This window comes from Crinia signifera, chromosome 6 (assembly GCF_055691185.1).
Source record: "Crinia signifera chromosome 6, ASM5569118v1, whole genome shotgun sequence".
Taxonomy (NCBI): domain Eukaryota; kingdom Metazoa; phylum Chordata; class Amphibia; order Anura; family Myobatrachidae; genus Crinia; species Crinia signifera.
Genome location: NC_139222.1, coordinates 52,192,301 through 52,264,389, shown reverse-complemented (window position 1 = coordinate 52,264,389; position 72,089 = coordinate 52,192,301). Strand labels below are relative to the sequence as shown.

Genomic DNA, 72,089 nt, shown 5'->3' with positions numbered 1-72,089 from the left:
CTCAGAACTATCTGTGCATGTCTAATGGCTGGCTTTCAGTTGGGCGGGTGGGTGGCAGAGGGAGGGGATGTCTGTCTCGTTTCTCCTGAAAATTGCGGTTTTTCTGCGTTTACGGGAAAAGTTGAGGTCCGACGCGCAAAAGTGGGGTATCGTAGAAATCACCTTTTAAAGACGCACATTTCTGGCTCCCCAAAATTGGGCATTTCAAATGAGAAATGAGTCCAATGAACAAAATAGGGTGAATAAGTTTGTATTTCAGGTGTGAGTTAGCAGGTTATTGGGGAAGTAAGTCCTGATATTTTTGGAGGTTGCAGGGGCCACTACACCATTCAAAATAGGCAGGCTTTAGAATATGCAGTTAGGCCCTGTAGGATGATTTTAGCTAAAAAGTGCCCCAAACACTCAAACGGGCTTGTATCTGGGAAGGGAAAATATGGGAAACATGACTTAGACACCAAATGATACACTGTATGCCATGTTTCCAAATTTTTATGCACAGTGGTTACAGCATGAAGCGAATGCATGTGAATATACAAAGGTGCATTGCATTAAACAAGTCCACTGAGCGTCCCAAAATGGCTGGCCTGCCTGCTTTCATCCATCAATTGTTCTAAATTTTTCATTACCCAATGAGCTGAGGTGGAGTCTTAGCCAGTGGTACCATCAGGGAGATGTGTAAAGCACGTTAGGCTAGGCAGCCAATCAGCTGCCAGCTTCCATCTGTCAATCAAATACAGCAGCAAATCAGAAAGCTGCCCATTGATCAGCAGGCCCTTTATGACATCACAGACAGACGCTCAGAACTATCTGTGCATGTCTAATGGCTGGCTATCAGTTGGGCGGGTGGGTGGCAGAGGGAGGGGATGTCTGTCTCGTTTCTCCTGAAAATTGCGGTTTTTCTGCGTTTACGGGAAAAGTTGAGGTCCGACGCGCAAAAGTGGGGTATCGTAGAAATCACCTTTTAAAGACACACATTACTCGCCCCCCAAAAATGGGCATTTCAAATGAGAAATGAGTCCAATTAACAAATGAGGGTGAATAAGTATGTATTTCAGGGGTGAGATAGCAGGTTATTGGGGAAGTAAGTCCTGATATTTTTGGAGGTTGCAGGGGCCACTACACCATTCAAAATAGGCAGGCTTTAGCATATGCAGTTAGGCCCTGTAGGATGATTTTAGCTAAAAAGTGCCCCAAACACTCAAACGGGCTAGTATCTGGGAAGGAATAACATTGGAAACATGACTTAAACACCAAATGATACACTGTATGCCATGTTTTCAATTTTTTATGCACAGTGGTTACAGCATGAAGCGAATGCATGTGAATATACAAAGGTGCATTGCATTAAACAAGTCCACTGAGCGTCCCAAAATGGCCGGCCTGCCTGCTTTCATCCATCAATTGTTCTAAATTTTTCATTACCCAAATGAGCTGAGGTGGAGTCTTAGCCAGTGGTACCATCAGGGAGGTGTGTAAAGCACTTTAGGCTAGACAGCCAATCAGCTGCCAGCTTTAATCTGTCAATCAAATACAGCAGCCAATCAGAAAGCTGCCCATTGATCAGCAGGCCCTTTATGACATCACAGACAGACCCTCAGAACTATCTGTGCATGTCTAATGGCTGGCTTTCAGTTGGGCGGGTGGGTGGCAGAGGGAGGGGATGTCTGTCTCGTTTCTCCTGAAAATTGCGGTTTTTCTGCGTTTACGGGAAAAGTTGAGGTCCGACGCGCAAAAGTGGGGTATCGTAGAAATCACCTTTTAAAGACGCACATTTCTGGCTCCCCAAAAATGGGCATTTCAAATGAGAAATGAGTCCAATGAACAAAATAGAGTGAATAAGTATGTATTTCAGGGGTGAGTTAGCAGGTTATTGGGGAAGTAAGTCCTGATATTTTTGGAGGTTGCAGGGGCCACTACACCATTCAAAATAGGCAGGCTTTAGCATATGCAGTTAGGCCCTGTAGGATGATTTTAGCTAAAAAGTGCCCCAAACACTCAAACGGGCTTGTATCTGGGAAGGGAAAATATGGGAAACATGACTTAGACACCAAATGATACACTGTATGCCATGTTTCCAAATTTTTATGCACAGTGGTTACAGCATGAAGCGAATGCATGTAAATATACAAAGGTGCATTGCATTAAACAAGTCCAATGAGCGTCCCAAAATGGCCGGCCTGCCTGCTTTCATCCATCAATTGTTCTAAATTTTTCATTACCCAATGAGCTGAGGTGGAGTCTTAGCCAGTGGTACCATCAGGGAGGTGTGTAAAGCACTTTAGGCTAGACAGCCAATCAGCTGCCAGCTTCTATTTGTCAATCAAATACAGCAGCCAATCAGAAAGCTCCCCATTGATCAGCAGGCCCTTTATGACATCACAGACAGACCCTCAGAACTATCTGTGCATGTCTAATGGCTGGCTTTCAGTTGGGCGGGTGGGTGGCAGAGGGAGGGGATGTCTGTCTCGTTTCTCCTGAAAATTGCAGTTTTTCTGCGTTTACGGGAAAAGTTGAGGTCCGACGCGCAAAAGTGGGGTATCGTAGAAATCACCTTTTAAAGACGCACATTTCTGGCTCCCCAAAAATGGGCATTTCAAATGAGAAATGAGTCCAATGAACAAAATAGGGTGAATAAGTATGTATTTCAGGGGTGAGTTAGCAGGTTATTGGGGAAGTAAGTCCTGATATTTTTGGAGGTTGCAGGGGCCACTACACCATTCAAAATAGGCAGGCTTTAGCATATGCAGTTAGGCCCTGTAGGATGATTTTAGCTAAAAAGTGCCCCAAACACTCAAACGGGCTTGTATTTGGGAAGGGAAAATATGGGAAACATGACTTAGACACCAAATGATACACTGTATGCCATGTTTCCAAATTTTTATGCACAGTGGTTACAGCATGAAGCGAATGCATGTGAATATACAAAGGTGCATTGCATTAAACAAGTCCACTGAGCGTCCCAAAATGGCTGGCCTGCCTGCTTTCATCCATCAATTGTTCTAAATTTTTCATTACCCAATGAGCTGAGGTGGAGTCTTAGCCAGTGGTACCATCAGGGAGATGTGTAAATCACGTTAGGCTAGGCAGCCAATCAGCTGCCAACTTCCATCTGTCAATCAAATACAGCAGCAAATCAGAAAGCTGCCCATTGATCAGCAGGCCCTTTATGACATCACAGACAGACGCTCAGAACTATCTGTGCATGTCTAATGGCTGGCTATCAGTTGGGCGGGTGGGTGGCAGAGGGAGGGGATGTCTGTCTCGTTTCTCCTGAAAATTGCGGTTTTTCTGCGTTTGCGGGAAAAGTTGAGGTCCGACGCGCAAAAGTGGGGTATCGTAGAAATCACCTTTTAAAGACACACATTACTCGCCCCCCAAAAATGGGCATTTCAAATGAGAAATGAGTCCAATTAACAAAAGAGGGTGAATAAGTATGTATTTCAGGGGTAAGTTAGCAGGTTATTGGGGAAGGAAGTCCTGATATTTTTGGAGGTTGCAGGGGCCACTACACCATTCAAAATAGGCAGGCTTTAGCATATGCAGTTAGGCCCTGTAGGATGATTTTAGCTAAAAAGTGCCCCAAACACTCAAACGGGCTAGTACAGTATCTGGGAAGGAAAAACATGGGAAACATGACTTAGACACCAAATGATACACTGTATGCCATGTTTTCAATGTTTTATGCACAGTGGTTACAGCATGAAGCGAATGCATGTGAATATACAAAGGTGCATTACATTAAACACGTCCAATGAGCGTCCCAAAATGGCCGGCCTGGCTGCTTTCATCCATCAATTGTCCTAAATTTTTCATTACCCAATGAGCTGAGGTGGAGTCTTAGCCAGTGGTACCATCAGGGAGGTGTGTAAAGCACTTTAGGCTAGACAGCCAATCAGCTGCCAGCTTTCATCTGTCAATCAAATACAGCAGCCAATCAGAAAGCTGCCCATTGATCAGCAGGCCCTTTATGACATCACAGACAGACCCTCAGAACTATCTGTGCATGTCTAATGGCTGGCTTTCAGTTGGGCGGGTGGGTGGCAGAGGGAGGGGATGTCTGTCTCGTTTCTCCTGAAAATTGCGGTTTTTCTGCGTTTACGGGAAAAGTTGAGGTCCGACGCGCAAAAGTGGGGTATCGTAGAAATCACCTTTTAAAGACGCACATTTCTGGCTCCCCAAAAATGGGCATTTCAAATGAGAAATTAGTCCAATGAACAAAATAGGGTGAATAAGTATGTATTTCAGGGGTGAGTTAGCAGGTTATTGGGGAAGTAAGTCCTGATATTTTTGGAGGTTGCAGGGGCCACTACACCATTCAAAATAGGCAGGCTTTAGCATATGCAGTTAGGCCCTGTAGGATGATTTTAGCTAAAAAGTGCCCCAAACACTCAAACGGGCTTGTATCTGGGAAGGGAAAATATGGGAAACATGACATAGACACCAAATGATACACTGTATGCCATGTTTCCAAATTTTTATGCACAGTGGTTACAGCATGAAGCGAATGCATGTAAATATACAAAGGTGCATTGCATTAAACAAGTCCAATGAGCATCCCAAAATGGCCGGCCTGCCTGCTTTCATCCATCAATTGTTCTAAATTTTTCATTACCCAATGAGCTGAGGTGGAGTCTTAGCCAGTGGTACCATCAGGGAGGTGTGTAAAGCACTTTAGGCTAGACAGCCAATCAGCTGCCAGCTTCCATCTGTCAATCAAATACAGCAGCCAATCAGAAAGCTGCCCATTGATCAGCAAGCCCTTTATGACATCACAGACAGACCCTCAGAACTATCTGTGCATGTCTAATGGCTGGCTGTCAGTTGGGCGGGTGGGTGGCAGAGGGAGGGGATGTCTGTCTCGTTTCTCCTGAAAATTGCGGTTTTTCTGCGTTTACGGGAAAAGTTGAGGTCCGACGCGCAAAAGTGGGGTATCGTAGAAATCACCTTTTAAAGACGCACATTTCTGGCTCCCCAAAAATGGGCATTTCAAATGAGAAATGAGTCCAATGAACAAAATAGTGTGAATAAGTATGTATTTCAGGGGTGAGTTAGCAGCTTATTGGGGAAGTAAGTCCTGATATTTTTGGAGGTTGCAGGGGCCACTACACCATTCAAAATAGGCAGGCTTTAGCATATGCAGTTAGGCCCTGTAGGGTGATTTTAGCTAAAAAGTGCCCCAAACACTCAAACGGGCTTGTATCTGGGAAGGGAAAATATGGGAAACATGACTTAGACACCAAATGATACACTGTATGCCATGTTTCCAAATTTTTATGCACAGTGGTTACAGCATAAAGCGAATGCATGTGAATATACAAAGGTGCATTGCATTAAACAAGTCCACTGAGCGTCCCAAAATGGCTGGCCTGCCTGCTTTCATCCATCAATTGTTCTAAATTTTTCATTAACCAAAGAGCTGAGGTGGAGTCTTAGCCAGTGGTACCATCAGGGAGATGTGTAAAGCACGTTAGACTAGGCAGCCAATCAGCTGCCAGCTTCCATCTGTCAATCAAATACAGCAGCAAATCAGAAAGCTGCCCATTGATCAGCAAGCCCTTTATGACATCACACACAGACCCTCAGAACTATCTGTGCATGTCTAATGGCTGGCTATCAGTTGGGCGGGTGGGTGGCAGAGGGAGGGGATGTCTGTCTCGTTTCTCCTGAAAATTGCGGTTTTTCTGCGTTTACGGGAAAAGTTAAGGTCCGACGCGCAAAAGTGGGGTATCGTAGAAATCACCTTTTAAAGACACACATTACTCGCCCCACAAAAATGGGCATTTCAAATGAGAAATGAGTCCAATGAACAAAATAGGGTGAATAAGTATGTATTTCAGGGGTGAGTTAGCAGGTTATTGGGGAAGTAAGTCCTGATATTTTTGGAGGTTGCAGGGGCCACTACACCATTCAAAATAGGCAGGCTTTAGCATATGCAGTTAGGCCCTGTAGGATGATTTTAGCTAAAAAGTGCCCCAAACACTCAAACGGGCTTGTATCTGGGAAGGGAAAATATGGGAAACATGACTAAGACACCAAATGATACACTGTATGCCATGTTTCCAAATTTTTATGCACAGTGGTTACAGCATGAAGCGAATGCATGTGAATATACAAAGGTGCATTGCATTAAACAAGTCCACTGAGCGTCCCAAAATGGCCGGCCTGCCTGCTTTCATCCATCAATTGTTCTAATTTTTTCATTACCCAATGAGCTGAGGTGGAGTCTTAGCCAGTGGTACCATCAGGGAGGTGTGTAAAGCACTTTAGGCTAGACAGCCAATCAGCTGCCAGCTTCCATCTGTCAATCAAATACAGCAGCCAATTTGAAAGCTGCCCATTGATCAGCAGCCCTTTATGACATCACAGACAGACCCTCAGAACTATCTGTGCATGTCTAATGGCTGGCTGTCAGTTGGGCGGGTGGGTGGCAGAGGGAGGGGATGTCTGTCTAATTTCTCCTGAAAATTGCGGTTTTTCTGCGTTTACGGGAAAAGTTGAGGTCCGACGCGCAAAAGTGGGGTATCGTAGAAATCACCTTTTAAAGACGCACATTTCTGCCCCCCCAAAAATGGGCATTTCAAATGAGAAATGAGTCCAATTAACAAAATAGGGTGAATAAGTATGTATTTCAGGGGTGCGTTAGCAGGTTATTGGGGAAGTAAGTCCTGATATTTTTGGAGGTTGCAGGGACCACTAGACCATTCAAAATAGGCAGGCTTTAGCATATGCAGTTAGGCCCAGTAGGATGATTTTAGCTAAAAAGTGCCACAAACACTCAAACGGGCTTGTATCTGGGAAGGAAAAACATGGGAAACATGACTTCGCACCAAATGATACACTGTATGCCATGTTTCCAAATTTTTATGCACAGTGGTTACAGCATGAAGCGAATGCATGTGAAAATACAAAGGTGCATTGCATTAAACAAGTCCAATGAGCGTCCCAAAATGGCCGGCCTGCCTGCTTTCATCCATCAATTGTTCTAAATTTTTCATTACCCAATGAGCTGAGGTGGAGTCTTAGCCAGTGGTACCATCAGGCCCTGATGGTACCACTGGCTAAGACTCCAGGTTATTGGGGAAGTAAGTCCTGATATTTTTGGAGGTTGCAGGGGCCACTACACCATTCAAAATAGGCAGGCTTTAGCATATGCAGTTAGGCCCTGTAGGATGATTTTAGCTAAAAAGTGCCCCAAACACTCAAACGGGCTTGTATCTGGGAAGGGAATATATGGGAAACATGACTTAGACACCAAATGATACACTGTATGCCATGTTTCCAATTTTTTATGCACAGTGGTTACAGCATGAAGCGAATGCATGTGAATATACAAAGGTGCATTGCATTAAACAAGTCCACTGAGCGTCCCAAAATGGCTGGCCTGCCTGCTTTCATCCATCAATTGTTCTAAATTTTTCATTACCCAATGAGCTGAGGTGGAGTCTTAGCCAGTGGTACCATCAGGGAGATGTGTAAAGCACTTTAGGCTAGATAGCCAATCAGCTGCCAGCTTCCATCTGTCAATCAAATACAACAGCCAATCAGAAAGATGCCCATTGATCAGCAGGCCCTTTATGACATCACAGATAGACCCTCAGAACTATCTGTGCATGTCTAATGGCTGGCTTTCAGTTGGGCGGGTGGGTGGCAGAGGGAGGGGATGTCTGTCTCGTTTCTCCTGAAAATTGCAGTTTTTCTGCGTTTACGGGAAAAGTTGAGGTCCGACGCGCAAAAGTGGGGTATCGTAGAAATCACCTTTTAAAGACGCACATTTATGGCTCCCCAAAAATGGGCATTTCAAAAGAGAAATGAGTCCAATGAACAAAATAGGGTGAATAAGTATGTATTTCAGGGGTGAGTTAGCAGGTTATTGGGGAAGTAAGTCCTGATATTTTTGGAGGTTGCAGGGGCCACTACACCATTCAATATATGCAGGCTTTAGCATATGCAGTTAGGCCCTGTAGGATGATTTTAGCTAAAAAGTGCCCCAAACACTCAAACGGGCTTGTATCTGGGAAGGGAAAATATGGGAAACATGACTTAGACACCAAATGATACACTGTATGCCATGTTTCCAAATTTTTATGCACAGTGGTTACAGCATGAAGCGAATGCATGTGAATATACAAAGGTGCATTGCATTAAACAAGTCCAATGAGCGTTCCAAAATGGCCGGCCTGCCTGCTTTCATCCATCAATTGTTCTAAATTTTTCATTACCCAATGAGCTGAGGTGGAGTCTTAGCCAGTGGTACCATCAGGGAGGTGTGTAAAGCACTTTAGGCTAGACAGCCAATCAGCTGCCAGCTTCCATCTGTCAATCAAATACAGCAGCCAATCAGAAAGCTGCCCATTGATCAGCAGGCCCTTTATGACATCACAGACAGACCCTCAGAACTATCTGTGCATGTCTAATGGCTGGCTTTCAGTTGGGCGGGTGGGTGGCAGAGGGAGGGGATGTCTGTCTCGTTTCTCCTGAAAATTGCGTTTTTTCTGCGTTTACGGGAAAAGTTGAGGTCCGACGCGCAAAAGTGGGGTATCGTAGAAATCACCTTTTTTTTTTTATAACACGTTTTATTGTAAAGGTCACAAATATGCATGGTTATGTCAAGGCAATAATACATTCCTTGTTTGACATCAAAGCACCTCGCAGGGTGACCAATTTTTCAATTTTTCCAGAAACACAATATTTGTAAACATACATGTATATAAAGAAACAGACAATACAAGGGAAAGATATGGGGAAGGGTAGGTAATGGGACAGCTATGTCTAACTTTCATGAGAGGCACAGGGGTGGCCATGGCGTGTGACTTTATATAGTTAGGATTGCTTTAGGCTAGAATCTCTTCCAATGAATCAAGCGTTGTTCAGTTGGCGGACCAAGAACCATGAGGTATTTTCGTATAAGCGTAATATTTGTGATTGGGTGTCACTAGGTAATGTTTCTATGTATGGCCCCCATTTTTTATAGAATCTCATCACCCCGGATTCAATGTCTGGTATTGTGGCTTGTCTCTCCATATAGAGAGTGTTTAAGAGTGTGCTCTTCGTTTCCAATATGGATGGGGCCGATTTTTTTATCCAGTGTTTCATCACTAACTTCTTTGCTATGCCTAGTATCGTTGTTATCACTGGTAGCAGTGTTTTCTTTTTCCCTCCCTAATCCCATTCGCCCATTTCCAACAATAAACAGGCCGTGGGGTTTTTTGTTAATGACAGGTGGAAAGTGCAGTTTATAAATGCGAACAGTTTGTTCCAGTATGTCGCAACCTTGCTGCACTGCCAAAGGTTGTGGAACAGAGTGGCCCTTCCCTGTCTACACTTAACACAGGAGTCAGGTTCTCCAGGTCGCATGTGTGCTCTTTGTATCAGGGCCACATATGCTCTTTTCAGCACCTTCCAGTGTACCTCCTGGAGGGCCGCTGAGCCAAGGTATTTCATAGTTTGTTGGCAGTGCTTCAAGACCGTCCCACAATTCGGGATCGTAGGTATATCTGATTTCCAAGCTGTCATGGTTCTGAGCCATTTCCTCTCCCCCTCCGAGACCCTCGCCTCTGCGTAATAGTACCTTAGCCTATACGTCCCAGTGTGGGCCATTACCATGATGTTGTGTATCGGATCCTTGTCCCCTCCCCCCGGGCCAGCCGGAGGCAGGGACTGGATCATATGTCTTACTTGCAAGTACATGAAGAAGTGGTTCTGTGTTAACCCAAACCTATCTTTCAGATCTGCAAAGGACCTGAGGGAGCCCCCCGGATCATACACATCCCTGATCGCCGCCAGACCTGCCTTTTTCCAGACCAAATATTGGGGGTTGTCCAATCCCGGGGTGAACCCCGGGTTGCCCCAGAGTGTAATATGCCTTGAAACCCGGGGGGATCCCCCCAATGCCTTATTCGTGTAGTGCCAAGCTTTATATGTGTCCTTGAATAAAATATTGTCCAATATGTCGCCTCTGATCATGTTTTTAGGGGAGTGAATTAGTGCTGCCGGGGAGTACGGGGTAAACAAAGCCTCTTCGAGAGCTTGGTTAGTGAACGTGGACTGTTGCCAGAACCAGTCTGTTATGTATCTAAAGCAGACTGCTCTGCTAAACATTGCAGGATCGGGTATATTAAGACCTCCTTCGGATCTCGGAAGTTGTAATTTGGCGTATGCCACTTTAGGCTTTTTATCTGCCCACAGGAATCTGGAGAAGACCTTTTGTACTATAGAGCAATCATGTCTGGTGAGGGATAAGGGTATCATTTGAAGCAGGTATGACAGCTTAGGAAATACCATACTCTTAATAACCGCTGCCCTGCCCAGCGTAGAGATAGGGAGGGAGGACCACCTCTGTAGGAGCGCTGATATTTCCGCTATCACTGGACGAAAGTTCACGGACCGAGGGATGCGGACGCCTAGGTATTTCATAGTGTGGCCTGCTGCTGCAAATTGGGTTAGGGGGGATCCTGGAACAGATAGTTGTTTAGGTCCCGTGAGGACCATTAACTCGGATTTGTCATAATTGACCTTGAATCCAGAGAAGGAGCCGAATCTCTCAATGATAGATATTATTTCTGGTATGGCCTCCTCTGGATTTGACACAAACATCAGCATGTCATCAGCGAAGAGTGCCAACTTGGCCTCTTCCCCTCCAACTTTGATTCCTTTGTAGGTGGCAGATGATCTTAGGGCTATGGCCAAGGGCTCTAGGGCCAGTGCGAATAGTAATGGGGACAAAGGGCATCCCTGTCGGGTGCCTCTTTGCGTGTGAAATGGTTGGGAAAGAAATCCATTGTTAAGTATTTGAGTGGCGGGTTCTGTATAAAGGGTTTTGAGTAAGGTGGTGAATTGTGCAGGGGCCCCAAATCTGTGCAGTGTTTCCAGGACGTGGTCCCATGTGATCAGATCAAATGCTTTTTCCGCATCCAGGGAGAGAACTATGTTCTGATCCCTGGATGGGTGTGTCCTGAGCCACTCCATAACTGCTAATAATTTACGTATGTTCACAACAGACTGGCGCCCCCACACAAATCCAGATTGATCTGGGTGGATCAAGTGCGGGAGTGACATTTTGAGCCTGTCAGACATCACCTTCGTAAGTAGCTTATAATCTGTGTTTAACAGAGAAATTGGTCTATACGAACTAGGGTCCTCGACGTCTCTCCCTGATTTGGGAAGAAGTCGAATAATCGCTGAGTTGAAATACTTAGGGATGACCTCACCAGACATGACTGCATTAAACATTGCCGCCAAAGGGGACGTTAATTTAGGTGCTAGAATCTTATAATATTCGTTGGCGAACCCATCTGGGCCTGGGGATTTCCCATTTTTAAGCCCTGCTATTGTGGCCTGAATCTCTTCCGGGGTAATAGGTGAAATCAGAGATTCCTTCTGGGCATCGGTGAAGCTGGGTAAATTGAGGTTGGTCCAAAAGTCTTTTTTAACTGTGCTGTCTATTACGGGAGAGGAGTAAAGGGTAGAGTAGAATTGGTGGAACACCTCCGCTATGTCAGCATTATTTTTTTTCAGAGTACCCCGTGGGTCCCTGACCGCTCTTATAATATTAGGAGGGCGCCTACCAGCTAGCAAGTGTGTTAGTAGTTTTCCGGCTTTATTGCCAAACCTATGGAATTTGCTATTTTTAAGGAAGCTAAGCTTCTTCTCTAGGCCCATTAATATATTGTCAAAGTTCGTCTTGTCCCTATAATAGTTAGCTTTGTTAAGCGCTGTAGGGTTGTTTTTAAAAGTAATATAAGAAGCAGTTAGGTGAGCCTGAGCTTCTAAGTAATTTTTATTTAAGTCTTTGTCCCTTTTGCCGCAATAAGACATGATGTTCCCTCTCAGCACAGCCTTAGAGGCCTGCCAGAACAACAGAGGATTGGTTGTTTCAAGGTCTGCATGTGCGTGTTTAAAATCCATCCAGGCCGCCTCCAGCATGGATCTGAACTGGATGGAGTTCGCCAGGTATGCCGGGAAGCGCCATTGGCGTATCGGACCCCTGTCAACCTGAGCAGCCAGTTGAACCCAACACAATGCATGGTCTGAGAGGCTAATTGTTTCTATCTTGGTCTCCGTCACTCTAGGGAACATGTGCCTGGGAATTAGGATGTAATCAATCCTGGAAAGAGTACCGTGTGCAGCGGAGAGGCACGTGTAGTCCCTCTCCACTGGGTAGCATGTCCTCCAAGCATCTACCAGTTGGTAACGGTCGCACAAAGAAGCAATGGTGTTGTCAGCTTGGCGTTTGCGATTAGGCAGGATGGTATTCCTATCTAGTGTGTGGGATGCTACAACATTGAAATCTCCCCCCAGGATCAAGGAATGGGCCTGTAATGTGTCTAATTTGGCGACCAGGGATGTATAGAACACACGTGGGTTTGCATTGGGAGCATATATATTACAAATTGAATATGGAATGTCATCTATGGAGACATTTACTATCACAAATCTTCCCTCCTCATCAACTTCAGTAGACATTACCTTGTAGTCGATAGCGCTTCCTATGAGGACCGCCACCCCCCGCGATTTAGAGTTGAAAGAAGTTAATGCCATCACCGACCATTTCAACATGTTGAGCTTCACAGTTTCACGGGGGACGAGGTGAGTCTCCTGAAGGAGCGCTATGTCCAGAGACATCCTATTCAAGTATGTAAGTACCTTCCTGCGTTTAGCAGGGGTGTTAAATCCACCAACATTCAGCGAGCCTATCCTGAGCCTCATCACTCAACCTGTTGTTATATGTTCCGAAGTACGTCCCATACCTGGGTGTGGACACAAGGGGGAAAGGTGAACATACAGGGGAAAATCAACATAAAAACAAAAACATACACATAGAACAAAAATCAGTGCTACCTCCTGCTGTGCCGTAGCAGGCAGGAAGAATAGAACTAGTCCTACTTCTATCAGAACTTCCACAAACACCATCCTCCTATCTAGTGGATTCCCCTAATTAAACCCCCCCCTCCCCCCCCTCTCCCCATCCTTCAGAACGTAACAAGCAAAAAGAACATAGAGTCCCGCAAAGTCCATGGGTTTAGAGGTCATATGAAAAAGTCAGTCCCCCCTCCAAAAGGTCTACCTGTCCCTATGGCTCTAAACTAGGGGACCCAAAAAACAAAGCTATAATCTTATATACTAGGCTGTGGCCCTATATTCGGTATTTTACCCATTTTTATTCTAATTTAGATAATTAACTCTTCCAACCCTAGCAGTAAAAAACTCTCCTAACTAACAATTATAATTAGGCATAGACTAACTACACATTTGGTACTTTAGTCGCTGCGATATGACAACTTTACACCTCGAAAGCCTCCCTGGGATGCGATCATTACCCATACAGTTCATTTAGCATGATCAGCGGTATCCTGGTGATCTGGATCGTTGTCCGCTGCCTGTGCCTGGTCGGCCAAATAGCCCTCCGCATCAGCCGCTGTTGAGAAGTCTCTTGACTTGTCTCCTTCAAATACCCTCAGATGGGCCGGGTAGAGCAGGGCAAATTTCTTCTTAGCATTGAACAGCTTCGTGCATATTGGTGCGAATTCCTTTCTAGCCCTCGTCACTTCCGCGGAGTAGTCTTGGAATATAAAGATCTTGGCGTCATTCCACTTTAGGTCACCATGTCTTCTGGATGCTGACCAAATTGCCTCTTTATGTAAGTAGTTCAGGCATCGGAAGATTACTACTCTGGGCCTATTTCCTTTAGTGGTACGGGTGGGGCCTAGTCGGTGGGCTCTCTCAATCACTATGTCCTTGCATTGCTCCGTGATCTGAAGCATTTCGGGCAGAGAGACTTGGAGAAATCTGTATAGGTCAGTGCCCCTAATGTCCTCGTCCAGGCCCACAATCCTCAAGTTGTTTCTCATGGATCTGTTTTCCAAATCATCTATCTTATTTTGCAGGTCATAGCATGTCTGTTGAAGACTAGAAGAGGAGTTCTTAAGAGTGACCACATCATGGAAGAGTTCTCCTACTCTGCTGTCAGTGGCATGTTGCATAGTGGCCACCTGTTTTAACTGGGCTGTTACATCTTTTATAGCCGTATTAAATTTAGCTGCTTGTGCTTCCATAAGGGGCCCCATGGTCTCCTGTATGGCTTTCACTACTTCAGAGTATGTGACCGGAGGTCCTTCGGGGACATCAGTAGGCTGGGAAAACAATATCTGGGACACTGTGTCACTCTGCTTGGTATGTGAAGCAGCCATTTTGGATTTGGATTGTGACTGTGATCTAGTGGTAGATTTTGATCTCTGTTCCCCTTGGCTGTGTTTCTGTGATCCCCTCGGCATCTGTGGAATGGGGAGCCTGTCCCTCCACTGCCCAGGGCTCTGCCAGGGTCTACTGTGCCCAATATTAGCTGAACACTGTGGGGTGGAGAAGTGACCAATGTAGCTTACAGGTATGGGATTGCAGGATTTCTGAGGTGCCCCGCTATGTCCTCTCCGCCAGCCCTTTTTAAGGTCTGCTTCAGCTGAGTCAGCGCCGGTGTATTTCCCCCTTAGCTGTCCGGGGGGGCCGATTTTTTTTTAATTTTTTTAATTTTTCCTCTCCTCCTCACCTGTGTCCCTGGCTGTAGCAGTACCCCCTAACAGGAGAGGGGGGGGCAGAAAAGCTCCGATATATTAAAGTGGGGTGCCTTGACACAGGGAGAGCGGTGAGCGTCTGGTTCTGGCAGCGCTAGTGTGCCTGCTCTAAGATGGCCGCCGCCTCTGTGGGAGCGTGAGCTCAGCTGGTGGTGTGCGGTGATATATGTCCCAACTCACCAGTTCCGTGGGTATGGGAGTGGGGGAGGCCGCCGGCGGGTGAGCGGTGTAGTCTCCACTCGGCTGTCTCTCCTTCCAGGCGCCGACGCAGCAGCGCGTCCGTCAGGCGCAGCTCGTGGTAGCGGGCAGGTCTCTCTCCCTCGTGGCGCGGCGATGGAGTCCGGCTGCGGGAGCGCTTGTTCGTGTGCCGTCAGATCTGGGCACAGCGGGGCATGGCGTCAGTGGCAGTGCATCATCCCATGGCTTCCAGGACTGTTTAGGGGAGCTGGGGGGGCAGCAAACGCCGGGGGTGCAGCGGAGATCTCGCTAGCTGCGGCCGCTCACATCGGGACCGGAAGCGGAAGTCAGAAATCACCTTTTAAAGACGCACATTTCTGGCTCCCCAAAAATGGGCATTTCAAATGAGAAATGAGTCCAATGAACAAAATAGGGTGAATAAGTATGTATTTCAGGGGTGAGTTAGCAGGCTATTGGGGAAGTAAGTCCTGATATTTTTGGAGGTTGCAGGGGCCACTACACCATTCAAAATAGGCAGTCTTTAGCATATGCAGTTAGGCCCTGTAGGATGATTTTAGCTAAAAAGTGCCCCAAACACTCAAACGGGCTTGTATCTGGGAAGGGAAAATATGGGAAACATGACTTAGACACCAAATGATACACTGTATGCCATGTTTCCAAATTTTTATGCACAGTGGTTACAGCATGAAGCGAATGCATGTGAATATACAAAGGTGCATTGCATTAAACAAGTCCACTGAGCGTCCCAAAATGGCTGGCCTGCCTGCTTTCATCCATTAATTGTTCTAAAATTTTCATTACCCAATGAGCTGCGGTGGAGTCTTAGCCAGTGGTACCATCAGGGAGATGTGTAAAGCACTTTAGGCTAGACAGCCAATCAGCTGCCTGCTTCCATCTGTCAATCAAATACAGCAGCCAATCAAAAAGCTGCCCATTGATCAGCAGGCCCTTTATGACATCACAGACAGACCCTCAGAACTATCTGTGCATGTCTAATGGCTGGCTTTCAGTTGGGCGGGTGGGTGGCAGAGGGAGGGGATGTCTGTCTCGTTTCTCCTGAAACTTGCGGTTTTTCTGCGTTTACGGGAAAAGTTGAGGTCCGACGCGCAAAAGTGGGGTATCGTAGAAATCACCTTTTAAAGACGCACATTTCTGGCCACCCAAAAATGGGCATTTCAAATGAGAAATGAGTCCAATTAACAAAATAGAGTGAATAAGTATGTATTTCAGGGGTGAGTTAGCAGGTTATTGGGGAAGTAAGTCCTGATATTTTTGGAGGTTGCAGGGGCCACTAGACCATTCAAAATAGGCAGGCTTAAGCATATGCAGTTAGGCCCCGTAGGATGATTTTAGCTAAAAAGTGCCCCAAACACTCAAACGGGCTAGTATCTGGGAAGGAAAAACATGGGAAACATGACTTAGACACCAAATGATACACTGTATGCCATGTTTCCAAATTTTTATGCACAGTGGTTACAGCATGAAGCGAATGCATGTGAAAATACAAAGGTGCATTGCATTAAACAAGTCCAATGAGCGTCCCAAAATGGCCAGCCTGCCTGCTTTCATCCATCAATTGTTCTAAATTTTTCATTACCCAATGAGCTGAGGTGGAGTCTTAGCCAGTGGTACCATCAGGGAGGTGTGTAAAGCACTTTAGGCTAGACAGCCAATCAGCTGCCAGCTTCCATCTGTCAATCAAATACAGCAGCCAATCAGAAAGCTGCCCATTAATCAGCAGGCCCTTTATGACATCACAGACAGACCCTCAGAACTATCTGTGCATGTCTAATGGCTGGCTTTCAGTTGGGCGGGTGGGTGGCAGAGGGAGGGGATGTCTGTCTCGTTTGTCCTGAAAATTGCGGTTTTTCTGCGTTTACGGGAAAAGTTGAGGTCCGACGCGCAAAAGTGGGGTCTCGTAGAAATCACCTTTTAAAGACGCACATTTCTGGCCCCCAAAAAATGGGCATTTCAAATGAGAAATGAGTCCAATTAACAAAATTGGGTGAATAAGTATGTATTTCAGGGGTGAGTTTGCAGGCTATTGGGGAAGTAAATCCTGATATTTTTGGAGGTTGCAGGGGCCACTAGACCATTCAAAATAGGCAGGCTTTAGCATATGCAGTTAGGCCCTGTAGGATGATTTTAGCTAAAAAGTGCCCCAAACACTCAAACGGGCTTGTATCTGGGAAGGGAAAATATGGGAAACATGACTTAGACACCAAATGATACACTGTATGCCATGTTTCCAAATTAATATGCACAGTGGTTACAGCATGAAGCGAATGCATGTGAAAATACAAAGGTGCATTGCATTAAACAAGTCCAATGAGCGTCCCAAAATGGCCGGCCTGCCTGCTTTCATCCATCAATTGTTCTAAATTTTTCATTACCCAATGAGCTGAGGTGGAGTCTTAGCCAGTGGTACCATCAGGGAGGTGTGTAAAGCACTTTAGGCTAGACAGCCAATCAGCTGCCAGCTTCCATCTGTCAATCAAATACAGCAGCCAATCAGAAAGCTGCCCATTGATCAGCAGGCCCTTTATGACATCACAGACAGACCCTCAGAACTATCTGTGCATGTCTAATGGCTGGCTTTCAGTTGGGCGGGTGGGTGGCAGAGGGAGGGGATGTCTGTCTCGTTTCTCCTGAAAATTGTGGTTTTTCTGCGTTTACGGGAAAAGTTGAGGTCCGACGCGCAAAAGTGGGGTATCGTAGAAATCACCTTTTAAAGACGCACATTTCTGGCCCCCCAAAAATGGGCATTTCAAATGAGAAATGAGTCCAATGAACAAAATAGGGTGAATAAGTATGTATTTCAGGGGTGAGTTAGCAGGTTATTGGGGAAGTAAGTCCTGATATTTTTGGAGGTTGCAGGGGCCACTACACCATTCAAAATAGGCAGGCTTTAGCATATGCAGTTAGGCCCTGTAGGATGATTTTAGCTAAAAAGTGCCCCAAACACTCAAAAGTGCTTGTATCTGGGAAGGGAAATTATGGGAAACATGACTTAGACACCAAATGATACACTGTATGCCATGTTTCCAAATTTTTATGCACAGTGGTTACAGCATGAAGCGAATGCATGTGAATATACAAAGGTGCATTGCATTGAACAAGTCCACTGAGCGTCCCAAAATGGCCGGCCTGCCTGCTTTCATTTATCAATTGTTCTAAATTTTTCATTACCCAATGAGCTGAGGTGGAGTCTTAGCCAGTGGTACCATCAGGGAGGTGTGTAAAGCACTTTAGGCTAGACAGCCAATCAGCTGCCAGCTTCCATCTGTCAATCAAATACAGCAGCCAATCAGAAAGCTGCCCATTGATCAGCAGGCCCTTTATGACATCACAGACAGACCCTCAGAACTATCTGTGCATGTCTAATGGCTGGCTTTCAGTTGGGCGGGTGGGTGGCAGAGGGAGGGGATGTCTGTCTCGTTTCTCCTGAAAATTGCGGTTTTTCTGCGTTTACGGGAAAAGTTGAGGTCTGACGCGCAAAAGTGGGTATCGTAGAAATCACCTTTTAAAGACGCACATTTCTGGCTCCCCAAAAATGGGCATTTCAAATGAGAAATGAGTCCAATGAACAAAATAGGGTGAATAAGTATGTATTTCAGGGGTGAGTTAGCAGGTTATTGGGGAAGTAAGTCCTGATATTTTTGGAGGTTGCAGGGGCCACTAGACCATTCAAAATAGGCAGGCTTAAGCATATGCAGTTAGGCCCCGTAGGATGATTTTAGCTAAAAAGTGCCCCAAACACTCAAACGGGCTAGTATCTGGGAAGGAAAAACATGGGAAACATGACTTAGACACCAAATGATACACTGTATGCCATGTTTCCAAATTTTTATGCACAGTGGTTACAGCATGAAGCGAATGCATGTGAATATACAAAGGTGCATTGCATTGAACAAGTCCACTGAGCGTCCCAAAATGGCCGGCCTGCCTGCTTTCATTTATCAATTGTTCTAAATTTTTCATTACCCAATGAGCTGAGGTGGATTCTTAGCCAGTGGTACCATCAGGGAGGTGTGTAAAGCACTTTAGGCTAGACAGCCAATCAGCTGCCAGCTTCCATCTGTCAATCAAATACAGCAGCCAATCAGAAAGCTGCCCATTGATCAGCAGGCCCTTTATGACATCACAGACAGACCCTCAGAACTATCTGTGCATGTCTAATGGCTGGCTTTCAGTTGGGCGGGTGGGTGGCAGAGGGAGGGGATGTCTGTCTCGTTTCTCCTGAAAATTGCGGTTTTTCTGCGTTTACGGGAAAAGTTGAGGTCTGACGCGCAAAAGTGGGTATCGTAGAAATCACCTTTTAAAGACGCACATTTCTGGCTCCCCAAAAATGGGCATTTCAAATGAGAAATGAGTCCAATTAACAAAATTGGGTGAATAAGTATGTATTTCAGGGGTGAGTTTGCAGGCTATTGGGGAAGTAAATCCTGATATTTTTGGAGGTTGCAGGGGCCACTAGACCATTCAAAATAGGCAGGCTTTAGCATATGCAGTTAGGCCCTGTAGGATGATTTTAGCTAAAAAGTGCCCCAAACACTCAAACGGGCTTGTATCTGGGAAGGGAAAATATGGGAAACATGACTTAGACACCAAATGATACACTGTATGCCATGTTTCCAAATTAATATGCACAGTGGTTACAGCATGAAGCGAATGCATGTGAAAATACAAAGGTGCATTGCATTAAACAAGTCCAATGAGCGTCCCAAAATGGCCGGCCTGCCTGCTTTCATCCATCAATTGTTCTAAATTTTTCATTACCCAATGAGCTGAGGTGGAGTCTTAGCCAGTGGTACCATCAGGGAGGTGTGTAAAGCACTTTAGGCTAGACAGCCAATCAGCTGCCAGCTTCCATCTGTCAATCAAATACAGCAGCCAATCAGAAAGCTGCCCATTGATCAGCAGGCCCTTTATGACATCACAGACAGACCCTCAGAACTATCTGTGCATGTCTAATGGCTGGCTTTCAGTTGGGCGGGTGGGTGGCAGAGGGAGGGGATGTCTGTCTCGTTTCTCCTGAAAATTGTGGTTTTTCTGCGTTTACGGGAAAAGTTGAGGTCCGACGCGCAAAAGTGGGGTATCGTAGAAATCACCTTTTAAAGACGCACATTTCTGGCCCCCCAAAAATGGGCATTTCAAATGAGAAATGAGTCCAATGAACAAAATAGGGTGAATAAGTATGTATTTCAGGGGTGAGTTAGCAGGTTATTGGGGAAGTAAGTCCTGATATTTTTGGAGGTTGCAGGGGCCACTACACCATTCAAAATAGGCAGGCTTTAGCATATGCAGTTAGGCCCTGTAGGATGATTTTAGCTAAAAAGTGCCCCAAACACTCAAAAGTGCTTGTATCTGGGAAGGGAAATTATGGGAAACATGACTTAGACACCAAATGATACACTGTATGCCATGTTTCCAAATTTTTATGCACAGTGGTTACAGCATGAAGCGAATGCATGTGAATATACAAAGGTGCATTGCATTGAACAAGTCCACTGAGCGTCCCAAAATGGCCGGCCTGCCTGCTTTCATTTATCAATTGTTCTAAATTTTTCATTACCCAATGAGCTGAGGTGGAGTCTTAGCCAGTGGTACCATCAGGGAGGTGTGTAAAGCACTTTAGGCTAGACAGCCAATCAGCTGCCAGCTTCCATCTGTCAATCAAATACAGCAGCCAATCAGAAAGCTGCCCATTGATCAGCAGGCCCTTTATGACATCACAGACAGACCCTCAGAACTATCTGTGCATGTCTAATGGCTGGCTTTCAGTTGGGCGGGTGGGTGGCAGAGGGAGGGGATGTCTGTCTCGTTTCTCCTGAAAATTGCGGTTTTTCTGCGTTTACGGGAAAAGTTGAGGTCTGACGCGCAAAAGTGGGTATCGTAGAAATCACCTTTTAAAGACGCACATTTCTGGCTCCCCAAAAATGGGCATTTCAAATGAGAAATGAGTCCAATGAACAAAATAGGGTGAATAAGTATGTATTTCAGGGGTGAGTTAGCAGGTTATTGGGGAAGTAAGTCCTGATATTTTTGGAGGTTGCAGGGGCCACTAGACCATTCAAAATAGGCAGGCTTTAGCATATGCAGTTAGGCCCTGTAGGATGATTTTAGCTAAAAAGTGCCCCAAACACTCAAACGGGCTTGTATCTGGGAAGGGAAAATATGGGAAACATGACTTAGACACCAAATGATACACTGTATGCCATGTTTCCAAATTTTTATGCACAGTGGTTACAGCATGAAGCGAATGCATGTGAAAATACAAAGGTGCATTGCATTAAACAAGTCCAATGAGCGTCCCAAAATGGCCGGCCCTTCCTGCTTTCATCCATCAATTGTTCTAAATTTTTCATTACCCAATGAGCTGAGGTGGAGTCTTAGCCAGTGGTACCATCAGGGAGGTGTGTAAAGCACTTTAGGCTAGACAGCCAATCAGCTGCCAGCTTCCATCTGTCAATCAAATACAGCAGCCAATCAGAAAGCTGCCCATTGATCAGCAGGCCCTTTATGACATCACAGACAGACCCTCAGAACTATCTGTGCATGTCTAATGGCTGGCTTTCAGTTGGGCGGGTGGGTGGCAGAGGGAGGGGATGTCTGTCTCGTTTCTCCTGAAACTTGCGGTTTTTCTGCGTTTACGGGAAAAGTTGAGGTCCGACGCGCAAAAGTGGGGTATCGTAGAAATCACCTTTTAAAGACGCACATTTCTGGCCGCCCAAAAATGGGCATTTCAAATGAGAAATGAGTCCAATTAACAAAATAGAGTGAATAAGTATGTATTTCAGGGGTGAGTTAGCAGGTTATTGGGGAAGTAAGTCCTGATATTTTTGGAGGTTGCAGGGGCCACTAGACCATTCAAAATAGGCAGGCTTAAGCATATGCAGTTAGGCCCCGTAGGATGATTTTAGCTAAAAAGTGCCCCAAACACTCAAACGGGCTAGTATCTGGGAAGGAAAAACATGGGAAACATGACTTAGACACCAAATGATACACTGTATGCCATGTTTCCAAATTTTTATGCACAGTGGTTACAGCATGAAGCGAATGCATGTGAAAATACAAAGGTGCATTGCATTAAACAAGTCCAATGAGCGTCCCAAAATGGCCGGCCTGCCTGCTTTCATCCATCAATTGTTCTAAATTTTTCATTACCCAATGAGCTGAGGTGGAGTCTTAGCCAGTGGTACCATCATTGAGGTGTGTAAAGCACTTTAGGCTATACAGCCAATCAGCTGCCAGCTTCCATCTGTCAATCAAATACAGCAGCCAATCAGAAAGCTGCCCATTGATCAGCAGGCCCTTTATGACATCACAGACAGACCCTCAGAACTATCTGTGCATGTCTAATGGCTGGCTTTCAGTTGGGCGGGTGGGTGGCAGAGGGAGGGGATGTCTGTCTCGTTTCTCCTGAAAATTGCGGTTTTTCTGCGTTTACGGGAAAAGTTGAGGTCTGACGCGCAAAAGTGGGTATCGTAGAAATCACCTTTTAAAGACGCACATTTCTGGCTCCCCAAAAATGGGCATTTCAAATGAGAAATGAGTCCAATGAACAAAATAGGGTGAATAAGTATGTATTTCAGGGGTGAGTTAGCAGGTTATTGGGGAAGTAAGTCCTGATATTTTTGGAGGTTGCAGGGGCCACTAGACCATTCAAAATAGGCAGGCTTTAGCATATGCAGTTAGGCACTGTAGGATGATTTTAGCTAAAAAGTGCCCCAAACACTCAAACGGGCTTGTATCTGGGAAGGGAAAATATGGGAAACATGACTTAGACACCAAATGATACACTGTATGCCATGTTTCCAAATTTTTATGCACAGTGGTTACAGCATGAAGCGAATGCATGTGAAAATACAAAGGTGCATTGCATTAAACAAGTCCAATGAGCGTCCCAAAATGGCCGGCCCTTCCTGCTTTCATCCATCAATTGTTCTAAATTTTTCATTACCCAATGAGCTGAGGTGGAGTCTTAGCCAGTGGTACCATCAGGGAGGTGTGTAAAGCACTTTAGGCTAGACAGCCAATCAGCTGCCAGCTTCCATCTGTCAATCAAATACAGCAGCCAATCAGAAAGCTGCCCATTGATCAGCAGGCCCTTTATGACATCACAGACAGACCCTCAGAACTATCTGTGCATGTCTAATGGCTGGCTGTCAGTTGGGCGGGTGGGTGGCAGAGGGAGGGGATGTCTGTCTCGTTTCTCCTGAAAATTGCGGTTTTTCTGCGTTTACGGGAAAAGTTGAGGTCCAACGCGCAAAAGTGGGGTCTCGTAGAAATCACCTTTTAAAGACGCACATTTCTGGCCCCCAAAAAATGGGCATTTCAAATGAGAAATGAGTCCAATTAACAAAATAGGGTGAATAAGTATGTATTTCAGGGGTGAGTTAGCAGGTTATTGGGGAAGTAAATCCTGATATTTTTGGAGGTTGCAGGGGCCACTAGACCATTCAAAATAGGCAGGCTTTAGCATATGCAGTTAGGCCCTGTAGGATGATTTTAGCTAAAAAGTGCCCCAAACACTCAAACGGGCTTGTATCTGGGAAGGGAAAATATGGGAAACATGACTTAGACACCAAATGATACACTGTATGCCATGTTTCCAAATTTTTATGCACAGTGGTTACAGCATGAAGCGAATGCATGTGAAAATACAAAGGTGCATTGCATTAAACAAGTCCAATGAGCGTCCCAAAATGGCCGGCCTGCCTGCTTTCATCCATCAATTGTTCTAAATTTTTCATTACCCAATGAGCTGAGGTGGAGTCTTAGCCAGTGGTACCATCAGGGAGGTGTGTAAAGCACTTTAGGCTAGACAGCCAATCAGCTGCCAGCTTCCATCTGTCAATCAAATACAGCAGCCAATCAGAAAGCTGCCCATTAATCAGCAGGCCCTTTATGACATCACAGACAGACCCTCAGAACTATCTGTGCATGTCTAATGGCTGGCTTTCAGTTGGGCGGGTGGGTGGCAGAGGGAGGGGATGTCTGTCTCGTTTCTCCTGAAAATTGCGGTTTTTCTGCGTTTACGGGAAAAGTTGAGGTCCGACGCGCAAAAGTGGGGTCTCGTAGAAATCACCTTTTAAAGACGCACATTTCTGGCCCCCAAAAATGGGCATTTCAAATGAGATGAGAAATGAGTCCAATTAACAAAATAGGGTGAATAAGTATGTATTTCAGGGGTGAGTTAGCAGGTTATTGGGGAAGTAAATCCTGATATTTTTGGAGGTTGCAGGGGCCACTAGACCATTCAAAATAGGCAGGCTTTAGCATATGCAGTTAGGCCCTGTAGGATGATTTTAGCTAAAAAGTGCCCCAAACACTCAAACGGGCTTGTATCTGGGAAGGGAAAATATGGGAAACATGACTTAGACACCAAATGATACACTGTATGCCATGTTTCCAAATTTTTATGCACAGTGGTTACAGCATGAAGCGAATGCATGTGAAAATACAAAGGTGCATTGCATTAAACAAGTCCAATGAGCGTCCCAAAATGGCCGGCCTGCCTGCTTTCATCCATCAATTGTTCTAAATTTTTCATTACCCAATGAGCTGAGGTGGAGTCTTAGCCAGTGGTACCATCATTGAGGTGTGTAAAGCACTTTAGGCTATACAGCCAATCAGCTGCCAGCTTCCATCTGTCAATCAAATACAGCAGCCAATCAGAAAGCTGCCCATTGATCAGCAGGCCCTTTATGACATCACAGACAGACCCTCAGAACTATCTGTGCATGTCTAATGGCTGGCTTTCAGTTGGGCGGGTGGGTGGCAGAGGGAGGGGATGTCTGTCTCGTTTCTCCAGAAAATTGTGGTTTTTCTGCGTTTACGGGAAAAGTTGAGGTCCGACACGCAAAAGTGGGGTATCGTAGAAATCACCTTTTAAAGACGCACATTTCTGTCCCCCCAAAAATGGGCATTTCAAATGAGAAATGAGTCCAATGAACAAAATAGGGTGAATAAGTATGTATTTCAGGGGTGAGTTAGCAGGTTATTGGGGAAGTAAGTCCTGATATTTTTGGAGGTTGCAGGGGCCACTACACCATTCAAAATAGGCAGGCTTTAGCATATGCAGTTAGGCCCTCTAGGATGATTTTAGCTAAAAAGTGCCCCAAACACTCAAAAGTGCTTGTATCTGGGAAGGGAAATTATGGGAAACATGACTTAGACACCAAATGATACACTGTATGCCATGTTTCCAAATTTTTATGCACAGTGGTTACAGCATGAAGCGAATGCATGTGAATATACAAAGGTGCATTGCATTGAACAAGTCCACTGAGCGTCCCAAAATGGCCGGCCTGCCTGCTTTCATTCATCAATTGTTCTAAATGTTTCATTACCCAATGAGCTGAGGTGGAGTCTTAGCCAGTGGTACCATCAGGGAGGTGTGTAAAGCACTTTAGGCTAGACAGCCAATCAGCTGCCAGCTTCCATCTGTCAATCAAATACAGCAGCCAATCAGAAAGCTGCCCATTGATCAGCAGGCCCTTTATGACATCACAGACAGACCCTCAGAACTATCTGTGCATGTCTAATGGCTGGCTTTCAGTTGGGCGGGTGGGTGGCAGAGGGAGGGGATGTCTGTCTCGTTTCTCCTGAAAATTGCGGTTTTTCTGCGTTTACGGGAAAAGTTGAGGTCTGACGCGCAAAAGTGGGTATCGTAGAAATCACCTTTTAAAGACGCACATTTCTGGCTCCCTAAAAATGGGCATTTCAAATGAGAAATGAGTCCAATGAACAAAGTAGGGTGAATAAGTATGTATTTCAGGGGTGAGTTAGCAGGTTATTGGGGAAGTAAGTCCTGATATTTTTGGAGGTTGCAGGGGCCACTAGACCATTCAAAATAGGCAGGCTTTAGCATATGCAGTTAGGCCCTGTAGGATGATTTTAGCTAAAAAGTGCCCCAAACACTCAAACGGGCTTGTATCTGGGAAGGGAAAATATGGGAAACATGACTTAGACACCAAATGATACACTGTATGCCATGTTTCCAAATTTTTATGCACAGTGGTTACAGCATGAAGCGAATGCATGTGAAAATACAAAGGTGCATTGCATTAAACAAGTCCAATGAGCGTCCCAAAATGGCCGGCCTGCCTGCTTTCATCCATCAATTGTTCTAAATTTTTCATTACCCAATGAGCTGAGGTGGAGTCTTAGCCAGTGGTACCATCAGGGAGGTGTGTAAAGCACTTTAGGCTATACAGCCAATCAGCTGCCAGCTTCCATCTGTCAATCAAATACAGCAGCCAATCAGAAAGCTGCCCATTGATTAGCAGGCCCTTTATGACATCACAGACAGACCCTCAGAACTATCTGTGCATGTCTAATGGCTGGCTGTCAGTTGGGCGGGTGGGTGGCAGAGGGAGGGGATGTCTGTCTCGTTTCTCCTGAAAATTGCGGTTTTTCTGCGTTTACGGGAAAAGTTGAGGTCCGACGCGCAAAAGTGGGATCTCGTAGAAATCACCTTTTAAAGACGCACATTTCTGGCCCCCCAAAAATGGGCATTTCAAATGAGAAATGAGTCCAATTAACAAAATAGGGTGAATAAGTATGTATTTCAGGGGTGAGTTAGCAGGCTATTGGGGAAGTAAATCCTGATATTTTTGGAGGTTGCAGGGGCCACTAGACCATTCAAAATAGGCAGGCTTTAGCATATGCAGTTAGGCCCTGTAGGATGATTTTAGCTAAAAAGTGCCCCAAACACTCAAACGGGCTTGTATCTGGGAAGGGAAAATATGGGAAACATGACTTAGACACCAAATGATACACTGTATGCCATGTTTCCAAATTTTTATGCACAGTGGTTACAGCATGAAGCGAATGCATGTGAATATACAAAGGTGCATTGCATTGAACAAGTCCACTGAGCGTCCCAAAATGGCCGGCCTGCCTGCTTTCATCCATCAATTGTTCTAAATTTTTCATTACCCAATGAGCTGAGGTGGAGTCTTAGCCAGTGGTACCATCAGGGAGGTGTGTAAAGCACTTTAGGCTAGACAGCCAATCAGCTGCCAGCTTCCATCTGTCAATCAAATACAGCAGCCAATCAGAAAGTTGCCCATTGATCAGCAGGCCCTTTATGACATCACAGACAGACCCTCAGAACTATCTGAGCATGTCTAATGGCTGGCTGTCAGTTGGGCGGGTGGGTGGCAGAGGGAGGGGATGTCTGTCTCGTTTCTCCTGAAAATTGCGGTTTTTCTGCGTTTACGGGAAAAGTTGAGGTCCGACGCGCAAAAGTGGGGTCTCGTAGAAATCACCTTTTAAAGACGCACATTTCTGGCCCCCAAAAAATGGGCATTTCAAATGAGAAATGAGTCCAATTAACAAAATAGGGTGAATTAGTATGTATTTCAGGGGTGAGTTAGCAGGTTATTGGGGAAGTAAATCCTGATATTTTTGGAGGTTGCAGGGGCCACTAGACCATTCAAAATAGGCAGGCTTTAGCATATGCAGTTAGGCCCTGTAGGATGATTTTAGCTAAAAAGTGCCCCAAACACTCAAACGGGCTTGTATCTGGGAAGGGAAAATATGGGAAACATGACTTAGACACCAAATGATACACTGTATGCCATGTTTCCAAATTTTTATGCACAGTGGTTACAGCATGAAGCGAATGCATGTGAAAATACAAAGGTGCATTGCATTAAACAAGTCCAATGAGCGTCCCAAAATGGCCGGCCCTTCCTGCTTTCATCCATCAATTGTTCTAAATTTTTCATTACCTAATGAGCTGAGGTGGAGTCTTAGCCAGTGGTACCATCAGGGAGGTGTGTAAAGCACTTTAGGCTAGACAGCCAATCAGCTGCCAGCTTCCATCTGTCAATCAAACACAGCAGCCAATCAGAAAGCTGCCCATTGATCAGCAGGCCCTTTATGACATCACAGACAGACCCTCAGAACTATCTGTGCATGTCTAATGGCTGGCTTTCAGTTGGGCGGGTGGGTGGCAGAGGGAGGGGATGTCTGTCTCGTTTCTCCTGAAAATTGTGTTTTTTCTGCGTTTACGGGAAAAGTTGAGGTCCGACGCGCAAAAGTGGGGTATCGTAGAAATCACCTTTTAAAGACGCACATTTCTGGCCCCCCAAAAATGGGCATTTCAAATGAGAAATGAGTCCAATGAACAAAATAGGGTGAATAAGTATGTATTTCAGGGGTGAGTTAGCAGGTTATTGGGGAAGTAAATCCTGATATTTTTGGAGGTTGCAGGGGCCACTAGACCATTCAAAATAGGCAGGCTTTAGCATATGCAGTTAGGCCCTGTAGGATGATTTTAGCTAAAAAGTGCCCCAAACACTCAAACGGGCTTGTATCTGGGAAGGGAAAATATGGGAAACATGACTTAGACACCATATGATACACTGTATGCCATGTTTCCAAATTTTTATGCACAGTGGTTACAGCATGAAGCGAATGCATGTGAAAATACAAAGGTGCATTGCATTAAACAAGTCCAATGAGCGTCCCAAAATGGCCGGCCCTTCCTGCTTTCATCCATCAATTGTTCTAAATTTTTCATTACCCAATGAGCTGAGGTGGAGTCTTAGCCAGTGGTACCATCAGGGAGGTGTGTAAAGCACTTTAGGCTAGACAGCCAATCAGCTGCCAGCTTCCATCTGTCAATCAAATACAGCAGCCAATCAGAAAGCTGCCCATTGCATAGCAGGTTATTGGGGAAGTAAGTCCTGATATTTTTGGAGGTTGCAGGGGCCACCACACCATTCAAAATAGGCAGGCTTTAGCATATGCAGTTAGGCCCTGTAGGATGATTTTAGCTAAAAAGTGCCCCAAACACTCAAAAGTGCTTGTATCTGGGAAGGGAAATTATGGGAAACATGACTTATGTAGGGTACACACCAGGACGACCACCATCGTATACGACCGATAGACGACCATGGAACGATTTCCCTTGGACTTCCCGGGAGCTCCCAGGCAGTCCCCAGCAAACGATTAGCAAAAATTGTGGTTTTTTGGCGGAACGATCCAGATCCGATCCCGATGCGCCCGCGATGGTCGTTAAGACGGTCGGATCGCTGGTTTTTGTTTTTTTGCAAGAACACATGCGACCGTCGTCAGATTGGCCTTTGAAATTTTAATGAAGGGGCTGGACTAGCAGAGGCGGATAGGAATAGCAGCAGCCATTTTAAACCAGTGTATTTCTGCTTTGTTACTAGTGAGGCTTGGTTTATACCTGCTGAACGCTGGACATAGCTATTTACACATTACTTTGTTTTGCCTGCCATTACAAAGTGTCTTTTAACCCTGCACTATGGAGAATGCAGTGATGGGTAGTCACCAGCAACAGTACCTGCTCTATTATGCAGTGTTGAAGCTCAGACGTCAGAGAGCCCAGCGCAGGAGAGAAAGATCATGCTGGACAAAGCAGTGGCTACTTCAGCGTCAGACTCGTTCGCACATGCCACTGCTCAGGGACATCAGGGAAAATAACCCAGATTATTTTCGTAACTTCTTGAGGATGGATGATGCCACATTCCAGGAATTGCTGCGTCTGGTGACTCCCCACATGGAGAAGCAGGATACCAAGTATCGCATGGCTATCCCTGCTGAGGAACGGCTGGTGGTGACCCTGAGGTTTCTGGCGACAGGACGGTCTCTTGCTGACCTAAAGTTTGGATCCCTCATCTCCCCCCAAGCTTTGGGCCTCATCATCCCGGAGACCTGCAAAGCCATTGTGAAGGTGCTGCAGTACCAGTATTGCAAGGTAAGGATGAAATATACACCGTACACTTTATTGTGCAAACAAAATATTTTTATTTATAATTTAGGCCTAGGACAGAAACAGGTTTTTTTTCCTTTCATATGTAAAACATGTGTAAATAGTAAAATAGTAAATAGATTTATTGTGTCAACACAAATATATTATAATACCATATAAAAGCTATTGTACAAAAAAACACACTATATATAAAGATTTAAGTATGTATGACCCAGTTTAAACTTTCCCAATAAGTACGGGCTACTGTGTGGCAGAGGATGTCTGCTGCAGATATGTCAAGGCTGCGGCCCACATGGCGCATGGCGCAGATGCAATGGCCCCCGCCCCATTGATGTGCGCCATACACCATGTGAGCAGTGGCCATCACATACCTGCAGCTGAGACCATGTCTGCCGCACAGTACCCCATACTATTGGCAAAGACAAAAGGGCAATAAATGGAGTTTGCTATCCAGATTGAGGAGAATCCTGTTCTCCCTCTGGTAATGCAGGTACAGGTAGCAGCATATAAAAAAACAAAAAACACACTCTGGTAACTTCTGGAACAGGCACTTACAACAGTAGGGATAAGGTACTGTGTGGCAGAGGATGTCTGCTGCAGATATGTCAAGGCTGCGGCCCACATGGCGCATGGCGCAGATGCAATGGCCCCCGCCCCATTGATGTGCGCCATACGCCATGTGAGCAGTGGCCATCACATACCTGCAGCTGAGACCATGTCTGCCGCACAGTACCCCATACTATTGGCAAAGACAAAAGGGCAATAAATGGAGTTTGCTATCCAGATTGAGGAGAATCCTGTTCTCCCTCTGGTAATGCAGGTATAGGTAGCAGCATATAAAAAAACAAAAAAACACACTGTGGCCCTTGTGTGGCAGAGGATGTCTGCTGCAGATATGTAAAGGCTGCGGCCCACATGGCGCATGGCGCAGATGCAATGGTCCCGGCACCATTGATGTGCGCCATACGCCATGTGAGCAGTGGCCATCACATATTGTGGCCCTTGTGTGGCAGAGGATGTCTGCCGCAGATATGTCAAGGCTGCGGCCCACATGGCGCATGGCGCAGATGCAATGGTCCCGGCACCATTGATGTGCGCCATACGCCATGTGAGCAGTGGCCATCACATACTGTGGCCCTTGTGTGGCAGAGGATGTCTGCTGCAGATATGTAAAGGCTGCGGCCCACATGGCGCAGATGCAATGGTCCCGGCACCATTGATGTGCGCCATACGCCATGTGAGCAGTGGCCATCACATACCTGCAGCTGAGACCATGTCGATGGTAAATGATAAAATAGCCTATTTTTTAAGACAGATCCTCAAAAACATCAGACTCTGGATCTTCTATCAGTAAAGAACTGTAGAATTGACGGTACTGGGGGGGTTGAGAAGGCTGTGTAGGTGTTGACTGGGTATGTGTTGGAATTGTGCTCGACTGGCCTGCTACGGTGGCAGGCGGAGTAGGCACTGGTGATTCTAATGACAGTGGTGTGTCTGGTGCACTACCCATGCCAACTATTTTAGTGCAACTCTTCTTTTGGAAGGGACCAGAAGAAGAACTCGATGCTTTCTGCAACTACCTGAACACTAATTCATTGAACATCCATTTCTCCTTCATGAGGAGCCAACAAGAAATTCACTTTTTGGACTTGACTATATATATCAAAAACAATGCAATACAGACTAAAACTTTCAAAAAGCCGACGGATACGAATTCCTATATTCATATAGCAAGTCAAGCAAGTCAACACCTCCCGAGGTGGCTTAATAGTGTTCCAAAAAGCCAATTTCTACGTGTGAAGAGGAATTGCACGGAAGAGGAGATATGCAAAGAACAACTAACAGAAATGGCCACGAATTTCAGAGCCCGTGGCTATGAGTTCAATCAAATTAAGAGGGCCAAAGAAGAGGTTGCCACCATAGATAGACAGTCCCTGTTTGAAGAAAAACCTGAAAAAGAGGAGAAAAATGGGAGAACTGACCTTGCCTTCATCACCCAATTTGGTCCTCATCAACAAAAAATCGAAGCTATCTTCAAAAAACATTGGTCCCTCCTGAGAAAGGATCCTATCCTGGTGAATATCCTTCCAACTCAGCCCAAATTTATTTATAGAAGATCAGACAATTTAAAGAAGAAGTTGGTGAAAAGTGCCCTTCCATGCACGGAAACATCACGCATACGAACACAAGGTTTCCACAGATGCGGTGCTTGCGGGATGTGCAAAGCGGTCAAATCCAAAACATCCAAAAGGACATCATTCGAAGTGAACAACAAGAAATACAAGATTGCACAGTTCATCACTTGCCACACACCAAATGTCATCTACCTTATCGAATGTATGTGTGGCATGTTTTACACTGGACGTACAAGTAGAGCCTTAAAAACAAGGATGATGGAACACCTGCGTAATATAAGAAATGGTGCACAAACCCACTCCTTATCTGAGCACTTTAGTACCACACATAACTGTTCCAGTAACTTCATTCGAGATTTCATGGCAATAGAAAGTGTGAAAACCACCTGGAAACACAGAGATGTTGAGACCATGCTGGCAAAGAAGGAAATGGAATGGATCTTTAAACTTAAGACATTAACACCCCATGGTCTCAACAAAGACTTTGAACTTAAATGGTTTCTGTGATGATCCTTTTATGAAATGTTTTTTACCAATGTTTTTTCATTAATTTTATATCATTATTGCCTTTTTCGCTTTTTATCTGCCCTTTTTTTCTAATAGTCTTTTTATCCGCATTTTAATAGATGTATTTATCCCTATGATGTCCATTCTTGTGTCTATATTGTGTCTGGAATTCTCAATGGCTCTAATTCCTCTATTTTTCTTTATCTGAGGCACAAACCAAAGGGAATGGAAAAAGATGCCCGGATACCACACTAAAGATGGCCGCTCAGGCTTCCGTTTAGAAACGAGCTCTAAGTGCCGCGATTTGCGGCAATTTCCTCCTGCAATATGGCGGAAGATGACAGACGCCACCTCCCAACAACCTACAAAGGATGTGACGATCGTTCCACAGTCTAAAAAGACGATTTTAACACAGACGCCGCCGATGACGTCTACTTCCGGTTTCGCTCACTTGCGGTATCGGAAGTAAACAATAGACTGATCAGGGAGAAACAAGAGTGCCGGACCACTACTTCCGGGGCGGGAGGAGGAGACACGCTCCCCGCCCCTCCATCTTTCCCGCACTTTTTCAACTATAAATAAAGGAAGCAGACAGCAGTCCAGTAGCCTTGATAAAGAGTCTCCAGGACTCGAAACGCGTTGGCCCAGGATTGCTACTACTAATCTAGGAGGACTTACTCCCACCCAGAAGCCTGTGGAGCCTACAGGGTGATTCTTCTATTCACGAGAAAGCACCCTGTTATACCATCCCCTTGGCTCCACCCCGTCATCTGGGTAAGGAGGATCATACCATTTATTTTCTTTTATCAGGAAATTTTATTCATGATTTTTTTGCTTGTGGATTTTAAGAAAATATTTCTGATGTTTTTTATGATGAAATAAAGATCTTTTTAAGGAACACCAGGTGCGCTAAAAGGTTTCTTCTCCTACTACCCACTTCCTGTATTTTAGTGCCACTGTTGAGATACCCTATACTGCCATTATACACCAACTCCATGCATAACTTTTCAAAAGTAAGTTGCTGATCCGGAGCCATGTTGCGAACACACTCTGCCACATAAGTGAAGTAGTTGTCATGTTTGTCCGGGTTTCTTTGCAGGACTTGATGTGCCCGCATCATAAATTCTTCATGTGCTGATGCTTCTCCTTTTTTTCCTTTGCCACGCATTTTTTTGGCACGGGGGAGTGGTGGAGTGGGTTCCAGGGTGGGTGGCGGAGTGCGTGCCGGAGTAGGAACTTCGCTTGATGTGCATGCATTATCGGATAGTACAGATAGGTCTGGGGTTGCAGGTGGGTAGTCACCAAGCTGTAAAGAAATTGAACATGTTTACTAATCAATTCTATTTACTTCTAATTTCAGTTCCCTACCAGCGTGAATGAATGGAAAGTCATCGCAGAGGAGTTTGAACAGCGATGGAACTTTCCAAATTGCGGTGGAGCCATTGATGGCAAACATGTCCGCATAGCCCAGCCTATCAATAGTGGGTCCTACTATTTTAATTACAAGGGCTATTTTAGCATTGTACTAATGGATATTGTTAATGCCAACTATGAGTTTATCTTCCTGGATGTAGTACAGGTTCAAGAAGAAAAAGAATTGCACTGTGGATGCACACCTGAAGAAAAGAATATTTCAAAAAGAGTAGAGATATTCTATTTTGGTTTTTAAAATTTTTTTAACTTTATTGGTTTAATTCAAGGTAAAAAAGGGGAGATAGACCTGTCGGGATTTTTTAACATATAGAATCCGTGTGGTGATCTTCCCTTGGTACTTGTGATATTTTCAAAAAGAGATTAAAATACACATACAAACATACAACACATAGTGTACTGTGCTAATGCACAAAAAAGATAGAAATGGTGAATAAAGGGATTAAAAGAGTTCCCCTTTTGCTGGCTTACAGAAAGATGTTGTGTCTGAGTTAGGTTCTTTTCCTGAGGTACTTAGGTATTTTATATATCACCCTTTTTCGGGGTTTTGTACCTCCTAGGTTTACTAGCCCCCTCTCACAGGGTTTTGTAAATCCTTTTCATAGAATTATGGCCTCCTAGATTCACTAACCCCCTCTCACCGGGTTTTGTGAATACTAGGAGTGATTTTTAAGGTTTTTATGTCACCTTAGTCGGAGTGTTATTTCCCAGGCAGTTTTATTACTGTATTCCTGGTCTCCTTTTAAGGTGATTGACTACCATCTGATTATATATTATTTAGTATACTGTTTGTTTCCAGAGAGATTTATCTCTGATTTCAAAATGATGCAGATTTTATATCCAATAGTTGCATAGGTCACACAAAGATTCTGTTATTATACGGTAATTTTGTATGCAGGTTTATGTACAGTGCAGCTCTCTCTCACTGAGCTGTATACTGTTTATGTTTTTCTATCTGCGCTATAATGCCCTTAGGAGAGTAATTCTATGTGGATTATGGTGACTCCAATATTTAGCTGTTGTGATGCCTCTCACTCACACTGAGTAGCATTCACTAGTATTTGCAATACCGGGGTTGAATTCCCTTAGTTGGAGTTGATGTGGTGGTTATATCTCAAAGGTGCTGCTCACTCTCACTGAGTTGCACCTCCCACTGTTCTGATATTGGGGTTAATTCCCTTTTTCTCAGTAGGTCACCACTATGGTGTACTTCTATCGATTTGGTCATATAGTGGTCCAATCTGCAATACCGGGGTTGAATTCCCTTAATTGGAGCTGGTGTGGTGGTTCTATCTCAAAGGTGCTGCTCACTCTCACTGAGTTGCACCTCCTATTGTTCTGATATTGGGGTTAATTCCCTTTTTCCCTCAGTAGGTTACCACTATAGTGTAATTTTATCCACTTGGTCATATAGTGGTCCAATCTGAACCAAGTATTGGGGTTAAAATTCCCTTGATTGTTTTTATCTGGTCACACAAATATCCACTTTTTTTATATAGAAATAGCACTTTTCTTTGTGCAGGTTTTTGAGTGCAATATAGCTCTCTCTCACTGAGCTTATTTGCTACTCAAATAACTGCACCCTCTGGGCTGATATGCTCTTATAGCTTATACCTGCTACCGTTTATAATATTGAGGTTTTAATTCCTCCAATTTGGAATATTTTTACAGTATGACCCTCTCTCACAGAGCCATTACTGTAATATATATGAGATATCAATATTGATCATATGATATTATTTTGAGTGTAAATACAAGTGCAGGATAGCTCCCTCTCACTGAGCTATTTGCTATTTATATTTAACATATAATCTGGGCTATTGCACCTTTTGATATTCACTTTGTGTGTAGGTGATGGTAGATGAAGTATTGGCAATATGACTCTCTCTTACTGAGTCAAAAAGTTGCCAAGATTATATTTTATTGGTAATGTAGTATAACTCTCTCTCACTGAGTCATAGCCACCAATAATGTGATTCAGTAGTTGGAATTTTATATTTCTGAGTACTCCCAGTTGATAATGGCTTATATTTGCCCTGGGTTCAGGATATACAGTTATACTGTTTCACATTAGTTTATACCAATCTATTGTAAATGGTTATTTGTTGCCATCTAGTGGTGATTCTCTGCATTCATTATGCTCTCAGTATACTATAAACTGAATCTCTAACATCAGACACATTTAAATCATAAATACATTATTGATACATTTAATATGTCATTGTAGCTAATATGTAGCCAGCAAATAGGCTAACACGCGTTTCACAAGTCTGCTTCCTCAGAGCCTCAAGCCGAGTGTCTTCTGCTAATCATACTTATTAGGATTGGTCAGCCAATTGCTTCCCTGCTTTGTGTCACATGTTATCGCCTATCCAATAGGCATACATGATTGTTTGGCGCTGTTTCCGCCCTTACTGCAGTCCCCCGTCCATGTGACCGGCGCGTGACGTCATCACGCCGGTCACATGGGGTTTTTCAGCCAATCGCGGCTTTTCTCTGCCGCAACCCGGAAGTTCGGGCTTTACTGTGTCCGCCCCGGACTCTGTATACTCAATACGCGTTAGTTTGTTTTTATATTTTGTTAGTGTACGTCTTAATTTCTCAACATCCTTATTTACAGTACTGGGTAATCGTTCCCTGTACTCTCAATGGGTGTCTTCCTGGGGCGCTGTGTTTGGGGGAAATCTTTTGGCTGATATGGGGGTTATTGTTTTATTCCTATTTGCTATGTCCGCCCCGGACTCTGTATATTTGATACACGCTAGTTCATTTTTATATTTTATTCATGAATGTCTTTATTTGTTTGCATCCTTATTCGTAGTCTTGGTAATCGTTCCCTGTACTTTCATTAGGTGTCTTCCTGGGGCGCTGTGTTTGGGGGAAATATTGGCAGTTATAAGGGTTATTGTTTTATTCCTATTAGTGGGATTAAGGTTCCCCGGAATCTGGATGGGTAATAGTATTCTCTCTTTAGGGGTTTATACTTTATTGTAGTGACCCCGGACTCTGTATTTGGAATACATTTGATTTATTTTCAATTTTTGGCCAGTCTTCTGCTATATATTAAAGATCATTTATAGAGAACTGGATTGTGGTCATATAAGATGTTAAGAGGATAATTACTCAAAAGATGGATATATAGAATATATACTAATGGAGGAATTTGCGAGTAAGATGAAATAATATAATATAATGTGGGGTATTTTCCCATCCTAGATTAAAGTGTAATAATCTTAGTGCTTCCATGATTCTTGTGTGTATTACACAGTGAGAAAGGTAATAAATAATTTTTAGTGGTTTCATTTGATTTCTACTACTATATGCCTTAATAGTTTCCGGTAGTAGATTTTAATTTGAGTGATATCTATCCAGTAATGAGGCAAATCAGGATTAAATAAAATAAGAAGGTGAGAAAAATATGTGAGAAAAGTATGTGCACAAAAAATAAACAAATACTATATATGGGGAGAGGGGGTGTGGTGTTTTCATATGTATGTATCATTATACATACTGTGCTAATGTTTGGTGGTCAGCCTATTGAGTGCTTTTTTTAAGATGGAGATTATGTCCCCAATGTTCCATAGGTGATTAAGACTTATTCTATTTGGGTGGTGGTTATTTGATGAACTCGTTCTTAATTGAGTTTACATGTTGTTTCCTCATCCTTTTTTCTGAGGAATTTTATAAATTTAAGATTAGTCATATTTGTTATCTCCATTATATTCATGAGTGTTTTATTCTCTTTTATTTCCAGGGTGTTCCTAGATGTCACAGTCCGGAGTCAGAGAGTTCCAGCACTTCATGTGGTAAGTCTTTTTTTCTCTTTCCATTTCTCTCTCTTTCTTCCTCTCTTCTCTTTTTTCCTTTTTTCTCCTCTTTTTGTGTTAAATTTTGTATATTTTTTTCTCAGAGTCGTTTATTAGTGCATATACTGAAGTAAATTCTTATAGGTTCGGTATGAGAGTCTCCAATTCATATGGGGGTCTTGTTCCTACCACTATATTTGGGAGAGGGTGTAGCCCAATCCTTGCATTATTGGGGTCAATTCTATTGTCAAGAAGGCTTTTGGTATGTATCAAAGTTGTGCTATATATTTTGGTCATTTAAAGGTCTTTTGTTGTTCCCATAGGTGTAGTGGGGAAGGATGCTATTCGAATCCGTGGGATATCTTTGATTCTCACAGGTATGGCAGGTAGCTGTTGTTCTCATTTAATCCCTTTGGGGTTAGGCAGTCCATCAGGTAAATCATTTTGGTTTCTGTTACTGAAGAAAAATTGGGAAACTATACTACTACAATGCTCAAGAGAACTTATAAAAGTACTGATAAAGCATGATGAGATCGTTCTAACAGGACTAAACCAAGAAATCTCCAAACTAGGAGATAAATTAAAAAATTTTGAGGGTCTGGAGCAGTTCCAACAAAGATACGATAAATACAAAAAAGAAATCGAAGATTATGAAAAAGAAATAATAGAAAGAAAAAGGCGTAAATTCCAACGAGATCGAACTGATTTTGCGAACAATACGATCTTCAGATGGAATATACGACCCCAGAAACAAACATACACCAATAGCAATGTATCTAACTATTCGACATCAGAAGCTGAATCATCAGAAGGGGATTCAAGAAACAATCAATACCACAGGAGGCATTTTTTAGGGCAAGGCCGCAAAGAACACAAAGAATATGGAGAAAGATCAGGAGGGGCAAGGGGAGGCAGGAGAAAAAGAGAGTCCTTGGATTGGAGAGAAGAGCCGAGGGAGAGGAGACGATTCAGAGAATAATGATACCCAATGTAACATCTGGAGAGGAGACGACTCAGAGAACAAGGATATCGAACATAACATCTGACTCCCTCAAAATTGTGAATCTCACTGATAAAATTCTGACAGAAGAACAACAATCCATCCTGAAAAGAGGATTATCATTCTCCCCTACATCCAATATGCAAAGATTTGAAATGGAGAAAGATCTTAATCTTTTCACGAGAAAATTACTCCTGAAAAAATTCTTTGCAAACCATGCACGTCAAAAGAATGAGGAGAGAGCACTACTGACAGCAGCGGGCATTAGCCCAGAAACTAACAATAGTAATACACCTATACCTTCAGTATCTCAAGGCTCAGAAGAGATGGAACAAGAAGATAGGATAGCACTCCAAATCCTAGAAGAACTAGCTATGGAAAATTCAGATGGTCTAGCTCCCCCCCTAGAACCACACGACAGAACAAAGATCAAAAAGAAATCCGTGTTCTTACCAGACCCCAACATATGCCCTCAGGTACAAATATTTCAAAGTCTAGTATCTAAAGATCTAGACAATCTCCTGAAGGAAACAAATATCAAAGGAGACAATATAACCAAAGGAGAAAGGGATGCACTCAGAGAAATGGAAAAATGGGAAGATACAATCATTAAGCCTTCAGACAAAGGCGGAAATGTGGTGCTGTGGCCTCGTGAACAATACATACAGGAACTGAAACGCCAACTTACAGATACCAGCTGTTATAAAAGGCTAACATTTAATCCTAGTGGCAAATTCACCACAGAATACAACAACATGATTGATCAGGCATTCAAAAACCAAATAATCAGTAAAAACGATTATCAATATCTGAAAATGGAGAAACCCAAAACTCCGACGCTATACTTGTTACCCAAGATTCATAAGAATGAGAAATCCCCCCCAGGAAGACCAATCCTATCTGGAATTGGCAGTCTCACAGAAAGACTTAGTATCTACGTGGACCAGTTCCTGCGTCAACATGTGACAGCACTGCCCTCACATCTAAGAGACACTATGGATGTACTCCAAAAATTAGAAAATCTCTCTGTCTCAGAGGGCACGTGGCTGGTCACATGTGACGTAGAAAGTCTCTATACCAGCATAAGTCATGAGAATGGGATAGCAGCCATCAAATATTTCCTTAAAATGAACCAAAACCACGATTTTAATAATTTCTTGACGGAATCTCTGAACTTCATCCTAACCAAAAACTACTTCACTTGTGATGGCGCCCACTACCTCCAGGTAAGAGGGACGGCGATGGGGACGGCATGTGCCCCCACATACGCCAACCTCTACCTGGGGTGGTGGGAAAGGGAAGTAGTTTTTCAAGAAAAATATGAACAGTATACCTCCAATATACTCATATTTTTACGATATATCGATGATATACTCATACTGTGGGAAGGAGAAAAACAAGATCTGAATGAGTTCATTCTTAAATTAAATCAAAATAACCTCAATCTGAAACTGACAATGGAAGCAAGTCAGAGAAAAATCAACTTTCTGGATCTCACCATCACAATTGACGAAGAAGGGAGGATACAAACTGACGTGTATAGAAAGGAAACATCCACCAACTCCATCTTACATGCAACAAGTGCCCACCTGCCAAGCACGATCAGAGCGATACCTAAGGGCGAACTGATACGCATTAAACGCAATTGTTCAGACCCAGAAACCTTCCATGACAGGCAAAAAGAATTGAGTAACCGATTCACAGAAAGAGGATACAGTAAAAGATTAATTAAGAAATCTATAAAATCGGTAGAGGAAATCCCAAGGGAATCATTACTTGCCCCTAAAAAACGGGAAATAAAAGAAGATCCGGTCAGGTTCATTGGAACTTTTAATAACAACTGGAAGCAAGTAAAAGCCATTCTCCAAAAACACTGGCCAATCCTAGAAACTGACCAAGACCTTAAAGAAAACCTACCAAGAGAAGTCCAAATGAGCTGGCGAAAATCAAGAAGCATTAAAAATTCTTTAGTGCATAGCCACCTATCAGAACCTAAAACATCGGTAACCAGAAAAGGCTTCAGCTGCTGTGGGAAATGCAAGGCCTGCCAATATATGGAAACAACGAAAGACTACACCGATAAATTCGGGAAGAAGTGGATCATCACAGACCACATAACATGCACCAGCATAGGGGTAATTTACCACCTGAAATGCCCATGCGGAAAGTCTTACATTGGTAAAACCAGCAGAGCATTGAAAGTGCGGATACTAGAGCACATCAGTAGCATCCGAAATGCCAGCAAGGATCAGAGTAGATTCAAGACACTAACTCCGGTGGCCAAACACTTTCTCAAGTCCCACAACAGCGATCCAAAAAATCTGAAAGCTTTTGGTATGGTCCACGTCAAACTAGGAATAAGAGGTGGAGACTTAGACAAGGAACTCCTAAAAACAGAAACCAAAATGATTTACCTGATGGACTGCCTAACCCCAAAGGGATTAAATGAGAACAACAGCTACCTGCCATACCTGTGAGAATCAAAGATATCCCACGGATTCGAATAGCATCCTTCCCCACTACACCTATGGGAACAACAAAAGACCTTTAAATGACCAAAATATATAGCACAACTTTGATACATACCAAAAGCCTTCTTGACAATAGAATTGACCCCAATAATGCAAGGATTGGGCTACACCCTCTCCCAAATATAGTGGTAGGAACAAGACCCCCATATGAATTGGAGACTCTCATACCGAACCTATAAGAATTTACTTCAGTATATGCACTAATAAACGACTCTGAGAAAAAAATATACAAAATTTAACACAAAAAGAGGAGAAAAAAGGAAAAAAGAGAAGAGAGGAAGAAAGAGAGAGAAATGGAAAGAGAAAAAAAGACTTACCACATGAAGTGCTGGAACTCTCTGACTCCGGACTGTGACATCTAGGAACACCCTGGAAATAAAAGAGAATAAAACACTCATGAATATAATGGAGATAACAAATATGACTAATCTTAAATTTATAAAATTCCTCAGAAAAAAGGATGAGGAAACAACATGTAAACTCAATTAAGAACGAGTTCATCAAATAACCACCACCCAAATAGAATAAGTCTTAATCACCTATGGAACATTGGGGACATAATCTCCATCTTAAAAAAAGCACTCAATAGGCTGACCACCAAACATTAGCACAGTATGTATAATGATACATACATATGAAAACACCACACCCCCTCTCCCCATATATAGTATTTGTTTATTTTTTGTGCACATACTTTTCTCACATATTTTTCTCACCTTCTTATTTTATTTAATCCTGATTTGCCTCATTACTGGATAGATATCACTCAAATTAAAATCTACTACCGGAAACTATTAAGGCATATAGTAGTAGAAATCAAATGAAACCACTAAAAATTATTTATTACCTTTCTCACTGTGTAATACACACAAGAATCATGGAAGCACTAAGATTATTACACTTTAATCTAGGATGGGAAAATACCCCACATTATATTATATTATTTCATCTTACTCGCAAATTCCTCCATTAGTATATATTCTATATATCCATCTTTTGAGTAATTATCCTCTTAACATCTTATATGACCACAATCCAGTTCTCTATAAATGATCTTTAATATATAGCAGAAGACTGGCCAAAAATTGAAAATAAATCAAATGTATTCCAAATACAGAGTCCGGGGTCACTACAATAAAGTATAAACCCCTAAAGAGAGAATACTATTACCCATCCAGATTCCGGGGAACCTTAATCCCACTAATAGGAATAAAACAATAACCCTTATAACTGCCAATATTTCCCCCAAACACAGCGCCCCAGGAAGACACCTAATGAAAGTACAGGGAACGATTACCAAGACTACGAATAAGGATGCAAACAAATAAAGACATTCATGAATAAAATATAAAAATGAACTAGCGTGTATCAAATATACAGAGTCCGGGGCGGACATAGCAAATAGGAATAAAACAATAACCCCCATATCAGCCAAAAGATTTCCCCCAAACACAGCGCCCCAGGAAGACACCCATTGAGAGTACAGGGAACGATTACCCAGTACTGTAAATAAGGATGTTGAGAAATTAAGACGTACACTAACAAAATATAAAAACAAACTAACGCGTATTGAGTATACAGAGTCCGGGGCGGACACAGTAAAGCCCGAACTTCCGGGTTGCGGCAGAGAAAAGCCGCGATTGGCTGAAAAACCCCATGTGACCGGCGTGATGACGTCACGCGCCGGTCACATGGACGGGGGACTGCAGTAAGGGCGGAAACAGCGCCAAACAATCATGTATGCCTATTGGATAGGCGATAACATGTGACACAAAGCAGGGAAGCAATTGGCTGACCAATCCTAATAAGTATGATTAGCAGAAGACACTCGGCTTGAGGCTCTGAGGAAGCAGACTTGTGAAACGCGTGTTAGCCTATTTGCTGGCTACATATTAGCTACAATGACATATTAAATGTATCAATAATGTATTTATGATTTAAATGTGTCTGATGTTAGAGATTCAGTTTATAGTATACTGAGAGCATAATGAATGCAGAGAATCACCACTAGATGGCAACAAATAACCATTTACAATAGATTGGTATAAACTAATGTGAAACAGTATAACTGTATATCCTGAACCCAGGGCAAATATAAGCCATTATCAACTGGGAGTACTCAGAAATATAAAATTCCAACTACTGAATCACATTATTGGTGGCTATGACTCAGTGAGAGAGAGTTATACTACATTACCAATAAAATATAATCTTGGCAACTTTTTGACTCAGTAAGAGAGAGTCATATTGCCAATACTTCATCTACCATCACCTACACACAAAGTGAATATCAAAAGGTGCAATAGCCCAGATTATATGTTAAATATAAATAGCAAATAGCTCAGTGAGAGGGAGCTATCCTGCACTTGTATTTACACTCAAAATAATATCATATGATCAATATTGATATCTCATATATATTACAGTAATGGCTCTGTGAGAGAGGGTCATACTGTAAAAATATTCCAAATTGGAGGAATTAAAACCTCAATATTATAAACGGTAGCAGGTATAAGCTATAAGAGCATATCAGCCCAGAGGGTGCAGTTATTTGAGTAGCAAATAAGCTCAGTGAGAGAGAGCTATATTGCACTCAAAAACCTGCACAAAGAAAAGTGCTATTTCTATATAAAAAAAGTGGATATTTGTGTGACCAGATAAAAACAATCAAGGGAATTTTAACCCCAATACTTGGTTCAGATTGGACCACTATATGACCAAGTGGATAAAATTACACTATAGTGGTAACCTACTGAGGGAAAAAGGGAATTAACCCCAATATCAGAACAATAGGAGGTGCAACTCAGTGAGAGTGAGCAGCACCTTTGAGATAGAACCACCACACCAGCTCCAATTAAGGGAATTCAACCCCGGTATTGCAGATTGGACCACTATATGACCAAATCGATAGAAGTACACCATAGTGGTGACCTACTGAGAAAAAGGGAATTAACCCCAATATCAGAACAGTGGGAGGTGCAACTCAGTGAGAGTGAGCAGCACCTTTGAGATATAACCACCACATCAACTCCAACTAAGGGAATTCAACCCCGGTATTGCAAATACTAGTGAATGCTACTCAGTGTGAGTGAGAGGCATCACAACAGCTAAATATTGGAGTCACCATAATCCACATAGAATTACCCTCCTAAGGGCATTATAGCGCAGATAGAAAAACATAAACAGTATACAGCTCAGTGAGAGAGAGCTGCACTGTACATAAACCTGCATACAAAATTACCGTATAATAACAGAATCTTTGTGTGACCTATGCAACTATTGGATATAAAATCTGCATCATTTTGAAATCAGAGATAAATCTCTCTGGAAACAAACAGTATACTAAATAATATATAATCAGATGGTAGTCAATCACCTTAAAAGGAGACCAGGAATACAGTAATAAAACTGCCTGGGAAATAACACTCCGACTAAGGTGACATAAAAACCTTAAAAATCACTCCTAGTATTCACAAAACCCGGTGAGAGGGGGTTAGTGAATCTAGGAGGCCATAATTCTATGAAAAGGATTTACAAAACCCTGTGAGAGGGGGCTAGTAAACCTAGGAGGTACAAAACCCCGAAAAAGGGTGATATATAAAATACCTAAGTACCTCAGGAAAAGAACCTAACTCAGACACAACATCTTTCTGTAAGCCAGCAAAAGGGGAACTCTTTTAATCCCTTTATTCACCATTTCTATCTTTTTTGTGCATTAGCACAGTACACTATGTGTTGTATGTTTGTATGTGTATTTTAATCTCTTTTTGAAAATATCACAAGTACCAAGGGAAGATCACCACACGGATTCTATATGTTAAAAAATCCCGACAGGTCTATCTCCCCTTTTTTACCTTGAATTAAACCAATAAAGTTAAAAAAATTTTAAAAACCAAAATAGAATATCTCTACTCTTTTTGAAATATTCTTTTCTTCAGGTGTGCATCCACAGTGCAATTCTTTTTCTTCTTGAACCTGTACTCCAATCCTATTGCCCGGATAGCACCCGCTGCCTAATAAACAGCATTTAAAGGCCAATCCCCAAATAAAATACAGGGGACATTTCAAATAAAAAGTGTGTGCGGATTCCTAATTTCCCCTTCCCCCACCCCCCCTATTGCATATCTTCCTGGATGTAGGAAGGAATGGCCGTGCATCGGATGGTGGCACTTTCAAGGACACAAAGTTCTACGAAAGGCTCATAGCGAACACCCTTCACTTGCCGTCTGTCCAGGAAACTAAACAGGGGCTTAACTTTGTTTTTGTGGCTGACGAGGCTTTTGGCCTGCACAAACATGTCATGAAGCCATATGCGCAAAGGGGCCTGAACCATGACAAAATGATCTTTAACTACAGGCTATCCAGGGCACGGCGTGTTGTGGAAAATGCTTTTGGCATCCTGGCTAACCGGTTTCGCATTTTCCACACTGCCATTAACCTGAGGGTGGACAAAATTGACTGGGTTGTCACGGCGTGCTGTGTCCTGCACAATTTGCTCCGCAGAAAAGCCACACAGCAAAGGGCTACAGGCACAGCACTCCAAGAAGACCAAGAACTGCCGGAGGAGGTAGTGCAGATATCCTCCTTGCAAACCCCAACACAACACTACACAGGGAGTGCACGAGCCAAACATGTGAGGGAAGAGTACATGGCCTACTTTAATGGGGAGGGCGCTGTGGATTGGCAGGAGGAATCAATTAGATAGCCAAAAAAATAGACTCACCGATGCAGACTGCGAATTCTCCTCCTCCTCCTGCGCCGTGACTTCTTGGTTTTCATGTTCTACCATAAGGACTACTCCTGTCCTCATCGACTCCTGGCTGAGGGTGAATGTCAACCGGTCATAGTACCAGAGCGATGTTTGGTACATCTCGTCGACTCCAGCACCAGACTTCTTTGCAGCCTCCACCTTCTTGTGTTCCTTTAAGAACACCGTGCGCAGATTCTGGATGCGTTTCCTCACCCATTCAACATTGGCCTCTGGGTGAAATGGAAGACTGTAGCGTGCCAACTCCTCCAAGGCTTGGTTTCTTTTCATTTTGTTCGAATACTCTTTGGATTTTGTTCTCCACAGGCATTCGTGCGAACGATATTTTTCAATAAACCCTTCAAGAAACTCTTGTTCCTTTGCGTTGGACATTGGGACTGTAAAAAGATAAAACCATTTTAGTTGTTATAGTTATACCCATGTTTTGTTTCATATTTAAATTTTTATAGTTATAGTTATACCCATGTTTTGTTTCATATTTAAATTTTTATAGTTATAGTTATATCCATGTTTTGTTTCATATTTAAATTTTTATAGTTATAGTTATATCCATGTTTTGTTTCATATTTCAATTTTTATAGTTATAGTTACCAGTTTACCTAGTTCTTATGTTTTAAGTATTTAAAATGTTAATAAACTTTTATGAAAACCACTATACATTTTATTGTGCATATTGCTATTCACACACACACACACACACACACACACACACACACACACACACACACACACACACACACACACACACACACACACACACACACACACACACACAGGTGAATGGGGCCTAGCAGAGAGGAGTGCATGGAATACTGCAATGGTGGACAATGGTTTATGTATATATCTATATATACACAAACACACACACACACAGGTGAATGGGGCCTAGCAGAGAGGAGTACATGGAATACTGCAATGGTGGACAATGGTTATATGTATATATACACAAACACACACACAGGTGAATGGGGCCTAGCAGAGAGGAGTGCATGGAATACTGCAATGGTGGACATTGGTTATATGTATATATACACAAACAAACACACACACACACACACACACACACACACACACACACACACAGGTGAATGGGGCCTAGCAGAGAGGAGTGCATGGAATACTGCAATGGTGGACATTGGTTATATGTATACACACACACATGGGGCCCAAAACAGTGACATGGTCGGGTGCACGGTTGACAAACCAGTGCTCTATACACACTATATACATTGGTGGCAACAGTGGGCATGCATAGGAGAGCATTGGGAGTGCAAACATACCAGGTTGTTGTTCTGGGAGCTGAGACAAGAAGGAGAGTCCAACTGCTGCGCCAGCGCTGTTTGCTATGTGGAAAAACATGGCGCCGGGGGAGTGTTTAGGAAATGCCACTCAAATAGGCTGGATCAAACGACGGACGCACCGACGGACGCACGACGGAGGCGGCAAAAAACACTCACGATCTGCATACGATTGACGGTCGGTCGGCCTGGGATTGCCGGATCCTACCTGCAGCACGTAGGACCAAAGATGCGACCAAACGAGTGGCGGGTACGCGCATTGGATCGGAATCGGATCAAATAAATGGCAAAAACACACGATAGTACATACAATTTGCATACAACCGGTCGGAATTGGATCTAAATTGACAGAATCGGGCCCTAGTCGTCCTGGTGTGTACCCAGCATTAGACACCAAATGATACACTGTATGCCATGTTTCCAAATTTTTATGCACAGTGGTTACAGCATGAAGCGAATGCATGTGAATATACAAAGGTGCATTGCATTGAACAAGTCCACTGAGCGTCCCAAAATGGCCGGCCTGCCTGCTTTCATCCATCAATTGTTCTAAATTTTTCATTACCCAATGAGCTGAGGTGGAGTCTTAGCCAGTGGTACCATCAGGGAGGTGTGTAAAGCACTTTAGGCTAGACAGCCAATCAGCTGCCAGCTTCCATCTGTCAATCAAATACAGCAGCCAATCAGAAAGCTTCCCATTGATCAGCAGGCCCTTTATGACATCACAGACAGACCCTCAGAACTATCTGTGCATGTCTAATGGCTGGCTTTCAGTTGGGCGGGTGGGTGGCAGAGGGAGGGGATGTCTGTCTCGTTTCTCCTGAAAATTGTGGTTTTTCTGCGTTTACGGGAAAAGTTGAGGTCCGACGCGCAAAAGTGGGGTATCGTAGAAATCACCTTTTAAAGACGAACATTTCTGGCCCCCCAAAAATGGGCATTTCAAATGAGAAATGAGTCCAATGAACAAAATAGGGTGAATAAGTATGTATTTCAGGGGTGAGTTAGCAGGTTATTGGGGAAGTAAGTCCTGATATTTTTGGAGGTTGCAGGGGCCACTACACCATTCAAAATAGGCAGGCTTTAGCATATGCAGTTAGGCCCTGTTGGATGATTTTAGCTAAAAAGTGCCCCAAACACTCAAAAGTGCTTGTATCTGGGAAGGGAAATTATGGGAAACATGACTTAGACACCAAATGATACACTGTATGCCATGTTTCCAAATTTTTATGCACAGTGGTTACAGCATGAAGCGAATGCATGTGAATATACAAAGGTGCATTGCATTAAACAAGTCCACTGAGCGTCCCAAAATGGCCGGCCTTTCCTGCTTTCATCCATCAATTGTTCTAAATTTTTCATTACCCAATGAGCTGAGGTGGAGTCTTAGCCAGTGGTACCATCAGGGAGGTGTGTAAAGCACTTTAGGCTAGACAGCCAATCAGCTGCCAGCTTCCATCTGTCAATCAAATACAGCAGCCAATCAGAAAGCTGCCCATTGATCAGCAGGCCCTTTATGACATCACAGACAGACCCTCAGAACTATCTGTGCATGTCTAATGGCTGGCTGTCAGTTGGGCGGGTGGGTGGCAGAGGGAGGGGATGTCTGTCTCGTTTCTCCTGAAAATTGTGGTTTTTCTGCGTTTACGGGAAAAGTTGAGGTCCGACGCGCAAAAGTGGGGTATCGTAGAAATCACCTTTTAAAGACGCACATTTCTGGCCCCCCAAAAATGGGCATTTCAAATGAGAAATGAGTCCAATGAACAAAATAGGGTGAATAAGTATGTATTTCAGGGGTGAGTTAGCAGGTTATTGGGGAAGTAAGTCCTGATATTTTTGGAGGTTGCAGGGGCCACTAGACCATTCAAAATAGGCAGGCTTTAGCATATGCAGTTAGGCCCTGTAGGATGATTTTAGCTAAAAAGTGCCCCAAACACTCAAACGGGCTTGTATCTGGGAAGGGAAAATATGGGAAACATGACTTAGACACCAAATGATACACTGTATGCCATGTTTCCAAATTTTTATGCACAGTGGTTACAGCATGAAGCGAATGCATGTGAAAATACAAAGGTGCATTGCATTAAACAAGTCCAATGAGCGTCCCAAAATGGCCGGCCCTTCCTGCTTTCATCCATCAATTGTTCTAAATTTTTCATTACCCAATGAGCTGAGGTGGAGTCTTAGCCAGTGGTACCATCAGGGAGGTGTGTAAAGCACTTTAGGCTAGACAGCCAATCAGCTGCCAGCTTCCATCTGTCAATCAAATACAGCAGCCAATCAGAAAGCTGCCCATTAATCAGCAGGCCCTTTATGACATCACAGACAGACCCTCAGAACTATCTGTGCATGTCTAATGGCTGGCTTTCAGTTGGGCGGGTGGGTGGCAGAGGGAGGGGATGTCTGTCTAGTTTCTCCTGAAAATTGCGGTTTTTCTGCATTTACGGGAAAAGTTGAGGTCCGACGCGCAAAAGTGGGGTCTCGTAGAAATCACCTTTTAAAGTCGCACATTTCTGGCCCCCAAAAAATGGGCATTTCAAATGAGAAATGAGTCCAATTAACAAAATAGGGTGAATAAGTATGTATTTCAGGGGTGAGTTAGCAGGCTATTGGGGAAGTAAATCCTGATATTTTTGGAGGTTGCAGGGGCCACTAGACCATTCAAAATAGGCAGGCTTTAGCATATGCAGTTAGGCCCTGTAGGATGATTTTAGCTAAAAAGTGCCCCAAACACTCAAACGGGCTTGTATCTGGGAAGGGAAAATATGGGAAACATGACTTACACACCAAATGATACACTGTATGCCATGTTTCCAAATTTTTATGCACAGTGGTTACAGCATGAAGCGAATGCATGTGAATATACAAAGGTGCATTGCATTAAACAAGTCCACTGAGCGTCCCAAAATGGCCGGCCTGCCTGCTTTCATCCATCAATTGTTCTAAATTTTTCAGTACCCAATGAGCTGAGGTGGAGTCTTAGCCAGTGGTACCATCAGGGAGGTGTGTAAAGCACTTTAGGCTAGACAGCCAATCAGCTGCCAGCTTCCATCTGTCAATCAAATACAGCAGGCAATCAGAAAGCTGCCCATTGATCAGCAGGCCCTTTATGACATCACAGACAGACCCTCAGAACTATCTGTGCATGTCTAATGGCTGGCTGTCAGTTGGGCGGGTGGGTGGCAGAGGGAGGGGATGTCTGTCTCGTTTCTCCTGAAAATTGCGTTTTTTCTGCGTTTACGGGAAAAGTTGAGGTCCGACGCGCAAAAGTGGGGTCTCGTAGAAATCACCTTTTAAAGACGCACATTTCTGGCCCCCAAAAAATGGGCATTTCAAATGAGAAATGAGTCCAATTAACAAAATAGGGTGAATAAGTATGTATTTCAGGGGTGAGTTAGCAGGTTATTGGGGAAGTAAATCCTGATATTTTTGGAGGTTGCAGGGGCCACTAGACCATTCAAAATAGGCAGGCTTTAGCATATGCAGTTAGGCCCTGTAGGATGATTTTAGCTAAAAAGTGCCCCAAACACTCAAACGGGCTTGTATCTGGGAAGGGAAAATATGGGAAACATGACTTAGACACCAAATGATACACTGTATGCCATGTTTCCAAATTTTTATGCACAGTGGTTACAGCATGAAGCGAATGCATGTGAAAATACAAAGGTGCATTGCATTAAACAAGTCCAATGAGCGTCCCAAAATGGCCGGCCTGCCTGCTTTCATCCATCAATTGTTCTAAATTTTTCATTACCCAATGAGCTGAGGTGGAGTCTTAGCCAGTGGTACCATCAGGGAGGTGTGTAAAGCACTTTAGGCTAGACAGCCAATCAGCTGCCAGCTTCCATCTGTCAATCAAATACAGCAGCCAATCAGAAAGCTGCCCATTAATCAGCAGGCCCTTTATGACATCACAAACAGATCCTCAGAACTATCTGTGCATGTCTAATGGCTGGCTGTCAGTTGGGCGGGTGGGTGGCAGAGGGAGAGGATGTCTGTCTCGTTTCTCCTGAAAATTGCGGTTTTTCTGCGTTTACGGGAAAAGTTGAGGTCCGACGCGCAAAAGTGGGGTCTCGTAGAAATCACCTTTTAAAGACGCACATTTCTGGCCCCCCAAAAATGGGCATTTCAAATGAGAAATGAGTCCAATGAACAAAATAGGGTGAATAAGTATGTATTTCAGGGGTGAGTTAGCAGGTTATTGGGGAAGTAAGTCCTGATATTTTTGGAGGTTGCAGGGGCCACTAGACCATTCAAAATAGGCAGGCTTTAGCATATGCAGTTAGGCCCTGTAGAATGATTTTAGCTAAAAAGTGCCCCAAACACTCAAACGGGCTAGTATCTGGGAAGGGAAAATATGGGAAACATGACTTAGACACCAAATGATACACTGTATGCCATGTTTCCAAATTTTTATGCACAGTGGTTACAGCATGAAGCGAATGCATGTGAAAATACAAAGGTGCATTGCATTAAACAAGTCCAATGAGCGTCCCAAAATGGCCGGCCCTTCCTGCTTTCATCCATCAATTGTTCTAAATTTTTCATTACCCAATGAGCTGAGGTGGAGTCTTAGCCAGTGGTACCATCAGGGAGGTGTGTAAAGCACTTTAGGCTAGACAGCCAATCAGCTGCCAGCTTCCATCTGTCAATCAAATACAGCAGCCAATCAGAAAGCTGCCCATTGATCAGCAGGCCCTTTATGACATCACAGACAGACCCTCAGAACTATCTGTGCATGTCTAATGGCTGGCTGTCAGTTGGGCGGGTGGGTGGCAGAGGGAGGGGATGTCTGTCTCGTTTCTCCTGAAAATTGCGGTTTTTCTGCGTTTACGGGAAAAGTTGAGGTCCGACGCGCAAAAGTGGGGTATCGTAGAAATCACCTTTTAAAGACGCACATTTCTGGCCCCCAAAAATGGGCATTTCAAATGAGAAATGAGTCCAATGAACAAAATAGGGTGAATAAGTATGTATTTCAGGGGTGAGTTAGCAGGTTATTGGGGAAGTAAGTCCTGATATTTTTGGAGGTTGCAGGGGCCACTAGACCATTCAAAATAGGCAGGCTTTAGCATATGCAGTTAGGCCCTGTAGGATGATTTTAGCTAAAAAGTGCCCCAAACACTCAAACGGGCTTGTATCTGGGAAGGGAAAATATGGGAAACATGACTTAGACACCAAATGATACACTGTATGCCATGTTTCCAAATTTTTATGCACAGTGGTTACAGCATGAAGCGAATGCATGTGAAAATACAAAGGTGCATTGCATTAAACAAGTCCAATGAGCGTCCCAAAATGGCCGGCCTTCCTGCTTTCATCCATCAATTGTTCTAAATTTTTCATTACCCAATGAGCTGAGGTGGAGTCTTAGCCAGTGGTACCATCAGGGAGGTGTGTAAAGCACTTTAGGCTAGACAGCCAATCAGCTGCCAGCTTCCATCTGTCAATCAAATACAGCAGCCAATCAGAAAGCTGCCCATTGATCAGCAGGCCCTTTATGACATCACAGACAGACCCTCAGAACTATCTGTGCATGTCTAATGGCTGGCTGTCAGTTGGGCGGGTGGGTGGCAGAGGGAGGGGATGTCTGTCTCGTTTCTCCTGAAAATTGCGGTTTTTCTGCGTTTACGGGAAAAGTTGAGGTCTGACGCGCAAAAGTGGGGTCTCGTAGAAATCACCTTTTAAAGACGCACATTTCTGGCCCCCAAAAAATGGGCATTTCAAATGAGAAATGAGTCCAATTAACAAAATAGGGTGAATAAGTATGTATTTCAGGGGTGAGTTAGCAGGTTATTGGGGAAGTAAATCCTGATATTTTTGGAGGTTGCAGGGGCCACTAGACCATTCAAAATAGGCAGGCTTTAGCATATGCAGTTAGGCCCTGTAGGATGATTTTAGCTAAAAAGTGCCCCAAACACTCAAACGGGCTTGTATCTGGGAAGGGAAAATATGGAAAACATGACTTAGACACCAAATGATAAACTGTATGCCATGTTTCCAAATTTTTATGCACAGTGGTTACAGCATGAAGCGAATGCATGTGAAAATACAAAGGTGCATTGCATTAAACAAGTCCAATGAGCGTCCCAAAATGGCCGGCCTGCCTGCTTTCATCCATCAATTGTTCTAAATTTTTCATTACCCAATGAGCTGAGGTGGAGTCTTAGCCAGTGGTACCATCAGGGAGGTGTGTAAAGCACTTTAGGCTAGACAGCCAATCAGCTGCCAGCTTCCATCTGTCAATCAAATACAGCAGCCAATCAGAAAGCTGCCCATTAATCAGCAGGCCCTTTATGACATCACAGACAGACCCTCAGAACTATCTGTGCATGTCTAATGGCTGGCTTTCAGTTGGGCGGGTGGGTGGCAGAGGGAGGGGATGTCTGTCTCGTTTCTCCTGAAAATTGCGGTTTTTCTGCGTTTACGGGAAAAGTTGAGGTCCGACGCGCAAAAGTGGGGTCTCGTAGAAATCACCTTTTAAAGACGCACATTTCTGGCCCCCAAAAAATGGGCATTTCAAATGAGAAATGAGTCCAATTAACAAAATAGGGTGAATAAGTATGTATTTCAGGGGTGAGTTAGCAGGCTATTGGGGAAGTAAATCCTGATATTTTTGGAGGTTGCAGGGGCCACTAGACCATTCAAAATAGGCAGGCTTTAGCATATGCAGTTAGGCCCTGTAGGATGATTTTAGCTAAAAAGTGCCCCAAACACTCAAACGGGCTTGTATCTGGGAAGGGAAAATATGGGAAACATGACTTAGACACCAAATGATACACTGTATGCCATGTTTCCAAATTTTTATGCACAGTGGTTACAGCATGAAGCGAATGCATGTGAAAATACAAAGGTGCATTGCATTAAACAAGTCCAATGAGCATCCCAAAATGGCTGGCCTGCCTGCTTTCATCCATCAATTGTTCTAAATTTTTCATTACCCAATGAGCTGAGGTGGAGTCTTAGCCAGTGGTACCATCAGGGAGGTGTGTAAAGCACTTTAGGCTATACAGCCAATCAGCTGCCAGCTTCCATCTGTCAATCAAATACAGCAGCCAATCAGAAAGCTGCCCATTGATCAGCAGGCCCTTTATGACATCACAGACAGACCCTCAGAACTATCTGTGCATGTCTAATGGCTGGCTGTCAGTTGGGCGGGTGGGTGGCAGAGGGAGGGGATGTCTGTCTCGTTTCTCCTGAAAATTGCGTTTTTTCTGCGTTTACGGGAAAAGTTGAGGTCCGACGCGCAAAAGTGGGGTCTCGTAGAAATCACCTTTTAAAGACGCACATTTCTGGCCCCCAAAAAATGGGCATTTCAAATGAGAAATGAGTCCAATTAACAAAATAGGGTGAATAAGTATGTATTTCAGGGGTGAGTTAGCAGGTTATTGGGGAAGTAAATCCTGATATTTTTGGAGGTTGCAGGGGCCACTAGACCATTCAAAATAGGCAGGCTTTAGCATATGCAGTTAGGCCCTGTAGGATGATTTTAGCTAAAAAGTGCCCCAAACACTCAAACGGGCTTGTATCTGGGAAGGGAAAATATGGGAAACATGACTTAGACACCAAATGATACACTGTATGCCATGTTTCCAAATTTTTATGCACAGTGGTTACAGCATGAAGCGAATGCATGTGAAAATACAAAGGTGCATTGCATTAAACAAGTCCAATGAGCGTCCCAAAATGGCCGGCCTGCCTGCTTTCATCCATCAATTGTTCTAAATTTTTCATTACCCAATGAGCTGAGGTGGAGTCTTAGCCAGTGGTACCATCAGGGAGGTGTGTAAAGCACTTTAGGCTAGACAGCCAATCAGCTGCCAGCTTCCATCTGTCAATCAAATACAGCAGCCAATCAGAAAGCTGCCCATTAATCAGCAGGCCCTTTATGACATCACAGACAGACCCTCAGAACTATCTGTGCATGTCTAATGGCTGGCTGTCAGTTGGGCGGGTGGGTGGCAGAGGGAGAGGATGTCTGTCTCGTTTCTCCTGAAAATTGCGGTTTTTCTGCGTTTACGGGAAAAGTTGAGGTCCGACGCGCAAAAGTGGGGTCTCGTAGAAATCACCTTTTAAAGACGCACATTTCTGGCCCCCCAAAAATGGGCATTTCAAATGAGAAATGAGTCCAATGAACAAAATAGGGTGAATAAGTATGTATTTCAGGGGTGAGTTAGCAGGTTATTGGGGAAGTAAGTCCTGATATTTTTGGAGGTTGCAGGGGCCACTAGACCATTCAAAATAGGCAGGCTTTAGCATATGCAGTTAGGCCCTGTAGGATGATTTTAGCTAAAAAGTGCCCCAAACACTCAAACGGGCTAGTATCTGGGAAGGGAAAATATGGGAAACATGACTTAGACACCAAATGATACACTGTATGCCATGTTTCCAAATTTTTATGCACAGTGGTTACAGCATGAAGCGAATGCATGTGAAAATACAAAGGTGCATTGCATTAAACAAGTCCAATGAGCGTCCCAAAATGGCCGGCCCTTCCTGCTTTCATCCATCAATTGTTCTAAATTTTTCATTACCCAATGAGCTGAGGTGGAGTCTTAGCCAGTGGTACCATCAGGGAGGTGTGTAAAGCACTTTAGGCTAGACAGCCAATCAGCTGCCAGCTTCCATCTGTCAATCAAATACAGCAGCCAATCAGAAAGCTGCCCATTGATCAGCAGGCCCTTTATTAAATCACAGACAGACCCTCAGAACTATCTGTGCATGTCTAATGGCTGGCTGTCAGTTGGGCGGGTGGGTGGTAGAGGGAGGGGATGTCTGTCTCGTTTCTCCTGAAAATTGCGGTTTTTCTGCGTTTACGGGAAAAGTTGAGGTCCGACGCGCAAAAGTGGGGTATCGTAGAAATCACCTTTTAAAGACGCACATTTCTGGCCCCCCAAAAATGGGCATTTCAAATGAGAAATGAGTCCAATTAACAAAATAGGGTGAATAAGTATGTATTTCAGGGGTGAGTTAGCAGGTTATTGGGGAAGTAAGTCCTGATATTTTTGGAGGTTGCAGGGGCCACTAGACCATTCAAAATAGGCAGGCTTTAGCATATGCAGTTAGGCCCTGTAGGATGATTTTAGCTAAAAAGTGCCCCAAACACTCAAACGGGCTTGTATCTGGGAAGGGAAAATATGGGAAACATGACTTAGACACCAAATGATACACTGTATGCCATGTTTCCAAATTTTTATGCACAGTGGTTACAGCATGAAGCGAATGCATGTGAAAATACAAAGGTGCATTGCATTAAACAAGTCCAATGAGCGTCCCAAAATGGCCGGCCTGCCTGCTTTCATCCATCAATTGTTCTAAATTTTTCATTACCCAATGAGCTGAGGTGGAGTCTTAGCCAGTGGTACCATCAGGGAGGTGTGTAAAGCACTTTAGGCTAGACAGCCAATCAGCTGCCAGCTTCCATCTGTCAATCAAATACAGCAGCCAATCAGAAAGCTGCCCATTAATCAGCAGGCCCTTTATGACATCACAGACAGACCCTCAGAACTATCTGTGCATGTCTAATGGCTGGCTTTCAGTTGGGCGGGTGGGTGGCAGAGGGAGGGGATGTCTGTCTCGTTTCTCCTGAAAATTGCGGTTTTTCTGCGTTTACGGGAAAAGTTGAGGTCCGACGCGCAAAAGTGGGGTCTCGTAGAAATCACCTTTTAAAGACGCACATTTCTGGCCCCCAAAAAATGGGCATTTCAAATGAGAAATGAGTCCAATTAACAAAATAGGGTGAATAAGTATGTATTTCAGGGGTGAGTTAGCAGGTTATTGGGGAAGTAAATCCTGATATTTTTGGAGGTTGCAGGGGCCACTAGACCATTCAAAATAGGCAGGCTTTAGCATATGCAGTTAGGCCCTGTAGGATGATTTTAGCTAAAAAGTGCCCCAAACACTCAAACGGGCTTGTATCTGGGAAGAGAAAATATGGGAAACATGACTTAGACACCATATGATACACTGTATGCCATGTTTCCAAATTTTTATGCACAGTGGTTACAGCATGAAGCGAATGCATGTGAAAATACAAAGGTGCATTGCATTAAACAAGTCCAATGAGCATCCCAAAATGGCCGGCCTGCCTGCTTTCATCCATCAATTGTTCTAAATTTTTCATTACCCAATGAGCTGAGGTGGAGTCTTAGCCAGTGGTACCATCAGGGAGGTGTGTAAAGCACTTTAGGCTATACAGCCAATCAGCTGCCAGCTTCCATCTGTCAATCAAATACAGCAGACAATCAGAAAGCTGCCCATTGATCAGCAGGCCCTTTATGACATCACAGACAGACCCTCAGAACTATCTGTGCATGTCTAATGGCTGGCTGTCAGTTGGGCGGGTGGGTGGCAGAGGGAGGGGATGTCTGTCTCGTTTCTCCTGAAAATTGCGTTTTTTCTGCGTTTACGGGAAAAGTTGAGGTCCGACGCGCAAAAGTGGGGTCTCGTAGAAATCACCTTTTAAAGACGCACATTTCTGGCCCCCAAAAAATGGGCATTTCAAATGAGAAATGAGTCCAATTAACAAAATAGGGTGAATAAGTATGTATTTCAGGGGTGAGTTAGCAGGTTATTGGGGAAGTAAATCCTGATATTTTTGGAGGTTGCAGGGGCCACTAGACCATTCAAAATAGGCAGGCTTTAGCATATGCAGTTAGGCCCTGTAGGATGATTTTAGCTAAAAAGTGCCCCAAACACTCAAACGGGCTTGTATCTGGGAAGGGAAAATATGGGAAACATGACTTAGACACCAAATGATACACTGTATGCCATGTTTCCAAATTTTTATGCACAGTGGTTACAGCATGAAGCGAATGCATGTGAAAATACAAAGGTGCATTGCATTAAACAAGTCCAATGAGCGTCCCAAAATGGCCGGCCTGCCTGCTTTCATCCATCAATTGTTCTAAATTTGTCATTACCCAATGAGCTGAGGTGGAGTCTTAGCCAGTGGTACCATCAGGGAGGTGTGTAAAGCACTTTAGGCTAGACAGCCAATCAGCTGCCAGCTTCCATCTGTCAATCAAATACAGCAGCCAATCAGAAAGCTGCCCATTAATCAGCAGGCCCTTTATGACATCACAGACAGACCCTCAGAACTATCTGTGCATGTCTAATGGCTGGCTGTCAGTTGGGCGGGTGGGTGGCAGAGGGAGGGGATGTCTGTCTCGTTTCTCCTGAAAATTGCGGTTTTTCTGCGTTTACGGGAAAAGTTGAGGTCCGACGCGCAAAAGTGGGGTATCGTAGAAATCACCTTTTAAAGACGCACATTTCTGGCCCCCCAAAAATGGGCATTTCAAATGAGAAATGAGTCCAATGAACAAAATAGGGTGAATAAGTATGTATTTCAGGGGTGAGTTAGCAGGTTATTGGGGAAGTAAGTCCTGATATTTTTGGAGGTTGCAGGGGCCACTAGACCATTCAAAATAGGCAGGCTTTAGCATATGCAGTTAGGCCCTGTAGGATGATTTTAGCTAAAAAGTGCCCCAAACACTCAAACGGGCTTGTATCTGGGAAGGGAAAATATGGGAAACATGACTTAGACACCAAATGATACACTGTATGCCATGTTTCCAAATTTTTATGCACAGTGGTTACAGCATGAACCGAATGCATGTGAAAATACAAAGGTGCATTGCATTAAACAAGTCCAATGAGCGTCCCAAAATGGCCGGCCTTCCTGCTTTCATCCATCAATTGTTCTAAATTTTTCATTACCCAATGAGCTGAGGTGGAGTCTTAGCCAGTGGTACCATCAGGGAGGTGTGTAAAGCACTTTAGGCTAGACAGCCAATCAGCTGCCAGCTTCCATCTGTCAATCAAATACAGCAGCCAATCAGAAAGCTGCCCATTGATCAGCAGGCCCTTTATGACATCACAGACAGACCCTCAGAACTATCTGTGCATGTCTAATGGCTGGCTGTCAGTTGGGCGGGTGGGTGGCAGAGGGAGGGGATGTCTGTCTCGTTTCTCCTGAAAATTGCGGTTTTTCTGCGTTTACGGGAAAAGTTGAGGTCTGACGCGCAAAAGTGGGGTCTCGTAGAAATCACCTTTTAAAGACGCACATTTCTGGCCCCCAAAAAATGGGCATTTCAAATGAGAAATGAGTCCAATTAACAAAATAGGGTGAATAAGTATGTATTTCAGGGGTGAGTTAGCAGGTTATTGGGGAAGTAAATCCTCATATTTTTGGAGGTTGCAGGGGCCACTAGACCATTCAAAATAGGCAGGCTTTAGCATATGCAGTTAGGCCCTGTAGGATGATTTTAGCTAAAAAGTGCCCCAAACACTCAAACGGGCTTGTATCTGGGAAGGGAAAATATGGGAAACATGACTTAGACACCAAATGATACACTGTATGCCATGTTTCCAAATTTTTATGCACAGTGGTTACAGCATGAAGCGAATGCATGTGAAAATACAAAGGTGCATTGCATTAAACAAGTCCAATGAGCGTCCCAAAATGGCCGGCCTGCCTGCTTTCATCCATCAATTGTTCTAAATTTTTCATTACCCAATGAGCTGAGGTGGAGTCTTAGCCAGTGGTACCATCAGGGAGGTGTGTAAAGCACTTTAGGCTAGACAGCCAATCAGCTGCCAGCTTCCATCTGTCAATCAAATACAGCAGCCAATCAGAAAGCTGCCCATTAATCAGCAGGCCCTTTATGACATCACAGACAGACCCTCAGAACTATCTGTGCATGTCTAATGGCTGGCTTTCAGTTGGGCGGGTGGGTGGCAGAGGGAGGGGATGTCTGTCTCGTTTCTCCTGAAAATTGCGGTTTTTCTGCGTTTACGGGAAAAGTTGAGGTCCGACGCGCAAAAGTGGGGTCTCGTAGAAATCACCTTTTAAAGACGCACATTTCTGGCCCCCAAAAAATGGGCATTTCAAATGAGAAATGAGTCCAATTAACAAAATAGGGTGAATAAGTATGTATTTCAGGGGTGAGTTAGCAGGCTATTGGGGAAGTAAATCCTGATATTTTTGGAGGTTGCAGGGGCCACTAGACCATTCAAAATAGGCAGGCTTTAGCATATGCAGTTAGGCCCTGTAGGATGATTTTAGCTAAAAAGTGCCCCAAACACTCAAACGGGCTTGTATCTGGGAAGGGAAAATATGGGAAACATGACTTAGACACCAAATGATACACTGTATGCCATGTTTCCAAATTTTTATGCACAGTGGTTACAGCATGAAGCGAATGCATGTGAAAATACAAAGGTGCATTGCATTAAACAAGTCCAATGAGCATCCCAAAATGGCCGGCCTGCCTGCTTTCATCCATCAATTGTTCTAAATTTTTCATTACCCAATGAGCTGAGGTGGAGTCTTAGCCAGTGGTACCATCAGGGAGGTGTGTAAAGCACTTTAGGCTATACAGCCAATCAGCTGCCAGCTTCCATCTGTCAATCAAATACAGCAGCCAATCAGAAAGCTGCCCATTGATCAGCAGGCCCTTTATGACATCACAGACAGACCCTCAGAACTATCTGTGCATGTCTAATGGCTGGCTTTAAGTTGGGCGGGTGGGTGGCAGAAGGAGGGGATGTCTGTCTCGTTTCTCCTGAAAATTGTGGTTTTTCTGCGTTTACGGGAAAAGTTGAGGTCCGACGCGCAAAAGTGGGGTATCGTAGAAATCACCTTTTAAAGACGCACATTTCTGGCCCCCAAAAAATGGGCATTTCAAATGAGAAATGAGTCCAATTAACAAAATAGGGTGAATAAGTATGTATTTCAGGGGTGAGTTAGCAGGTTATTGGGGAAGTAAATCCTGATATTTTTGGAGGTTGCAGGGGCCACTAGACCATTCAAAATAGGCAGGCTTTAGCATATGCAGTTAGGCCCTGTAGGATGATTTTAGCTAAAAAGTGCCCCAAACACTCAAACGGGCTTGTATCTGGGAAGAGAAAATATGGGAAACATGACTTAGACACCAAATGATACACTGTATGCCATGTTTCCAAATTGTTATGCACAGTGGTTACAGCATGAAGCGAATGCATGTGAAAATACAAAGGTGCATTGCATTAAACAATTCCAATGAGCGTCCCAAAATGGCCGGCCCTTCCTGCTTTCATCCATCAATTGTTCTAAATTTTTCATTACCCAATGAGCTGAGGTGGAGTCTTAGCCAGTGTTACCATCAGGGAGGTGTGTAAAGCACTTTAGGCTAGACAGCCAATCAGCTGCCAGCTTCCATCTGTCAATCAAATACAGCAGCCAATCAGAAAGTTGCCCATTGATCAGCAGGCCCTTTATGACATCACAGACAGACCCTCAGAACTATCTGAGCATGTCTAATGGCTGGCTGTCAGTTGGGCGGGTGGGTGGCAGAGGGAGGGGATGTCTGTCTCGTTTCTCCTGAAAATTGCGGTTTTTCTGCGTTTACGGGAAAAGTTGAGGTCCGACGCGCAAAAGTGGGGTCTCGTAGAAATCACCTTTTAAAGACGCACATTTCTGGCCCCCAAAAAATGGGCATTTCAAATGAGAAATGAGTCCAATTAACAAAATAGGGTGAATTAGTATGTATTTCAGGGGTGAGTTAGCAGGTTATGGGGGAAGTAAATCCTGATATTTTTGGAGGTTGCAGGGGCCACTAGACCATTCAAAATAGGCAGGCTTTAGCATATGCAGTTAGGCCCTGTAGGATGATTTTAGCTAAAAAGTGCCCCAAACACTCAAACGGGCTTGTATCTGGGAAGGGAAAATATGGGAAACATGACTTAGACACCATATGATACACTGTATGCCATGTTTCCAAATTTTTATGCACAGTGGTTACAGCATGAAGCGAATGCATGTGAAAATACAAAGGTGCATTGCATTAAACAAGTCCAATGAGCGTCCCAAAATGGCCGGCCCTTCCTGCTTTCATCCATCAATTGTTCTAAATTTTTCATTACCCAATGAGCTGAGGTGGAGTCTTAGCCAGTGGTACCATCAGGGAGGTGTGTAAAGCACTTTAGGCTAGACAGCCAATCAGCTGCCAGCTTCCATCTGTCAATCAAATACAGCAGCCAATCAGAAAGCTGCCCATTGCATAGCAGGTTATTGGGGAAGTAAGTCCTGATATTTTTGGAGGTTGCAGGGGCCACCACACCATTCAAAATAGGCAGGCTTTAGCATATGCAGTTAGGCCCTGTAGGATGATTTTAGCTAAAAAGTGCCCCAAACACTCAAAAGTGCTTGTATCTGGGAAGGGAAATTATGGGAAACATGACTTATGTAGGGTACACACCAGGACGACCACCATCGTATACGACCGATAGACGACCATGGAACGATTTCCCTTGGACTTCCCGGGAGCTCCCAGGCAGTCCCCAGCAAACGATTAGCAAAAATTGTGGTTTTTTGGCGGAACGATCCAGATCCGATCCCGATGCGCCCGCGATGGTCGTTAAGACGGTCGGATCGCTGGTTTTTGTTTTTTTGCAAGAACACATGCGACCGTCGTCAGATTGGCCTTTGAAATTTTAATGAAGGGGCTGGACTAGCAGAGGCGGATAGGAATAGCAGCAGCCATTTTAAACCAGTGTATTTCTGCTTTGTTACTAGTGAGGCTTGGTTTATACCTGCTGAACGCTGGACATAGCTATTTACACATTACTTTGTTTTGCCTGCCATTACAAAGTGTCTTTTAACCCTGCACTATGGAGAATGCAGTGATGGGTAGTCACCAGCAACAGTACCTGCTCTATTATGCAGTGTTGAAGCTCAGACGTCAGAGAGCCCAGCGCAGGAGAGAAAGATCATGCTGGACAAAGCAGTGGCTACTTCAGCGTCAGACTCGTTCGCACATGCCACTGCTCAGGGACATCAGGGAAAATAACCCAGATTATTTTCGTAACTTCTTGAGGATGGATGATGCCACATTCCAGGAATTGCTGCGTCTGGTGACTCCCCACATGGAGAAGCAGGATACCAAGTATCGCATGGCTATCCCTGCTGAGGAACGGCTGGTGGTGACCCTGAGGTTTCTGGCGACAGGACGGTCTCTTGCTGACCTAAAGTTTGGATCCCTCATCTCCCCCCAAGCTTTGGGCCTCATCATCCCGGAGACCTGCAAAGCCATTGTGAAGGTGCTGCAGTACCAGTATTGCAAGGTAAGGATGAAATATACACCGTACACTTTATTGTGCAAACAAAATATTTTTATTTATAATTTAGGCCTAGGACAGAAACAGGTTTTTTTTCCTTTCATATGTAAAACATGTGTAAATAGTAAAATAGTAAATAGATTTATTGTGTCAACACAAATATATTATAATACCATATAAAAGCTATTGTACAAAAAAACACACTATATATAAAGATTTAAGTATGTATGACCCAGTTTAAACTTTCCCAATAAGTACGGGCTACTGTGTGGCAGAGGATGTCTGCTGCAGATATGTCAAGGCTGCGGCCCACATGGCGCATGGCGCAGATGCAATGGCCCCCGCCCCATTGATGTGCGCCATACACCATGTGAGCAGTGGCCATCACATACCTGCAGCTGAGACCATGTCTGCCGCACAGTACCCCATACTATTGGCAAAGACAAAAGGGCAATAAATGGAGTTTGCTATCCAGATTGAGGAGAATCCTGTTCTCCCTCTGGTAATGCAGGTACAGGTAGCAGCATATAAAAAAACAAAAAACACACTCTGGTAACTTCTGGAACAGGCACTTACAACAGTAGGGATAAGGTACTGTGTAGCAGAGGATGTCTGCTGCAGATATGTCAAGGCTGCGGCCCACATGGCGCATGGCGCAGATGCAATGGCCCCCGCCCCATTGATGTGCGCCATACGCCATGTGAGCAGTGGCCATCACATACCTGCAGCTGAGACCATGTCTGCCGCACAGTACCCCATACTATTGGCAAAGACAAAAGGGCAATAAATGGAGTTTGCTATCCAGATTGAGGAGAATCCTGTTCTCCCTCTGGTAATGCAGGTATAGGTAGCAGCATATAAAAAAACAAAAAAACACACTGTGGCCCTTGTGTGGCAGAGGATGTCTGCTGCAGATATGTAAAGGCTGCGGCCCACATGGCGCATGGCGCAGATGCAATGGTCCCGGCACCATTGATGTGCGCCATACGCCATGTGAGCAGTGGCCATCACATATTGTGGCCCTTGTGTGGCAGAGGATGTCTGCCGCAGATATGTCAAGGCTGCGGCCCACATGGCGCATGGCGCAGATGCAATGGTCCCGGCACCATTGATGTGCGCCATACGCCATGTGAGCAGTGGCCATCACATACTGTGGCCCTTGTGTGGCAGAGGATGTCTGCTGCAGATATGTAAAGGCTGCGGCCCACATGGCGCAGATGCAATGGTCCCGGCACCATTGATGTGCGCCATACGCCATGTGAGCAGTGGCCATCACATACCTGCAGCTGAGACCATGTCGATGGTAAATGATAAAATAGCCTATTTTTTAAGACAGATCCTCAAAAACAGCAGACTCTGGATCTTCTATCAGTAAAGAACTGTAGAATTGACGGTACTGGGGGGGTTGAGAAGGCTGTGTAGGTGTTGACTGGGTATGTGTTGGAATTGTGCTCGACTGGCCTGCTATGGTGGCAGGCGGAGTAGGCACTGGTGATTCTAATGACAGTGGTGTGTCTGGTGCACTGCCCATGCCAACTATTTTAGTGCCACTGTTGAGATACCCTAAACTGCCATTATACACCAACTCCATGCATAACTTTTCAAAAGTAAGTTGCTGATCCGGAGCCATGTTGCGAACACACTCTGCCACATAAGTGAAGTAGTTGTCATGTTTGTCCGGGTTTCTTTGCAGGACTTGATGTGCCCGCATCATAAATTCTTCATGTGCTGATGCTTCTCCTTTTTTTCCTTTGCCACGCATTTTTTTGGCACGGGGGAGTGGTGGAGTGGGTTTCAGGGTGGGTGGCGGAGTGCGTGCCGGAGTAGGAACTTCGCTTGATGTGCATGCATTATCGGATAGTACAGATAGGTCTGGGGTTGCAGGTGGGTAGTCACCAAGCTGTAAAGAAATTGAACATGTTTACTAATCAATTCTATTTACTTCTAATTTCAGTTCCCTACCAGCGTGAATGAATGGAAAGTCATCGCAGAGGTGTTTGAACAGCGATGGAACTTTCCAAATTGCGGTGGAGCCATTGATGGCAAACATGTCCGCATAGCCCAGCCTATCAATAGTGGGTCCTACTATTTTAATTACAAGGGCTATTTTAGCATTGTACTAATGGCTGTTGTTAATGCCAACTATGAGTTTATCTTCCTAGATGTAGGAAGGAATGGCCGTGCATCGGATGGTGGCACTTTCAAGGACACAAAGTTCTACGAAAGGCTCATAGCGAACACCCTTCACTTGCCGTCTGTCTAGAAAACTAAACAGGGGCTTAACTTTGTTTTTGTGGCTGACGTGGCTTTTGGCCTGAACGAGCATGTCATGAAGCCATATGCGCAAAGGGGCCTGAACCATGACAAAAGGATCTTTAACTACAGGCTATCCAGGGCACGGCGTGTTGTGGAAAATGCTTTTGGCATCCTGGCTAACCGGTTTCGCATTTTCCACACTGCCATTAACCTGAGGGTGGACAAAATTGACTGGGTTGTCACGGCGTGCTGTGTCCTGCACAATTTGCTCCGCAGAAAAGCCACACAGCAAAGGGCTACAGGCACAGCACTCCAAGAAGACCAAGAACTGCCGGAGGAGGTAGTGCAGATATCCTCCTTGCAAACCCCAACACAACACTACACAGGGAGTGCACGAGCCAAACATGTGAGGGAAGAGTACATGGCCTACTTTAATGGGGAGGGCGCTGTGGATTGGCAGGAGGAATCAATTAGATAGCCAAAAAAATAGACTCACCGATGCAGACTGCGAATTCTCCTCCTCCTCCTGCGCCGTGACTTCTTGGTTTTCATGTTCTACCATAAGGACTACTCCTGTCCTCATCGACTCCTGGCTGAGGGTGAATGTCAACCGGTCATAGTACCAGAGCGATGTTTGGTACATCTCGTCGACTCCAGCACCAGACTTCTTTGCAGCCTCCACCTTCTTGTGTTCCTTTAAGAACACCGTGCGCAGATTCTGGATGCGTTTCCTCACCCATTCAACATTGGCCTCTGGGTGAAATGGAAGACTGTAGCGTGCCAACTCCTCCAAGGCTTGGTTTCTTTTCATTTTGTTCGAATACTCTTTGGATTTTGTTCTCCACAGGCATTCGTGCGAACGATATTTTTCAATAAACCCTTCAAGAAACTCTTGTTCCTTTGCGTTGGACATTGGGACTGTAAAAAGATAAAACCATTTTAGTTGTTATAGTTATACCCATGTTTTGTTTCATATTTAAATTTTTATAGTTATAGTTATACCCATGTTTTGTTTCATATTTAAATTTCTATAGTTATAGTTATATCCATGTTTTGTTTCATATTTAAATTTTTATAGTTATAGTTATATCCATGTTTTGTTTCATATTTCAATTTTTATAGTTATAGTTACCAGTTTACCTAGTTCTTATGTTTTAAGTATTTAAAATGTTAATAAACTTTTATGAAAACCACTATACATTTTATTGTGCATATTGCTATTCACACACACACACACACACACACACACACACACACACACACACACACACACACACACACACACACACACACACACACGTGAATGGGGCCTAGCAGAGAGGAGTGCATGGAATACTGCAATGGTGGACAATGGTTTATGTATATATCTATATATACACAAACACACACACACACACAGGTGAATGGGGCCTAGCAGAGAGGAGTACATGGAATACTGCAATGGTGGACAATGGTTATATGTATATATAGACAAACACACACACAGGTGAATGGGGCCTAGCAGAGAGGAGTGCATGGAATACTGCAATGGTGGACATTGGTTATATGTATATATACACAAACAAACACACACACACACACACAGGTGAATGGGGCCTAGCACAGAGGAGTGCATGGAATACTGCAATGGTGGACATTGGTTATATGTATATATACACAAACAAACACACACACACACACACACACACACACACAGGTGAATGGGGCCTAGCAGAGAGGAGTGCATGGAATACTGCAATGGTGGACATTGGTTATATGTATACACACACACATGGGGCCCAAAACAGTGACATGGTCGGGTGCACGGTTGACAAACCAGTGCTCTATATACACTATATACATTGGTGGCAACAGTGGGCATGCATAGGAGAGCATTGGGAGTGCAAACATACCAGGTTGTTGTTCTGGGAGCTGAGACAAGAAGGAGAGTCCAACTGCTGCGCCAGCGCTGTTTGCTATGTGGAAAAACATGGCGCCGGGGGAGTGTTTAGGAAATGCCACTCAAATAGGCTGGATCAAACGACGGACGCACCGACGGACGCACGACGGAGGCGGCAAAAAACACTCACGATCTGCATACGATTGACGGTCGGTCGGCCTGGGATTGCCGGATCCTACCTGCAGCACGTAGGACCAAAGATGCGACCAAACGAGTGGCGGGTACGCGCATTGGATCGGAATCGGATCAAATAAATGGCAAAAACACACGATAGTACATACAATCTGCATACAACCGGTCGGAATTGGATCTAAATTGACAGAATCGGGCCCTAGTCGTCCTGGTGTGTACCCAGCATTAGACACCAAATGATACACTGTATGCCATGTTTCCAAATTTTTATGCACAGTGGTTACAGCATGAAGCGAATGCATGTGAAAATACAAAGGTGCATTGCATTAAACAAGTCCAATGAGCGTCCCAAAATGGCCGGCCTGCCTGCTTTCATCCATCAATTGTTCTAAATTTTTCATTACCCAATGAGCTGAGGTGGAGTCTTAGCCAGTGGTACCATCAGGGAGGTGTGTAAAGCACTTTAGGCTAGACAGCCAATCAGCTGCCAGCTTCCATCTGTCAATCAAATACAGCAGCCAATCAGAAAGCTTCCCATTGATCAGCAGGCCCTTTATGACATCACAGACAGACCCTCAGAACTATCTGTGCATGTCTAATGGCTGGCTTTCAGTTGGACGGGTGGGTGGCAGAGGGAGGGGATGTCTGTCTCGTTTCTCCTGAAAATTGTGGTTTTTCTGCGTTTATGGGAAAAGTTGAGGTCCGACGCGCAAAAGTGGGGTATCGTAGAAATCACCTTTTAAAGACGCACATTTCTGGCCCCCCAAAAATGGGCATTTCAAATGAGAAATGAGTCCAATGAACAAAATAGGGTGAATAAGTATGTATTTCAGGGGTGAGTTAGCAGGTTATTGGGGAAGTAAGTCCTGATATTTTTGGAGGTTGCAGGGGCCACTACACCATTCAAAATAGGCAGGATTTAGCATATGCAGTTAGGCCCTGTAGGATGATTTTAGCTAAAAAGTGCCCCAAACACTCAAAAGTGCTTGTATCTGTGAAGGGAAATTATGGGAAACATGACTTAGACACCAAATGATACACTGTATGCCATGTTTCCAAATTTTTATGCACAGTGGTTACAGCATGAAGCGAATGCTTGTGAATATACAAAGGTGCATTGCATTAAACAAGTCCAATGAGCGTCCCAAAATGGCCGGCCTGCCTGCTTTCATCCATCAATTGTTCTAAATTTTTCATTACCCAATGAGCTGAGGTGGAGTCTTAGCCAGTGGTACCATCAGGGAGGTGTGTAAAGCACTTTAGGCTATACAGCCAATCAGCTGCCAGCTTCCATCTGTCAATCAAATACAGTAGGCAATCAGAAAGCTGCCCATTGATCAGCAGGCCCTTTATGACATCACAGACAGACCCGCAGAACTATCTGTGCATGTCTAATGGCTGGCTTTCAGTTGGGCGGGTGGGTGGCAGAGGGAGGGGATGTCTGTCTTGTTTCTCCTGAAAATTGTGGTTTTTCTGCGTTTACGGGAAAAGTTGAGGTCCGACGCGCAAAAGTGGGGTATCGTAGAAATCACCTTTTAAAGACGCACATTTCTGGCCCCCCAAAAATGGGCATTTCAAATGAGAAATGAGTCCAATGAACAAAATAGGGTGAATAAGTATGTATTTCAGGGGTGAGTTAGCAGGTTATTGGGGAAGTAAGTCCTGATATTTTTGGAGGTTGCAGGGGCCACTAGACCATTCAAAATAGGCAGGCTTTAGCATATGCAGTTAGGCCCTGTAGGATGATTTTAGCTAAAAAGTGCCCCAAACACTCAAACGGGCTTGTATCTGGGAAGGGAAAATATGGGAAACATGACTTAGACACCAAATGATACACTGTATGCCATGTTTCCAAATTTTTATGCACAGTGGTTACAGCATGAAGCAAATGCATGTGAAAATACAAAGGTGCATTGCATTAAACAAGTCCACTGAGCGTCCCAAAATGGCCGGCCCTTCCTGCTTTCATCCATCAATTGTTCTAAATTTTTCATTACCCAATGAGCTGAGGTGGAGTCTTTGCCAGTGGTACCATCAGGGAGGTGTGTAAAGCACTTTAGGCTAGACAGCCAATCAGCTGCCAGCTTCCATCTGTTAATCAAATACAGCAGCCAATCAGATAGCTGCCCATTGATCAGCAGGCCCTTTATGACATCACAGACAGACCCTCAGAACTATCTGTGCATGTCTAATGGCTGGCTTTCAGTTGGGCGGGTGGGTGGCAGAGGGAGGGGATGTCTGTCTCGTTTCTCCTGAAAATTGTGGTTTTTCTGCGTTTACGGGAAAAGTTGAGGTCCGACGCGCAAAGGTGGGTTATCTTAGAAATCACCTTTTAAAGACGCACATTTATGGCCCGTCAAAAGGGGCATTTCAAATGAGAAATGAGTCCAATGAACAAAATAGGGTGAATAAGTATGTATTTCAGGGGTGAGTTAGCAGGTTATTGGGGAAGTAAGTCCTGATATTTTTGGAGGTTGCAGGGGCCACTACACCATTCAAAATAGGCAGGCTTTAGCATATGCAATTAGGCCCTGTAGGATGATTTTAGCTAAAAAGTGCCCCAAACACTCAAACGGGCTTGTATCTGGGAAGGGAAAATATGGGAAACATGACTTAGACACCAAATGATACACTGTATGCCATGTTTCCAAATTTTTATGCACAGTGGTTACAGCATGAAGCGAATGCATGTGAAAATACAAAGGTGCATTGCATTAAACAAGTCCAATGAGCGTCCCAAAATGTCCGGCCCTTCCTGCTTTCATCCATCAATTGTTCTAATTTTTTCATTACCCAATGAGCTGAGGTGGAGTCTTAGCCAGTGGTACCATCAGGGAGGTGTGTAAAGCACTTTAGGCTAGACAGCCAATCAGCTGCCAGCTTCCATCTGTCAATCAAATACAGCAGCCAATCAGAAAGCTGCCCATTGATCAGCAGGCCCTTTATGACATCACAGACAGACCCTCAGAACTATCTGTGCATGTCTAATGGCTGGCTTTCAGTTGGGCGGGTGGGTGGCAGAGGGAGGGGATGTCTGTCTCGTTTCTCCTGAAAATTGCGGTTTTTCTGCGTTTACGGGAAAAGTTGAGGTCTGACGCGCAAAAGTGGGGTATCGTAGAAATCACCTTTTAAAGACGCACATTTCTGGCTCCCCAAAAATGGGCATTTCAAATGAGAAATGAGTCCAATGAACAAAATAGGGTGAATAAGTATGTATTTCAGGGGTGAGTTAGCAGGTTATTGGGGAAGTAAGTCCTGATATTTTTGGAGGTTGCAGGGGCCACTACACCATTCAAAATAGGCAGGCTTTAGCATATGCAGTTAGGCCCTGTAGGATGATTTTAGCTAAAAAGTGCCCCAAACACTCAAACGGGCTTGTATCTGGGAAGGGAAAATATGGGAAACATGACTTAGACACCAAATGATACACTGTATGCCATGTTTCCAAATTTTTATGCACAGTGGTTACAGCATGAAGCGAATGCTTGTGAAAATACAAAGGTGTATTGCATTAAACAAGTCCAATGAGCGTCCCAAAATGGCCGGCCCTTCCTGCTTTCATCCATCAATTGTTCTAAATTTTTCATTACCCAATGAGCTGAGGTAGAGTCTTAGCCAGTGGTACCATCAGGGAGGTGTGTAAAGCACTTTAGGCTAGACTGCCAATCAGCTGCCAGCTTCCATCTGTCAATCAAATACAGCAGCCAATCAGAAAGCTGCCCATTGATCAGCAGGCCCTTTATGACATCACAGACAGACCCTCAGAACTATCTGTGCATGTCTAATGGCTGGCTGTCAGTTGGGCGGGTGGGTGGCAGAGGGAGGGGATGTCTGTCTAGTTTCTCCTGAAAATTGCGTTTTTTCTGCGTTTACGGGAAAAGTTGAGGTCCGACGCGCAAAAGTGGGGTATCCTAGAAATCACTTTTTAAAGACGCACATTTCTGGCTCCCCAAAAATGGGCATTTCAAATGAGAAATGAGTCCAATGAACAAAATAGGGTGAATAAGTATGTATTTCAGGGGTGAGTTAGCAGGTTATTGGGGAAGTAAGTCCTGATATTTTTGGAGGTTGCAGGGGCCACTACACCATTCAAAATAGGCAGGCTTTAGCATATGCAGTTAGGCCCTGTAGGATGATTTTAGCTAAAAAGTGCCCCAAACACTCAAACGGGCTTGTATCTGGGAAGGGAAAATATGGGAAACATGACTTAGACACCAAATGATACACTGTATGCCATGTTTCCAAATTTTTATGCACAGTGGTTACAGCATGAAGCGAATGCATGTGAAAATACAAAGGTGCATTGCATTAAACAAGTCCAATGAGCGTCCCAAAATGGCCGGCCTGCCTGCTTTCATCCATCAATTGTTCTAAATTTTTCATTACCCAATGAGCTGAGGTGGAGTCTTAGCCAGTGGTACCATCAGGGAGGTGTGTAAAGCACTTTAGGCTATACAGCCAATCAGCTGCCAGCTTCCATCTGTCAATCAAATACAGTAGGCAATCAGAAAGCTGCCCATTAATCAGCAGGCCCTTTATGACATCACAGACAGACCCGCAGAACTATCTGTGCATGTCTAATGGCTGGCTTTCAGTTGGGCGGGTGGGTGGCAGAGGGAGGGGATGTCTGTCTCGTTTCTCCTGAAAATTGTGGTTTTTCTGCGTTTACGGGAAAAG

General features: G+C 44.1%; 1 protein-coding gene across 1 annotated transcript; it reads right to left on the bottom strand.

Annotated features, from left to right (window-relative positions):
- Positions 1 to 41,110: 41,110 nt before the first annotated feature.
- Positions 41,111 to 66,152, bottom strand: LOC146009595 (uncharacterized). The gene is made up of 6 exons (XM_083150044.1): positions 65,838 to 66,152; positions 64,841 to 64,985; positions 42,306 to 42,430; positions 42,098 to 42,198; positions 41,245 to 41,296; positions 41,111 to 41,140 (listed from the first exon to the last, which is right to left on the bottom strand). The coding sequence occupies exons 1-6, from the start codon at positions 66,150 to 66,152 to the stop codon at positions 41,111 to 41,113; spliced, it is 768 nt and encodes a 255-aa protein (XP_083006170.1).
- Positions 66,153 to 72,089: the final 5,937 nt, after the last annotated feature.

Coding starts and splice junctions, on each gene's coding strand:
- LOC146009595 (XM_083150044.1), bottom strand. CDS start 66,152: ATGAAAAGAAACCAAGCCTTGGAGGAGTTGGCACGCTACAGTCTTCCA. Junction 64,986..65,837: donor AGAATTCGCAGTCTGCATCG/GTGAGTCTATTT, acceptor ATTTCTTTACAG/CTTGGTGACTACCCACCTGC. Junction 42,199..42,305: donor CTATGTCCGCCCCGGACTCT/GTATATTTGATA, acceptor TACTTTCATTAG/GTGTCTTCCTGGGGCGCTGT.